Source organism: Zalophus californianus, chromosome X (genome assembly GCF_009762305.2).
Source record: "Zalophus californianus isolate mZalCal1 chromosome X, mZalCal1.pri.v2, whole genome shotgun sequence".
Taxonomy (NCBI): Eukaryota; Metazoa; Chordata; class Mammalia; order Carnivora; family Otariidae; genus Zalophus; species Zalophus californianus.
The window spans coordinates 63,935,021-64,007,109 of record NC_045612.1 but is presented as its reverse complement, the minus strand read 5'-3'; the positions used below and the strand labels follow the sequence as shown (position 1 = coordinate 64,007,109).

Below are 72,089 nucleotides of genomic sequence, written 5' to 3'. Positions count from 1 at the left end.
TTTTGGATCAGCTTCAGTAGAACAGGTATTATTTCTTCTTTAAATGTTTGGAAGAATTCCCCTGGGAAACCCCCTGGCCCTGGACTTATTTTTTGGGAGGTTTATGATTAGTGCTTCAATTTTCTTGCTGGTTACAGGTCTGTTCAGGTTTTCTAGTCCTTCCTGTTTCAGTTTTGGTAGTTTATAAGTTTCCAGGAATGAATCAATTTCTTCCAGATTGCCTAATTGGTTGGCATATAGTTTCTCATAATATGTTCTTAAAATTGTATTTCCTTCTTGTTGGTCGTGTTCTCTCCTCTTTCATTCATGATTTTATTAATTTGGGTCCTTTCCTTTTTTTTATTTGATAAGTCTTCCTAGGGGTTTATCAATCATATTAATTCTTTCTAAGAACCAGCTTCTAGGTTCATTGATCTGTTCTATTGTTCCTTTGGTTTCTATTTCATTGATTTCTGTTCTAATCTTTATAATTTATGTTCTCCTGCTTGGTTTAGGCTTTATTTGCTGTTCTTTCTCCAGTTCCTTTGGGTGTAAGGTTAGCATGTGTATTTGAGACTTTTCTAATTTTTTTTTTAGAAAGGCTTCTATTGCTATGCATTTCCCTCTTAGGACCACATTTGCTGCATCCCAAATGTTCTGAACAGTTGTGTTTTCGTTTTAATTTGTTTCCATGAGTTTTTTTATTTTATTTTTCTTTAATTTCCTGGTTGACCCATTCATTCTTTAGTAGGATGCTGTTTTACCTACAAGTGTTTGAGTTCCTTCCAAATTTCATCTTATGACTGAGTTCAAGTTTTGAAGCATTATAATCTGAAAATATGCAGGGAATAATTTCAATAATTTGGTAATAGTTGAATCTTGATTTGTTACCCATTATGTGATCTATTCTGGAGAATGTTCCATGTCCACTCAAGAAGAATGTGTATTCTCTTGCTTTAGGATGGAATGCTCTGTATATATCTGTTATATCTATCTGGTCCAGTGTGTCATTCCAAGCCCTTGTTTCCTTGTTATCTTCTGCTTAGATGATCTCTCCATTGTTGCAAGTAGGGTGTTGAAGTTCCCTATTATTGTATCATTATCAATGTGTTTATTTATGTTTGTTATTAATTGGTTTATAATTGGCTGCTCCCGTCAGGAGCATAAATATTTATAATTGTTAGATCTTCTTGTTGGATAGACCCTTTAAGTATGATATAGTGTACCTCTTCATCCCTTACAACAGTCTTTTGTTTAAAATCTAATTTGTCTGATATTAGGATTGCTACCCCAGCTTTCTTTTGAGGTCCATTAGCATGATAAGTGGTTCTCCATCCCCTCACTTTCAATCTGGTGTTGCCTTTAGGTCGAAAATGAGTCTCTTATAGACATCATATAGATGGGTCTTGCTTTTTTACCTAATCTGATACCCTGTGTCTTTTGATTGAAGCATTTAGCCTATTTACATTCATTATAACTACTGACAGATATGAATTTAATGCCATTGTATTGCCTGTAAAGTCTCTTTTTCTGTAGATTGTCTCCATTTCTTTCTGGTCTATGTTACTTTTGGTTCTCTCTTTGCTTACAGGATCCCCTTTAATATTTCTTGCAGGGCTGGTTTATTGATCAAAGATTCTTTTAGTTTCCGTTTGTCCTGGAAGCTCTTTATCTCTCCTTCCATTCTGAATGACAGCCTTGCTGAATAAAGTAGTCTTGGCTTCATGTTTTTCTCATTTAGTACCCTGAATATATCATGCCAGCCCAAAGGCCTGCCAGGTCTCGGGGGATAGGTCTGTTTCCAGTGTAATGTTCCTACCCCTGTATGTTAAGGAGTTCATGTCTCAAGCTGCTTCCAAGATTTTCTCTTTATCTCTGAAATTTGGAAGCTTCACTATTATATGTTGGGGTGTTGATCTATTTTTATTGATTTTGAGGGTGGCTCTCTCTACCTCCTGGAATTGAATGCCTGTTCCCTTCCCCAGATTAGGGAAGTTCTCAGCTATGATTTGTTCAAATATACCTTCTGTCCCTCTGTGTCTCTTTCTTCTTTCCCTGGGACCCAATAATTCTAATATTGTTTTGCTTTATGGTATCACTGATTTCTCAAAGCCTCCCCTCATTGTCCATTAGTTGTTTTTCTCTCTTTTCCTCAGATTCCTTCCTTTCCATCATCTTGTCTTATATGTCACTGACTCTTCTCCATCATTTACCCTTGCTGTTAGAGCATCCATTTTAGACTGCATCTCAGTTAAAACACTTTTAATTTTGGTCTGATTAGATTTTATTTCTGCAGTAAGAGATTTTCTAGTGTCTTCTTTGCTTTTTGTAAACCCTGCTAGTAACTTTATAATCATTATCCTGAATTCCAGCTCTGACATTTTATTTATATCCATATTGATTAGATCTGTGGCAGAGAGTATTACCTTCGGTTCTTTCTTTTGTTGTGAATCCCTCCTTCTAGTCATTTTGGCCAGAGAAGAATGGATGAACAAGAGAACAAAATAAAAAGTATCAACCACAACCCAAGCGAAATACACCCTAGACAAATCTGAAGAGGTCAGAAACCAAAACAAAAAGAAAAAGAAAAAGAAAGGGAAAAAAGTATATAATATCATATGTGGACAAAACAGGGTGATCTTCATGGCTCTGGGTGTATTTTGGTTTGTTAGAAAACACTGTATCCCAAAATTGTAAAGAAAGCAAAATATATGTGTATATACACAAAAACAAAGTTGAATCCAGTGAAAGGAAGTAAAAAATGAAGAATATGTCTATAAAATGAAGCGGGGGGGAATTTGGAGGGGGATACAAACCATGAGAGACTATGGACTCAGAGAAAAAAACTGAGGCTTTTAGAGGGGAGAGGGTGGGGGGATTGGTTAGCCTGGTGATGGGTATTAAGGAGGGTATGTACTGCATGGAACACTGGGTGTTATACTTAAACAATGAATCGTGGATCACTGCATTGAAAACTGGTGATGTATTGTATAGTGACTAACGCAACATAATAAAATTAAATTTTAAAAAGTAAATGAAAAATTAAAATTAAAAAAAGCCTTAAAAAGAAAGAGTTGATCAAATAAGAAACTAGTTCAAAAGGGGAAAAAAGAAAAAGAAAATTTAGAAACTGAAAGACTAAAGACTCATGTGAAAAAAACCTCTAATTCTATATACTATCTTTCCCTAGTGTAGGAGTTTTTCAGTTCTGAGTAATCTATAACATTGTGTTCATCTGAAGATCCTGCTGGTTTTCCGGGGCGGGGCCTATTGCACTGAGTCTTAGGTGTCTTTCCCTGGTCAGAGTTGTACCACTCTCTGCCATGGGGCTGGTCTCAGTGTAAACTGCTTCTGGTTGATGTGGCTTTTGTTCCCTGAAGGCTTTTCCCGTCACTTTAGTGGATCAAAAAATAAATAAATAAATAAATAAAAATGGCAGCGCCCTGATCTCCAGCCCCCAAGTTGAACAATGACCATTCCAACTCTTCAGTGCACCCTCAGGGAAAGGCAGTCAGTCCCTTTGATGTGCATAAAACTCCCAGACTCCTGCAGTGCACACCCACACCAATCTTCCCAGGTGGGGGAGGAGTGTCTCACCATGGCCCCAGCACTCGCTCGGTCCCTGCTTGGGGAGCATTTGCATAGTCACACATGCATCCGCACCACACCTTCCAGGAGAAGGAGCCAGATTTTGTAGAGGTTGTTGCTTTCTTGGCCTCTGCTTGGAGAGCAGTCAACTGATGGTACCACAGTTAGCTGTTTATGGCAACATCTAGCTGAGAGGCCACTCTGGGGCTTGCTAATTGTAGCTGACTTCCCTGCACCAATGCTTTGAAACTCTGCCACACTCAGGCACTGTTCTTTCTGTGACCCTGGGGATTCTGAAACCCCACTGCCCCTCCTCGCCCCCCCCCCCAGGATTCTGCCCTGCTTTGCCACCTGAGCACATTTCAGGCAGGAATGTCCCTCATTAGGAGCAGACTTCTAAAAGTTCAGATTTTGTGCTTTGCTGCTGTATCAATTTCCGTTAGCCAGCGTATAGAGGCCCCCTCTCCCCATGCTTTATCTTCCAATATATCCCTTCAGTTTCACATCTCCACACTTCCTACCTTGCAAAAAAAAAGTGGTCACTTTTCTATTTGTAGAATTACAGCTTTTCTTAGATCTCAGGTTGAATTCACAGGTGTTCAGAATGATTTGATAGATCTTTAGCTGAATTCAAGGGGCCAGATGAAACATGGGTCCCCTGCTCTTCCACCATCTTCCCTCCCTCTCCCTCTACAATTAACTACAGAAAGTCTGTTCTGCCAGTCTTCAGGTCATTTTGAGTTGGTTGCAGGGATGTGGTTATCATCTAGGTGTGTCTGTGGGACAAGAAGATCTTAGGATCCTCCTACTTTGACCTCTTTCCCTAAAATCCTGTTTGTGTTACTTTCCAATTATTGAATCACTTATCAAATTAAAAATAATTTATATTAACAAGGTAAGAGTTCACAGGTTGTGGAGCTATAGGTCTAAGAATAAATTATAAGAATGAATTTTTTATTATAATAGATAAATCCAAAAGTGAAATTTGGTGTCATGAGAGAGCAATTATTTTTAAAAGACATATCTGTTATGGCTGTTAAATAAAAGTATGAACAGTCATATTTAGATCAGAATTGCTTTCATTTCTGGATTTAAGTAAGCTATATTCACAATTAACAACTTTTATTCAAGTCAATAAAACAAAATCTACAATTCCCACCAATGAAAAATAAGAAAACTCTATTTCATAGATACTTTAGTTTGTAATAATCTCTTCTATGGCTTCCCAGGATGTATCTTATCCTTTAAGTGGAAAGAACAAAACATCAATTATAACCAAAATGGAACATTACCACACTGAGGTCACACCATACAGTCAAGTATCAAAAAAGTTAAATAAGTTTAACCCAATGTAGGAGTGCTGACAATATTGACTCCATCTTTGGCCCTCCATCTTGTTCATATTCCTGCAATGACCTCCCTTGGGGCTGTGTTCTAGGCTCCTTGGAGGTTAATGTATGCCCTGACCGGAATGCAGGAAGGTTTGTACTGATGTTCCCTAAAGTTGTTTAGATAACTATTAGAGATAACATAGTTTCTTCTTCTCCCTCAACTCTGGGGCACAGATGGCACTGGGACATCTGTTAAATGTTAAACCCTTTGACCTCACCACAATGCCCTCTGCACATCCCTTCATTCTATAAAATCTGTGGATTAAGGTCTAAACTTTGTGGAGAATAGTTCTGCAGTGCCTGGATCATCATTCACCCAATCCCCTGTCAGTAAGTTACCCTGAATAAAACTCTGTGTAAGTGGTATGGAATGGCATGCCTCATTTTTTTTAGTTTCAAAATGTCTTCTCAGTTTGGAGGATACTTTACTATACCTCCTTCACCTTCAAACACTCAAACTTAGCCAAAGGTTAATTTCTCATTTCATTAACCAATGAAAATAATCTTCATTTATACCCATTCTCATTTATGATAGGATACATCACATATGAATGGTGAATACTCAGCAAAAAAAAAAACCCTCCATAATTGTACTCTGAATATTTTCATGACTTACAATGGGAATATCTTCTGATTATATCTGCTCTTCAATAGAACTTCATAAAATACTGGAATTCTTTCAAAGATAAATCATGCAGTAAGAAAGAATACCTTATTTACTTAGCCTAGATTACTTGTTAAAATATAACTTAGTTACTTCTCCAAATTGGAGAATATTATATCAGAAAATTGCAGGCACATGTTAATTTATTTTAGTTGGGTAAAATACAGACATTCCTGAGGAGATGGCTAGTAGTATATCTGGTCATTAAATGCTTCTCCCCAAGGACCCAAGGATTCCTGCCTTCCGCAGGCTAGTCTTTACAATTTTATGACTTTTCTGTCCCCTCAACCTCCTACATTGTACTCCCAACTTCCATTGGGCTAGAAGTTATTTTCAGGGCTGGGCAAAACATTTTAATCTAACTTATTTATTCCTACTTCATTTCTTCCAGTTATTGAAGAGCTGTTTAGATAAAAGATGAATACGTTTAACCAGGACTTATAGTAGTTGTAATTTGAGTTGGCTCAATATTGTTTTCTTTGTTGTTATTTTTTGTTGGTTGGTATACAATTTTTTTTTTTTTAGAATCCTGACCTATCAGCAGTACTATGGAAAATGTAAACAATATTAAGGCCATGCAAATTAATCTCTTTTTAAAATATAGACTAACAAGGGCTGAGTAGAAATAAGAATCATTAAATATGTGTTTCAATCTCACTTGGAAGTATGAAAGGTTAAATTTCTCTGAAACTCTTAACAGTGATATTTAGGCAAAAAGAAAATTTTAAAAATGAGCACACCTTAATTTCTTTGATTTAATGTTAGAGACATTTTTCTAGTTATAAAGGAAAATTGTCAATGGTTTTTTTTATTTTAAAATTTTCAAAAATAGTCATTAGATTACTGGGCAAAAATTCCAATAATACTCTAAATTTAAAAGCCAGTATACAGATTCAAGCCAGCTACATTTCTGCTTGAATAAGCAAAGACAAACACAAATATAAAACACAAAAAATAGCACTGTTCATTGTAGGACACAAAATAAGGTGTTTTTGGTTATGTATATACTAAGTATATATGTTTTCCCTGCTTTTATTTGTATGCATCACATGTGAGTGCCGACTGAATTTTCAAATTACTTTGAATTAAAAAGAAATGAAAACCTTTATTCTATACTTTATTCTGTACAAAGTACTTTATTCTGGAGTACTTTGGTGTCAGATTTTTGATGTAGTTTTTAAAGAAGGTGTTTCATATACAACAAGCTAATGCTAGCTTTGTCAAAGACATCTACAAAAAATATGTCCCCTACACTTTTCTTTTTTCTTTAAAGATTTTATTTATTTATTTGAGAGAGAGAGAATGAGAAATAGAGAGCACGAGAGGAAAGAGGGTCAGAGGGAGAAGCAGACTCCCTGCTGAGCAGGGAGCCCGATGTGGGACTCGATCCCGGGACTCCAGGATCATGACCTGAGCCGAAGGCAGTCGCTTAACCAACTGAGCCACCCAGGCGCCCTCCCCTACACTTTTCAACACAATAAACAAAACTATAAAATCTGTCAAGGTGGAAACTTTCTGGAACTTCTTAAAGTATTTGAAAGTACAGCAAGGCAAAAGAAAGCATTATGTACAAATAGTGTTTAAGCATTCTGGAATATATATGTGTTCTTAGTGTAATTAGAGTGAAACTTATCTATATATATACACACAAAATATTTTAGAAGCAACCACAGTTCTCTAAATTACACTGGATCACATAGACAAACAAGTCTCTGTGATAGTTTATCCTGGAGAAAACAAGTTTTATTTTTTTTAATTTTTTAAAGATTTTATTTATTTATTTGAGAGAGAGAGAGCAAGAGAGAATACAAGCAGGGTGAGGGGAAGAGGGAAAAAGACTCCCCACTGAGCAGGGAGCCTAATGCTGGGCTCTATCCCAGGACTCCAGGATCATGACCTGAACCGAAGGCAGATGTTTAACCAACTGAGCCACCCAGGTGACCAAGAAAACAACTTTTAAAAGTCACAAGATTGGAACAAATATAAATCACTAATATTTTAAATAGCTCACATTTCAAATATGATTTAAATATTGTTTCAAAAATTCACACAAAACCCAACATTAAGACTTTACTTTTTTAAACATTCTGGAACAAATGGAGAACTTAATAGAGCAGAAGCTACAAAGGGAAGCAAATTCTTTTCTTTTTTCTTTCTTTCAAGATTTTATTTAAATTCTAGTTAGTTAACATATAGTGTAGTATTAGTTTCAGTGGTAGAATTTAGTGATTCATCACTTGCATACAACACTCAGTGCCCATTACAAGAAGTGCCCTCCTTAATGCCCATCACCCATTTATCCCATCCCCCTTCTAGCAACCCTCAGTTTGTTCCCTATTGTTAAGAGTTTCTTATGGTTCAAAGGAGAGCAAATTCAATCTCTAAATGAAATATGCATGAAAGTAGAAAATGTCCATCATAAAGGAGTTAAAATTAACCACATTTTGCTAATTTATGATATATCACAATCATACCAATCATGATAAAATTCAACTTCTCTACCTGTTCCATGGAAGCAACACTTGTACCAACAGAACGTGTCTGACACTGTAGTGGCTCAATACTGAGATCAAGGCTACAATTTAAAATAATTAGCATAAATGAATATTAATATAGGCATTTTCCTCTTAATCTAATTATGATAAGCAATAAAATAGGCTTATCGCAAATTTGAATATTCCACCTAGCATTTTACCTTAATTTAAATAACAAAACAAATTCAATTTTACATGTAATAGAACTCAAACATTTTCTGAATGTCCACTTTAGGATAAAAGAATTTACAAATTATAAAGTGTTTTTGTTAAGCCCTAATGGTATCTCATCTGGATGATAATCTTATGATAAAAAAGCTTATAAAAGGACAATGATCCGGTCATCTGAATAAAAGACCAAAACAATGGTTATCCAATATATTCAAGTTACTGGAGATTACTATGTCTTCTACTGTAAAGGAAAATTAGTATACCTAAAAAAGAAAAAACAGGCTACACAAATATAGCTTCAGGATCCATACTTAATATCTGAGCTAACTTCAAGTTCAGTGTCTAGCTCTAGAGATAATCATAATAGGAATCATTACTTCCATCCATCTATAAAAATGACATTTAGAAAAGTTAGGTACACTTGTCCAAGATCACCCTAATGATAGGATCTGGACCAAGGTTTGTCTGCCTCCAAGGCCCATGATTTTAATCTCCATTATAACTACACTTCTAGGATATAAACTAGCCTTTCCCCTCTGTCTCTAGACCAGTGTATGCAAACCAGTTTGAAAACAACACTGGGAATAAATCAATTTTAACAGTCATTAGGAGATTCTATAGACAGATTATTTATTTTTTTAATTTATTAAGTGGTTTACAGCCTTTTCATTTTTTTATTGTGTTCAGTTAGCCAACATATAGTACATCATTAGTTTTTGATGTAGTGTTCAATGATTCATTAGTTGTGTATAATACCCAGTGTTCATGACATCATGTGCCCTCCTTAATACCCACCACCCGGCTGCACCACCGCCCACCCCCCTCCCTTCTGTAACCCTCAGTTTGTTTCCCAGAGTGCAGAGTCTCTCATGCTTTGTCTCCTTCACTGATTTCTTCCCCTTCAGTTAACCCTCTCCTCCCCTATGGTCCTCTGTGCTATTCCTTATATTCCACAAATGAGTGAAACCATATGATAATTGTCTTCCTCTGTTTGATTTATTTCACTTAGCATAATCCCCTCCAGTTCTATCCATGTAGATGCAAATGGTGGGTATTCAACTTTTCTGATGACTGAGTAATATTCTATTGTATATTAACCACATCTTCTTTACCCATTCATATGTTGAAGGATATCTTGGCTTCTTCCACAGTTTGGCTATTATGGACATTGCTGCTATGAACTTTGGGGTGCATGTCCCCCTTCTTTTCACTATATCAGTATCTTTGAGGTAAATACCCAGTAATGCAATTGCTTGGTTGTAGGGTAGCTCTATTTTAAGGTCTTGAAGAACCTCCATAGTGTTTTCCAGAGTGGCTGTACCAGCTTGCATTCCCAACAACAGTGTTAAGAGGGTTCCCCTTTCTCCACATCCTTGCCAACATTTGTTGTTTCCTTCTTTCATAATTTTATCCATTCTAACTGGTGTAATGTGGTATATCATTGTGGTTTGGGTTTGTATTTCCCTGATGACTAGTGATGTTGAACATGTTTTCATGTGTCTATTATTCATTTGTAGGTCTTCTTTGGAGAAGTGTCTGTTCATGTCTTCTGCCCATTTCTTGACTGGATTATTTCTTTTTTGGGTGTAGAGTTTGAGAAGTTCTTTATAGATCTTGGATACCAGCCCTTTGTCTGTAATATCACTTGCAAATATCTTCTCCCATTCTGTGGGTTGCCTCTTTGTTTTGTTGACTGTTTGCTGTGCAGCAGCTTTTTATCTTGATGAAGTCCCAAAAGTTCATTTTTGCTTTTGTTTCCCTTGCCTTTGGAGACGTGTCTTGAAAGAAGTTGCTGGGGTTGATGTCTAAGAGTTTACTGCCTATGTTCTCCTCTAGGATTTTGATGGACTCCTGTCTCACACTGAGGTCTTTCATCCATTTTGAGTTTATCTTTGTGTATGGTATAAGAGAACAGTCGAGTTTCATATTCTGCATGTGGCTGTCCAATTTTTCCAGCATCATTTACTAAAGAGACTGTCTTTTATCCATTGGATATTTTTTCCTGATTTGTCGAAGATTAGTTGACCATAGAGTTGAAGGTCCATTTCTGGGCTCTCTATTCTGTTCCATTGATCTATATGTCTGTTTTTCCGCCAATACCATGCTGTCCTGATGATCACAGATTTGTAATATAGCTTGAAGTCAGACAGTGTGATGCCCCCAGCTCTGATTTTCTTTTTCAACATTCCCCTGGCGATTTGGGGTCTTTTCTTGTTCCATACAAATTTTAGGGTTGTTTATTCCGGCTCTGTGAAAAATGTTAATGGTATTTTGATAGGGATTGCATTGAATGTATTGACTGCTCTGGGCAGCATAGACTTTTCCACAATGTTTATTCTTTCAACTCATGAGCATAGAATGCATTTCCGTTTCTTTGTTTCTTCCTCAATTTTTTTCATAACTGTTCTGTAGTTTCTAGAGTATAGATACTTTACTTCTTTGGTTAGGTTTATCCCTAGGTATCTTATGGCTTTTGGTGCTATTGTAAATGTAATCGATTCTTTAATTTTATTTCTTCAGTTATGCTGTTAGTGTATAGAAATGCAACCGACTTCTGTGCATTGATTTTGCCCTGCCACATTGCTGAATTGCTGTATGAGTTCTAGAAATTTGCGAGTGGAGTTTTTGGGTTTTCCATATAAAGTATTATGTCATCTGTGAAGAGAGAGTTTAACTTATTCTTTGCCAATTTGAATGGCTTGTCTTTTTGTTGTCTGATTGTTGAGGATAGGAATTCTAGCAATATGTTGAACAATAATGGTGAAAGTGGGCATCCCTGTCGTGTTCCTGACCTTAAGGGAAAAGCTCTCAGTTTTTCCCCATTTAGAATGATATTTGCTCTGGGCTTTTCATAGATGGCTTTTATGATACTGAGGTATATTCCCTCTATCCTTAAACTTTGAAGAGTTTTAATCAGAAAAGGATGCTGTATTTTGTCAAATGCCTTTTCTACATCAATTGAGAGGATCATATGGTTCTTGTCTTTTCTTTTATTAATGTCCTCTATCACGTTGATTGATTTTTGAATGTTGAACCACACTTGCATCCCAGGAATAAATCTCACCTGGTCTTGATGGATAATCCTTTTAACATACTGTTGGATCCTTTTGCCTAGGATCTTGTTGAGTATTTTGGCATCCATGTTCATCAGGGATATTGGTTTGTAATTCTCCTTTATGATGGGGTCTTTGCCTGGTGTTGCAATAGGGGTAATGCTGGCCTCATAGAACAAGTTTGGAAGTTTTCCTTCCATTTCTATTTTTTGAAACAGCTTCAGTAGAATTAGGTATTTCTTCTTTAAATGTTTGGTAGAATTCCCCTAGGAATCCATCAGGCCCTGGACTCTTGTTTTTTGGAGGCTTTTTTTTACTGCTTCAATTTCATTACTGGTTATTATTCTATTCAGATTGTCTCTTCCTGTTTTAGTCTTGGTAGTTTATAATTTTGTGGAAGGCATTCATTTCTTCCAGATTGCTTAATTTGTTGGCATATAGTTGCTGGTAATATTTTCTAATAATTGTTTCTATTTTCTTGGTGTTCGTTGTGATCTCGTCCCTTTCATTCATGATTTTATTGATTTGGGTCATTTCCCTTTTCTTTTGGATAAGTCTAGCCAGGGGTTTATTGATCTTATTAATTCTTTCAAAGTGCCAGCTTCTAATTTCATTTATTTGTTCTACTGTTTTTCTGGTTTCTATTTCATTGATTTCTGCTCTAATCTTTATTATTCCTCTTCTCCTGCTTTGTTTAGACTTTATTTGCTGTTCTTTCTCCAGCTCCTTTAGGTGTAAGGTTAGCTTGCACATTTGAGATTTTTCTAATATTTTGAGAGAGGCTTGGATGGCTATGTATTTCTCCCTTAGGACTGACTTTGCAGTATCCCATAGGTTTTGGACCAAAGTGTTTTCATTCACATTAATTTGCATGAATTGTTTAAGTTTTTCTTTAGTTTCCTGGTTGATGCATTCATTCTTTATCATGATGCTCTTTAACTTCCAAGTGTTTGAATTCCTTCCAAATGTTTTCTTGTGATTGAGTTCCAGTTTCAAAGTACTGTGGTCTGAAAATATTCAGGGAATAATCTCAATGTTTAGGTATCAGTTGAGATCTGATTTGTGACCCAGTATGTGGTCAATTCTGGAGAGAGTTCTGTGTGCACTTGAGAAGAATGAGTATTCTATTGTTTTAGGATGGAATGTTTTGTACATTATGTATGAAGTCCATCTGGCCCGTTGTGTCCTTCAAAGCCCTTGTTTCTTTGTTGATCTTTTGCTCGGATGATCTGTCCATTACTGTGAGTAGAGTGTTGAGGTCTCCAACTATTAATGTATTATTATCAATATGTTTCTTTATTTTGGTTATTAATTGGTTTATATAATTAGCTGTTCCCATGTTGGGGGCTTAGATATATTCAATTGTTAGATCTTTTTGTTGGATAGACCCTTTAAGTATAATATACTGTCCCTCTACATTTCTTATTATGGTTTTTGGATTAAAATCTAATTTGTCTGGTATGAGGATTGCTACCCCAGATTTCTTTTGAGGTCCATTAGCATGTTAAATTGTTCCCCATCCCTTCACTTTCAATCTGGATGTGACTTTAGGTTCAGAATGTGTCTCTTGTGGACAGTATATGGATGGGTCCTGCTTTTTTATCCAATCTGCAGCCCTGTTTCTTTTGATGGGAGCATTCAGCCCATTTGCATTTAGATAACTGTTGAAAGATATGAATTTAGTGCCATTTTATTATTTGTAAAGTCCCTGTTTTTCTAGATTTTCTGTTTCTTTCTCATCTATGTGACTTTTGGGGTCTCTCTTCATTTACAGATTTTCCCCTTAATATTTCTTGCATGGCTGGCTTGGTGGTCACATATTCTTTTAGTTTCTGCTGTCCTGAATGCTCTTTATCTCTCTATCCATTCTGAATGACAGCCTTGCTGGACAAAGTATTCTTGGCTGCATGTTCTTTTCATTTAGTACCCTGAATATGTCTTGCCAACCCTTTCTTGCTTGCCAGGTTTCTGTGGACAGGTCTGATGTTATTCTATGTTCCTCTCTCCATATTTAAAGAAACTCCTTTCCCTGGCTATTCTCGGTATTGCTTCCTTGGCTGTAAAATTTGCAAGTCACTATTATATGTCGGGATGTTGATTTGTTTTTATTGATTTTGGCAGGGGTTCTCTCTGCCTCTTGGACTCAAATGCTTGTTTCCTTCCCCAGATTAGGCAAGTTCTCAGCTATGATTTGCTCAAATATACCTTCTAGCTCTCTCTCTCTCTCTTCACCCTTTTGGGGATTCAAATAATTCTGACATTGGAATGTTTTATGGCATCATTAATCTCTGTGATCCTTTTCTCATGTGCTACTCGCAGCCTATCTCTGTTTTCCTCTACTTCCTTCTTTTCCAACAGCTTATCTTCTAGATCACTGATTAGTTATTCTGCTTCATTTACCCTGGTTGCTAGAGTATCCAGTTTAGACTGCCTCTCATTCAAAGCATTTTTTAGCTTGGCTTGATTGATCTCATTTCTGCTCTTAGAGATTGTATATTGTCACTAATGCTCTTTTCAAGCCTGGCTATTGACTACATGATTGCTATCCTGAATTCTATCTGTGACATTTTGCTTATATCTATATCTGTTAGTTCTGTGGCAGAAGACATTGTCTCTGGTTCTTTTCATTGTTGAGAGTTCCTCCTACTCCTTCTGTCGAGGGATGTTTGAGTGAGTGAGCAGAGTCCAAAATATCAACCACAACCCAAGCCAAGATGCACCGTAGCAAAATCCAGAGTCGACAGAAGCCACCACTGAGAAAACAAAGCCAAAATGAAACAGAAGACTAAAATTTATGAAATTAAATAATAAATAAAGGAGGGGTGAGGGGAAGGGGTCTATAATCTCTCAGTGTGGACAAAGCAGGGTATTTCTATTGTTCCTGGGTGTATTTTGGTCTGTGTGTTAGAGGACATACTTCCCAAAATTACAAGGAAAGTAAAACTTGTATATATATAAAGGATTACAATAAAGCATATATCTATAAAAATATAGGTGTGGAAAAAATACAAGTTAAAAAGCTACTATGAAATATATGTTGATATAATACACATTTAGTTAAAATGAGAAAAATGTAAAAAGAAAAACAGAATAAAAGCATAAGAAAAAGAAAAAAAGAACTTTATCTGAAAAATAAACCATGAGGCAATGCCTGGAGCTCAATATACTATTTTCCCCTGCCATTGGGATTTTACAGTCTTATGGGATCCATAAGGTTGTTGTCCTCTTGTTCTTCCAGGCTGTCTTCTGGGAGAGGTGTCTGCCATGCTGTTTTTCAGGTAACCCTGCTTGGGCGGAGTTTCCCTACCCCCTTTCAAGAGGATGGACTCAGTGGAAATTGGTCTTCTGTGCTTTTTTTCCCTGGAGGCTTTCCGTGTCTCTTCTGAGGGTCAGAGCAAAAATTATTTCACTCAAACCTCTGGCCCAGAGCAGAGAAATCACAGTCTGCTCGCTTCACTAAACCCTCCAGGACAGTCTCCATTTCTCTATATGGCACTGAAAATCAACCTTTCATGGTGAGCACCCACAGTGACTCTCTCAGAGGTCATCTCAAGGGCCCAGGAATGTCCCTGCCCTTTATGCTTCTAAAACCATGAGTGGCCGTGGGCTTGCTTGCACACCTGCAGCTCCTGGATCCTATCTGGGCGCTGCTCTAAAACCCTTTCCCAGCTGCTACCACTCTGCGAGTTTTTGCCAGTCATGGTCCCATGCTCCTGATTTTTTCAGCCTGCTCATGAGAAGAGTGATTCTCAAATGGCCCAGCTTGCAGTTTATGGTGATCCAAGCTGAGAGACCCTTCCTGGGCTCACTGACCATAACCTGCTCCCTAACTCCACTGCCTGGGTACTTTGCTGGTCCAGGAAGCCCCTTTGGTTCTAAGGCTTCTCCTATCCCATGACCACAATGCTCTACCTAGAATTCTGCCTTTTCATTTCCAGAGCCCCTTTCAGAGAGGAATGTCGCTCCCTAGAGCAGATTTCTAAGGGTTCTGATTTTGGGCTCTGATGTTCTATCACATTCCAGGAGCCAGCTTATGAAGGCTCCCTCCCCATTCTCTTTATCTTCCAATATCTCCCCGCAGATTCATGATTCCACACTTCCTACCTTGCAGAAAGCAGTGTTTTTCTGCTTGTAGAGATCCAGATATATATTCTTACATCTCAGGCTGATTTCATGGGTGTTCAGAATGGTTTGGTAGATATTCGGCTAAATTCAGGGGACCATTTGAAATAGGGCCCCCTACTCCTCCACCATGCTGCCTCCAGAATCAACAGATTGTTATTTAAAAGTTAATGATATGCTATATTCAAATTTGTTGAGGGAATCACAAACTCAAGCAGAATGTGAATACTTAAACATCTTTAAGGATGGGTAGTTAGTATTTTGACATCAGTGGAATCACTGCTCCAATCACCACCCATTATTGATATAACACATCTCTCTCAATTTTGACCCACTCATCCAAGGAATATTTGCTCTAAATCTTATCATGAAGTTGTCTACAGAACTTGGTTTTCTGCTTAAAGTCAGCAAGGCTGTAATGTGGCAATGCCCCTTTTACAAGACCTCTCTTGCTGTATTTTCAAGCCCAACCTTCTTACTTAGTCTTTGGTAGGAACAGAAACAAGTCCTTAGCCGCATATTCTTAAGATGGAATATTCTGACACACAATGCCTTAGTATCCTATATAATACTTAACAAAAGTCATCTTTCTTGCTACCTACCTGTTTCTATGTAGGCTATATCAGGATACTAACAAAGCAAACCACTGTACAACCTAACCTCCAGCCCTGTTCTCAAATAACGCAATCCTGACTTATTAAACTGGGTTTTAATTTACTAAAGATACATTAGTGATAATAAAGTGCTGATAAAGTTAATTGTTCATATTAATCAGAAATTAGCTTAGGCACCAGAATAATATCCAACAACTCTAGTTTCCAGGTGTCTACAAATCTTCTCTTCCCGGGAGAAACAGAGTACATAAAACATTTCAATCTATCACTCTACATTTGATGATAAAGTATAAAACTTCAGTATCACCCAGTTTTACTTTTTATCTTTGAAAAAAACATTTTTTATTCTTTATTACAATGTTCTCTTGAGCTAAATAACATACTAGAAAATGCTGATATAACATGACAGATATTATCATGGCCAAGTCATTCCCCTGAAACATGAAGGGCCTGAAATAAACAGCCCATTAACAGATACCCTATTTCTAATAACAGTACCACAAACAGTGTCAATTATTTACCTTTTTAAAAAATGAGTGACCTTCTGCAATGAAGCAATGTTGCCATGTTTTGAACCCTTTGAATATTCTGCACATATTTCTCAGATTGCAGAACTCAAACTAGGCTAAAAACATATTGGCTTGATCACAGAAGAATTCTTTTGGAAGATTGATTATTTATTTATTATTTATTTATTTATAAATATTTCATTTATTTGAGAGTGAAAGCATTTATTTATTTATTTATTTATTTTATAAGATTTTATTTATTTATTTGAGAGAAAGTGAAAGCAAGGGAGATCACAGAGGGAGAGGCAGAAGCAGACTCCCCTCTGAGTGGAGAGCCCGATGAAGGACTTGATCCCAGGACCCTGGGATCATGACATGAGCGAAAGGCAGTCACTTAACTGACTGAGCCACCCAGGCGCCCCTTGGAAGATCTTTTAAAATAAATCCAAACATTTTATGTATGTTGAATAGAGAAGGTATTGAGGAAATGTTTCAAAATTCCTGCCTCCCTGAGTCACCTTCCTCCATTTCTTATCACACACAAAATGAATTCATCTCCAGAGATTTTTAGGAAAACACTAGGATGATCTAAACAGAGTGACACTTTTAGGAGCATGGCAAAATGAAGGATGACTGCTTCAAAGGCTTACCAACACTAAATCGTAGGGTCAAAAATCTAACTCTGATCATTTGTGGTAAAGACAAATTTATTTATCCACATTACATAATTTTAGGACCTCTAGATATTAAATCAAGATTATCTAAAAGCACTCAGTTAAATTCTTACCCAGCATCATCTACCATTTCTTTTTTTTTAAAGATTTTATTTATTTATTTGAGAGAGAGAGAATGAGAGATAGAGAGCACGAGAGGGAAGAGGGTCAGAGGGGATAAGCAGACTCCCCGCTGAGCAGGGAGCCCGATGTGGGACTTGATCCTGGGACTCCAGGGTCATGACCTGAGCCGAAGGCAGTCACTTAACCAACTGAGCCACCCAGGCGCCCTCATCTACCATTTCTTGAAGGAGCATAACTACTTGGTTCTAGAATAAAAAAAAATAATTTGTATTTTAATGGCATTTACTGTTTTGGGCAGTTTTTCTTTCGGATTTTGTTTTTAAAAGGGGAAACTGGTCTACAATTCTTAAAAGAAACCTTTAAAAAATAATTTTTACCAGCAGAGGGAGCTAAATTTCAGAAAATAATTATTTCTCAATAATGTTAAAATTATAAAGCGTTCAATTCCGAGGTTATATGAAAAATATTAGCAGTGATAGTCACATATAATTTTGATCTGAGTAATGCAGCTGTCTTTAATGCAGTGAACCAAGTCTTAAGCTCTATTTTAGCCCACTTTATTTTTTTTCCTTTTTTCAAATTTGTAATTGAATGTCAGTTAAATTACAGTGTAATATTAACTTCAGGTGTAGAATTTAGCTATTCACCACTTACATACAATTCCCAGTGCACATCACAGCAACTGCCATCCTCCTTAATACCCACCACCCATTTAACCCATTCCACTACCCACCTCCCCTCCAATAACCCTCAGTTTGTTCTCTATAGTTGAGAGTCGACTTTCTGGTTTGCCACTCTTAATTTTTTGACCTCTATATTCATCTGTTTTGTTTATTAAATTGCACATATGAGTCAAATCATATGGTATTTGTCTTTCTCTGATTTATTTCACTTAGCGTGATACTCTCTAGCTCCATTCTCGTCATTGCAAATAGTAAGATTTAATTCTTTCTTATGGCTATATTCCATTGTGTGTGTGGGGGGGTTATCTATATATAGATAGATAAACACATATACATCTATCTATCTATCATCTATCATCTATCATCATCTATCTATCTATCGAGAGACAACCACATACACACATACAACTTTATTTATTTGAGAGGAAGAGAGCGTGCAAACATGCCAGTGGGGGAATGGGCAAAGGGAGAGGGAGAGAATCTCAAGCAGACTCCTTGCTGAGCATGGAGTCTGACAAGGAGCTTGATCTCACAACGCGGAGATCATAACTTGATCCAAAATCAAGAGTTGGATGCCTAACCAACTGAGCCACCCAGGTGACACCATATACTATATCTTCTTTACCCTTTCATCAGTAGATTGATATTTGGGCTCTCTCCATAATTTGGCTATTGTTGATAATGCTGCTATAAATACAGGTGTGCATGGATCCCTTTGAATCAGTATTTTTGTATCCTTTGTGTAAATACCTAGTAGTACAACTGCTGGGTTGTAAGGTAATTCTATTTTTAACTTCTTGAGGAAACTCCGTACTATTTTCCAAAGTGGCTACACCAGTTTGCATTCCCAACTACAGTGTAAAAGGGTTCCCCTTTCTCTGCATCCTTGTCAACACCTGTTGTTACCTATGTTCTTAATTTTAGCCATTCTGACTGGTGTGAGGTGATATTTCATTGTAGTTTTAATTCGTATTTCCCTGATGATGAGGAATATTGAGCAACTTTTCATGTGTCTGTTAGTCTTCTTTGGAAAAACATCTCTTCATGTCTTCTCCCCATTTTTAAACTAGATTATTTGATTTTTTTTGGTGTTGAGTTTTATAAGTTCTTTATATTTTTTGGATACCCCGACCCTTTATCAGATATGTCATTTGCAAATATATTCTCCCATTCCAAAGGTTGCCTTTTAGTTTTCTTAATTGTTTCCTTTGCTGTGCAGAAGCTTTTTATCTTAATGATGTCCCAACAGTTTATTATTATTGTTTCCTTTGTCTCGGGATACATAGCCAGAAAGAAGTTGCTACAGCCAATGTCAAAACAGTTACTGCCTGTGTTCTCCTCTAGGATTTTGGTGGATTCCTGTCTCACATTTAGGTCTTTCATCCATTTTGATGTGTGTGTGTGTGTGTGTGTGTGTGTGTGTGTGTGTGTGTGTGTGTGTGTGTGTGTGTGCATGATGTAAGAAAGTGGTCCAGTTTCATTCTTTCGTATGTTGATGTCCAGTTTCCCCAACATTGTTTGTTGAAGAGACTTTTTCCCATTGGATATTCCTTCCTGCTTTGTCAAATATTAGTTGACCATATAGTTGTAGGTCCATTTCTGGGTTTCCTATTCAGTTCCATTAATCTATGTCTCTGTTTTTATTACAGTACTATATTGTTTGATCACTACAGCTTTGTAATATAACATGATGTCTGGAATTGTGATGCCTCTAGCATTGCTTTTTATTATTTTTTTTAAGATTGCTTTGGCTATTTGGGGTCTTTTGTGGTACCATACAAATTTTAGGATTGTGTGTTCTAGCTCTGTGAAAAATACTGGTGGTATTTTGATAGGGGTTGTATTTCATGTGTAGATTGCTTTAGGTAGTATAGACATTTTAAAAATATTTGTTCTTCTAATCCAAAAGCATGGAATATTTTTCCATTTCTTTGTGTCATGTTCAATTTATTTCATAAGCGTTTTATAGATTTTGGAGTACAGTTCTTTTACCTCTTTGGTTAGGTTTATTCCTTGGTATCTTTGGCTTTTAGTGCAATTGTAAATGGGATGGATTCCTTGATTTCTCTTTCTGCTGCTTCATTATTGGTGTATAGAAATTCAACACATTCCTGTATGTTGATTTTGTATCCTGAGACATTACTTTATTCATGTATCAGTTCTAGCAATTCTTTGATGGTGACTTTTGGGTTTTCTATATAGAGTATCATGTTATCTGCAAATAATGAACGTTTGACTTCTTACTTGCTGATCTGGATGCATTTTACTTCTTTTTCTTGTCTGTTTGCTGTGACTAGGACTTCCAGTAGAATGTTGAATAGAAGTGGCAAGAGTGGACATCCATGTCTTATTCCTGACCATAGAGGAAAAGCTCTTAGCTTTTCCCTATTGAGGATAATATTAACTGTGAGTTTTTCATATATGGCCACTATGATGTTGAGGTATGTTCCCTCTATCCCCACTTTTATGAGGGTTATCTTGAATGAATTCTGTACTTTGTCAAATGTTTTTTGTGCATGTATTAAGAGGATCATATGGTTCTTATCCTTACTTTTATTAATGTAGTGTACCACATTGATTTATCTATGAATATTGAATCTCTTGCAGCTGAGAAACAAGCCCCACTTAATCACGGTGAATGATTCTTTTAACGTACTGTTTGATTCTGTTTCCAAATATTTTCTTGAGAATTTTTGCATCCATGATCATCAGTGATATTGGCCTGTAAGTCTCATTTTTGTCTGGTTTTGGAATCAGGGTAATGCTGGCCTCATAGAAGGAGTTTGGAAGGTTTCCTTCCATACCATATTTTTTTGGAATACTTTGAAAATAATAGGTATTAACTCTTTTATAAATGTTGGGTAGAATTCACCTGTGAAGCCATCTGGCCCTGGCCTCTTGTTTGTTGGGAGATTTTTGATTATTAATTCAATTTCTTTGGTGGTTATTGGTCTGTTCAACTTTTCTATTTACTCTTAAGTTTTGGTAGTTTATACATTCCTAGGAATGTATCCATTTCTTTCAGATTGTCTTAATTTATGGCACATTTTTTTATTTAATTTTATTATGTTATGTTAATCACCATACATCATTACTTTTTGAGGTAGTGTTAAGTTTTTCATAATATTCTCTTATAATTATTTTTATTTCTGTGGTGGTGGTTGTTATTTCTCCTCTCTCATTTGTGATTTTATTTATTTGGGTCATTTCTCTTTTCTTTTGATAAGTCTGGCTAACGGTTTATCAATTAATTTTTTCAATGAACCAGCTACTGGTTTCATTGATCTCTTGTGCTGTTTTTTTTTTTTTTTTTTTTTAGTTACTATTTCATTTAATTTTGCTCTAATCTTTACTATTTCCCTTCTTATGATGGTTTTAGACTTCATTTGTTTTTTCTTCTCTAGCTCCTTCAGGTGTAAGGTTAAGTTGTTCATTTGAGATTTTTCTTGCTTCCTGTGAAAGCTATTGTATTGATATTTACTTCCCTTTTATGACTGCTTTTGCTGCATCTCAAAGATTTTGGACCATCATGTTTTCATTTTCATTTGTTTCCATGTATATTTTTAAAGTTCTTCTTTAATTTCCTGGTTGACCCATTCATTCCTTAGTACCATGTTGATTAACCTCCATGTATTTGTGGTCTTTCCAAATTGTTTCCTGTGGTTGACTTCAAGTTTCATAGTGTTGTGGTTAGAAAATATTCATGGTACAATCTCAGTCTTTTTTGTACTTATGGAGGCCTGATTTGTGGCCCAGAATGTGATCTATTCTAGAGAATGTCGCATGTGCACTTGAAAAGAATATGTATTCTGCTGCTTTAGGATGAATATTCTGAATATATGTTAAGTCCATCTGGTCCAGTGTGTCATTCAAAGCTATTGTTTCCTTGTGGATTTTCTATTTAGATGATCTGTCCATTGATACAAGTGGGGTGTTAAAGTCCCCTACTGTTACTATATTATTATCAATGAGTTCCTTTATGTTCGATATTAACTGTTATATATATTTGGGTGCTCCCAAGTTGGGGACCTATTTACAATTGTTAGATCTTCTTGTTGGATAGTTCCCTTTATTATGATATAGTACCCTTCTTCAAATCTTGTTACAGTCTTTAGTTAAAATCTAGTTTGTCTGATATAAGTATTACTACTCTGGCATTGTTTTAACATCCAACTGCATGACAGATGGTTCTTCATCCCCTCACTTTCAATCTGCAGTTGTTTTTAGGTCTAAAATGAGTCTCCTGTAGGCAGCATATAGATGGGTCTTGTTCTTTTATCCATGCTGACACTCTATATCTTTTGACTGGAGCATTTAGTCCATTTACATTCAGAGTAAGTATTGATAGTTATATATTTAGTGCCATTTTATTACTTGTTTTGTCATTGTTTTCAGAGATTCCCTCTGTTCCTTTCTAGTCTTTGTCACTTTTGGTCTTTCTTTCCCAGAGTCCTCATAATATTTCTTGTAAGGATGGTTTAGTGACCATGAACTCCTTTAGCTTGTTTTCTGGGAAACTCTTTATCTCTCCTATTCTGAATTATTTGCCTTCCTGGATAGAGTATTCTTGGCTGCAGAATTTACCCATTAAGCACATTTGATATATCATGGCAGTCTGGCTTGCTAAATTTCTGTAGAGATCTGCTGCTAACCTGATGTGTCTTCCCTTGTATGTTAGGGACTTCCTTTGTCTTGCTGCTTTTAGGATTTTCCCTTTATCAATACATTTTGCAAATTTAATTACAATATGTCTTGGTGTTGCCCTGCTTTTGTTGATTTTGATGGGACTTTTCTGTGCCTCTGGGACTTGGATGTTTGTTTCCTTTCCCAGATTAAGAAAGTTTTCAGCTATAATAATTTCCTCAAATACACCTTCTGCCCTCTTTTCTCTCTCTTCTTCTGGGACTCTTATGATATGAATGTTACTTTGTTTGATGGAGTCACTGAGTTCCCTAAGTCTCCTCCTGTGATCCATTATTCTCTCTTTTGTTCAGCTTCATTGTTTTCCTTAATTCTATCTTCTATATAACTTATCCATTCCTCTGCTTCTTCCATCCTTGTGGTTATTACATCAAATTGGTTTCTTTTTTTTAAGATTTTATTTATTTATTTGAGAGAAAATGAGAGAGAGGGAGAGCACGAGAGGGGGGTGCTGGGCTCCCTGCCCAGCAGGGAGCCTGATGTGTGACTCGATCCCGGGACTCCAGGATCATGACCTGAGCCAAAGGCAGTCACTTTACCAACTGAGCCACCCAGGCGCCCCTATCTAATTGGTTTCTAATATCAGATATTGCATTTTTCACTTTTGCCAGATAGTTTTTTTAACTCTTGTAACTCTACAATATGGGTCTCACTCATGCCTTCCACGCTTTTCTCAAGCCCAGTGAGTATCGTTCTGGATGTTGCTTCAAATTCTGTATCAGGCTTATTACTTATATCTGTTTAGATTAGATCTCTGGCTGTGACCTTTGTGTGTTCTTGGGGGTGGTGGTGAATTCCTCCATCTTGACGTTTTGTCTAGGTCTCTTTCTTCTGTATATTAGAAAACCCTGTTATGTTTCCTGCTCTTGTGAGTAGTGGCTATAGAAAAATAGGTCATATAATGCCCAGGGCCTGGAATTTCAGAAAGCGTCTCTGGTATGTGTCACATGTACTCTGCTGTTGTGTTTTGGCTACTCTATCCTTCAGGTTAGTCATCTGTAGAGACTTTCCTTGTCTGCAGTGGACAGTCTTTGGACCTTGGCCAGAGTGTGATGAGTTTTAACTAGGTTTGTTCTAGTCTGCTTCTTAAATGAGACCTGATGCTATTTCCACTAGAACTGAAGCTCTGCAGAACTGTACAGTCAGTAGACATGGTAAAGGGCGGAGGGGTTTGTGCTGGTCTTCTGGAAAGGGGCCCATGGTGCTGGTCCTTAGGCATACCTGTCCAAGACATACAGTACCAGCAGAACCCAGGAGGGTGGGACCTGCTGTAAGTAGGTTAGGCAGCCAGTGTTGGTGTTGTACTCTTTACTGGAGTTGGTTTATCTTGAGGGGTGTGGGAGGGAAATGGTGTCAGCCCACTCCTTTGTCCCCAGAGAGTGGCTTCCATACTTGCAGGTCTCAGGGAAAGGCTCCCAGAAGAGCGAATAATTTCCCCTCACGTGTCTTATGTGTTTCTCAATCACTGTTTTCACACTCTCTGTCTCTGGGTTGCTTGTTTACCTGGAGCAGCACTTTGCACTGTGGACTCTATCATAGCCAAGCCTACTGATTTTCAAAACTCCAAACTTTAGGGACTTGGTGTGGCGAGGACCTGAGCTGGTATTCTTGTGGAGTGTCTTGGTTCACTGGGACTGATGCAGGTTTGATCCAGAATGGCAGATCCACTAGAGCACAGGGGTGTGGGATTTGGAACAAAGCAGGCTAAATAGCCAGTGTCAGGTTAGCCACTCTCAGCTGGTGTCTCTGTGCCTATGCTGAGGGATAGGGAAGTGAAATGGCACCTGCTGGCTCCTTTGTCTCCAGGAGCAATGCCACCTCTCACAGATACACTCCAAGGAGAGGAACAGCCCCCCCATTGTGCCTCAGGTGATCCTCAGATCACACCGTGTGCACTGTTTGCCTGTGTCTCACCAGGAGTGGGACTGCACCCTCACAACTCTATCCCAGAGAAGTCTACAGACCTCCAAAACTCCAGGCTTGGATCCCTGCTGGTTGTAAAAACTTAAAAAAATCAGCCCCTCTCATTTTTCCAGCCAATGACTTTAGGGAACTGTTCTCCTTGTGTGCATCCCTGTGCATTCCACTCTCTCTCACCTCTCTCCATAACCAGGGTTCCCTCCCCTGCACTGCACCCACAATCTGTTTCTCCCCCAAACCTTGATTCTGCACTTCCTACCTTCCTCAACGTGACCTTTTCTCTCCCTCTAGTTGTGCAATTTGTTCTATCAGTCCTCAGGTTGATTTTTTGGGTATTCAGAATGATTTGATAGTTATCCAGCTGTGTTCAAGGGACCAGTTACGCCTAGAGTCCTCCTACTATGTCGCCATCTTAGCTCTCCTTACTACCCCCTTTGGCTGTATTTAAAGTGTAATAGATTTAAGTTTTAGATTAGTCATAACTTTTATTTCTGGTAGTTAATACTAATTTGATATTAAGAATTATTCTTTAAAAATATCTAGAATAGGGGCGCCTGGGTGGCTCAGTCATTGAGCGTCTGCCTTCGGCTCAGGTCATGATCCGGGGTCCTGGGATCAAGCCCCGCGTCGGGCTCCCTGTTCTGCGGGAAGCCTGCTTCTCCCTCTCCCATTCCCCCTGCATGTGTTCCCTCTCTCGCTGTGTATCTCTGTCAAATAAATAAAATCTTTAAAAAAATATCTAGAATAACACTGTGTTCCAACTATACTTCAATAAAAATAATTTGAAAACATCTAGAGATGAATAAATAATAGAATATAAGGATTGAGATATTTATTACAGCACAGGAGTTCTCAGGTAATAGAATCTGATTAATAAAAAAATCTGTTTTTTTTATTTAGTTGTTAAAAGTATTTTGGATACATAGGTGGAAATTTTGTAAGATGTAGTCCCAGCTCTACTGTTAATGGGGTGTATGATTTTAAGCAGGTCACTAACTTTGCTGTTTTGCTTTAGTTTTTCTTGTTCTCTCTTTTATTCACTTGAAAAACATTTCCAAATACAGAAAAAGTTCAGAAAATAGTACATCAAATACTTACCTGCACTTACATTTTGTTGTCTTCATATCTAAAATAACATTATTTTTTAAAAATTTACTTAAATGGTATACTATGCATACTATTTTACAACTTGCTTTTCCCATTCAACTTTGTAAGATTTAATTTTATTGAGGTCTAGAGATCTTGTTCATTCATTTTACCTCCTGTATAATACTGCAGTATATAAATACAATTGTATTTATCCATTTTATTTATGGATATTGACTTTTTTCCCTAATTATAGACAATGGTGCAAGAACATTCTCATGCACAGGTACCTTTGTATACATATGTAGGGGTTTCTGCAAATATAAATTTGGAAGTAGAAGCACTAGGTTATTGGTCACATGCGTTTTTCATATACTCTGAGTTATTCAAGAAATATTAATTAAGCACCTATACTTTATTCCAGATACTGTTTTTTAATGCATCAGTATCATATTAGAAGGTGATATGTACTATGAAGAAAAATAAAGCAGGAATGGCAGATAGGGAATATATAGCATGGTGGGTATGCTGTTGATGCACTTTTAAGTAGGATGATCAGGGAAGACCTCACTCAGAAAATTACATTTGAATAAGGAACTGAAAGCAGAATGGGAAATGAGGATGTCTGCAAGATGGAGGAAAAGCATTCAGGCAGAGGGAACTGCAAGTGGAATGGTTTTTAGACAGAAATGTACTTGGTGTGTTTGGGAAATAACAAAGAGGCCAAGTACCTGAGTAAAGTAATGAGCAGTAATAGGAGATAAGGTCAGAAAAGTGGGGTGAGGCAGATCCCATAGAGTATTATAGGCCATTGCAAAGAATTTGGCTTTTGAGGCAGATGTGGAGCCACTAGAGGGTTTTGAGCAGAAGGATGATATGATAGGAGTTGTTTTAATAGGATCACTCTGGCTGCTAGCTTAAGAGCAGACTGTAGACATTACTAAATTGCTTTCCAAAGTGCCAATTTAAATTCTAATTATTCATTAGCAGGGTATGAGTACTTGGGCAACTAAATGTGTTCAACCATATCTCTATTTCTTTTGTACATTTTGGTTTTTATGAATAATGTTTTGTATATATTTGTCCCTAATACTAGCACAATACCTAAAACAGAAGAAGGTGCTCAGCAAATGTTGGGTGAATGAATCTCAGGATTTTTCAGAGCTAAAAGTCATTTTTATATCATCATATCCAACCCCTACATTTTACAGCTAAGGTAGTAAAGCCCAAGGTAGTGAATATCTTAAGGTCCCAAAGTTAATTAGTGGTAGAATAGGGATCAGAAATGTAAGTGTCCTGACTTCCAAGTCATTTTCCAATTCACCTGTTTCCTAAACTTGACTGATCATAAAATCACCTGCAGATCAACCTAAGGAACTTGAATAAGAATCAGAAACTCTAGGACAGTCTTCTCAAACTCAGTGCATAGAGAATCTTGTTAAAATAATTCTGATTCAATGTCTGTGGATGGGGTCTGAATTTCTACATTCCTAAAGAGCTCCAAGATTATACAGATGTTCCCAATTCTTGCACCACACTTGGGGGGAGCAAGGCTTTAGAGAAGATATAAAAGTAATGTCTAAATATATGCTCCCTATAACACATGCACATGATTTTTTTTCTTTTTCTTAACTCTCAAACCTAAATATAAGCATGTTCTCTTTTTATTTACCTAGTAAAACCAGTTATCTGAAGTATCATTTTGGTGGATGGTTGTTGATTTCTTCCTAATCTATTTTGTAAATTATAATTTTTTCCATATTAGCAACTGAAGCAGTGGTAACAAGTTCTTTGTTCATTTGATTAACCATGTGATAGGTGCTGGGATCAAAAAGAAGAGTGATAATGAAAGAAATTTTCTGTCTGAATTTCACAAAACTTTGTTACTTGCTCATGTCACATGCAAACTAGTTTCAAATGTTCTTTGTAGCACATCTCTGTCTAAGCTGTAGGTTTTAAAAACATCCTCATTTTATGAAAATAATCGATCTTGCAATTAATTATTAATTATGCACCTGTGACTTGTGCATAAATAACATTCCTAAAGAGTAGATAAGGAAGCAGAAGAATATTTGCAATGAGATGAATTAGCTGAGGATTAGGATAATACCTAATACCCACTAGCACAGTAAGCCTCTAATGCAATGCCTTCATCATCAATAAATACCACTGGCAGCAAGGTAGAAACAAGTTCCAGACTTTCTAGACATGTGACCTAGTATACTTCTTAGAATTTTAAAACAAGATAAGGAGATGTCATCTTCCAACATGTCCTCAGGAATCCAGAGCAGAGCATAACTTACTTCCTTACTTGCATTTTGGGGATACACCATGTTTACTTCACATTCTGGAGATGATTTAGGCTCACAAAGCCTTTATATCTTACAGTTGCATAATTTTAAAAAGTTATCCTAAGTAGAAACACTATTCTTACTTGGGGCATTGTTAGTGTTGTAGTGCTACTCATTGTGTCTTCCATTTGTTGTGTTTGAACATCAAGTGTTTCAAATTGGTGTTCAAATTTGTCCATCAGGGCAGAAATCTATAAACAGAAATATAGATGTAAGAAAAACTTACACTGAAAAGATGCTATCAGAACATCAAATAATTCCTTTTTTTTTTTTTTTAACTTTTCAAGGTTCATACTCCTCATTGTAGCACCTACAGACTTAACTATACCTGCCATGGAACTGATTACCTACTGGGAGTATTAAAAAAAGATTGAGCATCCTATAAGTAGTCTCAAAATGTATGGAGTCTTTTAAATGTATAACTTACAGATCAACTTATGAAGTTTGTCTGCTCTTTCCATAACAGTAAAAATACAATATGTATTTCTGCTCTAGGCATTGACTATCATTTACTGATTCTCCATTGGAAGACAATTAATTAGACCTTAGTTTAAAAGCCACTACCAAAATCATTTCCCTAAGAACTTTGACTATGTCTCTCCTTCCCATGAAGGCCTTTATCAGCACCCTGTAGCAACTTGCAATAGATTTAGATTTCTGACAGCTCAATATGCTCACTAAACTTAAATCAATAGTTCCTACCTTTTACAAGTGTTAAGACTTAAATTGCCCATTGTTACTGCAGTTTGAACTCTGGCTGCCACAGCATCAAACCTAGCACTCATTGTCAAAAAAATAATTGCTTAGCTCTTCTGGTGGATTGCATTTTCTGGTGGTTCTTCTGTATTGCCTTTCTTAATGGCCAGTTTTAAACAGAAAAAAAAAGTAAACAGTGGTGAAGACAAAGAACAAAGGTAAATATTGGCAAAGAAAGGAAGCAAAAGTATAGCCATTTTAAAAAGCTTCCCTAAGTAGCCCATTTTTAATAATATTTAAGAGCTTTTAAAATTAGTTTTTTAGGAAATAAGAGAATTTATACTTCTTCATTTTTTTAAAATTCAATTTTATTTTATTATGTTATGTCACCATACAATACATCATTAGTTTTTGTAGTGTTCCACGATTCATTGTTTTCGTATAACACCCAGTGCTCCATGCAGTACATGCCCTCCTTAATATCCATCACTGGGCTAATCCATTCCCCCACCCACCTCCACTCTAAAACCCTCCATTTGTTTCTCAGTCCATAGTCTCTCATGGTTTGTCTCCCCCTCCGAATCCCCCACCCTTCATTTTTCCATTACTTCTCCTAATGTCCTCCATGTTATTCCTTACGTTCCACAAATAAGTGAAACCATATGATAATTGACTTTCTCCGCTTGACTTATTTCACTTAGCATAATCTCCAGTTCCATCCATATTGATGAAAAAGTTGGGTTTTCATCCTTTCTGATGGCTAATATTCCAATATATATATGGACAACAACTTCTTTATCCATTCATCTGTTGAAGGGCATCTCGGCTCTTTCCACAGTTTGGCTATTGCGGACATTGTTGCTATGAACATTGGGGTGCGTATGGCCCTTCTTTTCACTACATCTGTGTCATTGGGGTAAATACCCAGTAGTGTAAATGCTAGGTCATAGGGTAGTTTTATTTTTAATTTTTTTGAGAAACCTCCATAGCGTTTTCCAAAGTGGCTGTACCAACTTGCATTCCAACCAACAGTGTAAGAGTGTTCCCTTTTCTCCACAACTTCTCCAACATTTCTTGTTTCTTGCCTTGTCAATTTTTGCCATTCTAACTGGTGTAATGTGGTATCTAAATGTGGGGTTTTTTGAATTTCTCTGATGGCTAATGATGATGAACATTTTTTCATGTGTCTGTTAGCCATTTGTATGTCTTCTTCAGAGAAGTGTCTGTTCATGTCTTCTGCCCATTTTTTGAATTGATTGCTTTTTCAGTGTTGAGTTTGAGAAGTTCTTTATAGATCTTGGAAATCAGTACTTTGTCTGTAGTAGCATTTGCAAATAACTTCTCCCATTCTGTGGGTTGCCTCTTTGTTTCCCGACTGTTTCCATTGCTGTGCAGAAGCTTTTTATCTTGATGAAGTCCCAAAAGTTCATTTCTTACTATGTTTCACTAGCCTTTGGAGATGTATCTTGAAAGAAGTTGCTGTGGCCGATATCAAAGAGGTTACTGCCTATGTTCTCTAGGATTTTGAAGGATTCCTGTCTCACATTGAGGTCTTTCATCCATTTTGAGTTTTTCTTTGTGTATGGTGTTAGAGAATGGTTGAGTTTCATTCTTCTGTATATAGCTGTCCAGTTTTTCCACCACGATTTATTGAAGAGACTGTCTTTTTCCCATTGCATATTTTTAGCTGCTTTGTCAAAGATTATTTGACCATAGATTTGAGGGTCCATATCTGGTCTCTCTATTCTGTTCCATTGGTCTATATGTCTGTTTTTGTGCCTGTACCATGCTGTCTTGGTGATCACTGCTCTGTAACGTAGCTTGAAATCAGGCAATGTAATGCCCCCAACTTTGATTTTGTTTTTCAACATTCCCTTGGTGATTTGGGGTCTTTTCTGATTCCATACAAATTTTAGGATTGTTTGTTCCAGCACTTTATAAAATGTCATTGGAATTTTGATCGGGATGGCATTGAAGGTATAGATTGCTCTGGGTAGCACATACATTTTAACAATGTTTATTCTTCCAATCCATGAGCATGGAATATTTTTCCATCTTTTCGTGTCTTCTTCAAATTCTTTCATGAGTGTTCTGTGGTTCCTAGAGTATAGATCCTTTATGTCTTTGGTTAGGTTTATTCTGAGGTATCTTATGGTTTTTGGTGCTATTGTAAATGGAATCATTTCTCTAATTTCTCTTTCTACAGTTGGCATTGTTAGTGAATAAGAAAGCAACTGATTTCTGTGCATTGATTTTATATCCTGCCACATTACTGAATTGTTGATGAGTTCTAGTAATGTGGGGGTGGAGTCTTTTGGGTTTTCCACATAAAGGATCATGTCATCTGCAAAGAGAGAGAGTTTGATTTCGTCTTTGCCAATTTGAATACCTTTTATTTCTTTTTGTTGTCTGATTGCTGTTGCTAGGACTTCTAGTACTATGTTGAACAATAGTGGTGGGAGTGGGCATCCTTGACGTATTCCAGATCTTAAGGGAAAGGCTTTCATCTTTTCCACATTGAGGATGATATTCGTTGTGGGTTTTTCATAGATGGATTTTATGAACTTGAGGAATGTTCCCTCTACCCCTAAACTCTGAAGAGTTTTAATCAGAAAAGGATGCTGTATTTTGTCAAATGCTTTTTCTGCATCAATTGAGAGGACCATGTGGTTTTTCTCTCTCCTATTATTGATATCTTCGATCACATTGATTGATTTGCAAATGCTGAGCCACACTCGACATACGGGGATAAATCCCACTTTGTCGTGGTGGATGATCCTTTTAATGTTCTGTTGGATCCTAGTAGCGAGGATTTTTTGAGAATTTTGAAATCCATATTCATCAGGGATGTCAGTCTGAAATTCTCCTTTTTGATGGGGTCTTTGCCTGGTTTGAGGATTAAGGTAAAGCTGGCCTCATAGAATGAGTCTGGAAGCTGTCCTTCTGTTTCTATTTTTTGAAACAGCTTCAGGAGAATAGGTATTATTCCTTCTTTGAATGTTTGGGAGAATTCCCCCACGGAATCCATCAGGCCCTGGACTCTTGTTTTTTTGGGAGGTTTTTGATCACTGCTTCAATCTCGTTACTGGTTATTGGCCTATGCAGGTTGTCAATTTCTTCCTGTTTCAGTCTTGGCAGCTTATAGGTTTCCCAGAAGGCATCCATTTCTTTCAGGTTGCTTAATTTATTGGCATATAGTTGTTGATAATAATTTCTAATAATTGTTTCTATTTCCTTGGTGTTGTCGTGATCTCTCCCCTTTCACTCATAATTTTATTAATTTGGGTCCTTTCTCTTTTCTTTCGGATAAGTCTGGCCAGTGGTTTATCGATCTTATTAATTTTTTCAGTGAACCAATTTCTAGTTTCGTTGATCTGATCTACTGTGTTTTTGGTTTCTAATTCATTGATCTCTGCTCTAATCTTATTTATCTTCTAATGCATGGCTTAGGCATTCGTTTGTTGCTTTTTCTCTAGTTCTTTAAGATGTAAAGTTAGTTGCTGAATTCGAGATTTTTCTGTTTTTTTTGATTGAGACTTGGATGGCTAGGTATTTCCCCCTTAGGATCACCTTTGCAGTATCCCATAGGTTTTGGACTGATGTGTTTTCATTCGCATTGATTTCCATGAATTCTTTAAGTTCTTTGATTTCCTGGTTGACCCACCATTCTTGAGCAGAGTGGTCTTTAGCTTCCAAGTGTTTGAATTTCTGCCAATTTTTTTCTTGTGATTGAGTTCCAGTTTTAAAGTATTATGATCTGAGAATATGCAGGGGATAATCTTTATCTTTTGGTATTGGTTGAGACCTGATTTGTGACCTAGTATGTGGTCTATTCTGGAGAAAGTTCCGTGTGCCCTCGAGAAGAATGAGTATTCCTTTGTTTTAGGGTGGAATGTTATGTATATACCTGAGATCCATCCAGTCCAGTGTGTCATTCAAAGCTCTTGTTTCTTTGTTGATTTTCTGCTTAGATGATCTGTCCATTGGTGAGAGTGGAGTATTGAGGTCTCCTGCAATTAATGTATTGTTATCAATATGACTCTTTATTTTGCTTAACATTTTGCTCATGTAGATGGTTGCTTCCTTGTGGGAGTCATAGATATTTACAATTGTTAGATCTTCTTGTTGGATAGACCCTTTAAGAATGATATAGTGTCCTTCTGTGTCTCTAACTACAGTCTTTAGTTTAAAATCTAATTTGTCTGATATAAGAACTGCTACCCCAGCTTTCTTTTGAGGTTCGCTGGCATGGAAGATGGATCTCCATCCCTTCACTTTCAGTCTGGATGTATCTTTAGGTTCAAAATGAGTCTCTTGTAGACAGCATATGGATGGGTCCTGTCTTTTTATCCAATCTGCAACCCTGTGCCATTTTATGGGAGCATTTAGGTCGTTCACATTGAGAGTGATTATTGAAAAATATGAACTTATTGTCATCATGTTGCCTGTGAAGTCCTTGTTTTTGTAGATTGTCTCTGTAAATTTCTATTCTATACCATTCTTGGGGTTTTTCTCCTTTTATAGAACCCCCCTTAATATTTCTTGCAAGGCTGTCTTAGTGGTCATATATTCTTTTGGTTTCTGCTGGTCTTGGAAGCTTTGCATCTCTCCATCCATTCTAAATGACAGCCTTGCCAGATAAAGTATTCTTAGCTGCATGTTCTTCTCGTTTAGTACCCTGAATTTGTCTCGCCAGGCCTTTCTGGCTTGCCAGTGTGTGGATAGGTCTGATGTTATTCTGATGTTCATCCCTCTGTACGTAAGGAATCTCTTCCCCCTAAATGCCCTTAAGATGGTTTCCTTGGTTCTAAGATTTGCAAGTTTTACTATTACATGCCAGGGTGTTGACCTGGTTTCCTTGATCTGGGAGGGGTCATTTCTGCCTCTAGAACAAGAATCTTTTGTTTCATTCCCCAGATTAGGGAAATTCTCAGCTATGATTTGCTCAAGTACATCTTCTAGTCCTCTCTCTCTCTCCACCCCTTCAGGGATCCTAATAATTCTGACATTGGAATGTTTCATGGTATCAGTTATTTCTCTGATTCTGTTTTCATGGGTTTTGAGTTGCTTTTCCCTGCCCTCCTTTTTTCCTTCTTGTCTATCAATTGGTCTTCCAGGTCACTAACTCGTTCTTCTGCTTCACTTACCCTTGCTGTTAGATTATCTAGATTAGGTTGGACCTCATTGATAGCATTTTTAAGTTCTGCCAATTCAGCTTTCATTACTGCCCTTAGAGACTCTATGTTGCCATTAATCGATTTCTCCATTCTGGCTATTGTCTTCACAATTGCTACTCTGAATTCCATCTCCGACATCTTGCTTATATCTGTACCATTTGTAAATCTGTGCCATAGGTCATAGCCTCTGAGTCTTTCCTATTTGGGGGGTTCCTCGTCCCTGTCATTCTGTTGAGGGGTGCTTGAGGGAATGTACAGAGTCCAAATTATTGACCACAACCCAAGCAAGATGCACCTGTTTTATAGGGACCTTAGGGTTGCTGGCCTCTTTTTTCCCACCCTGTCTTCTGTGGGAGGGGCCTGCCATGCTGTTACTCAGGCAACCCTGTTTGGGCAGAGTTGCCCTGTCCCTTTTTGGGGGGGCGAATGGGCTTAGTGAAAACTGGTTTTTTGGGGTTTTTGTTCTCTGGTGGCTTTCCCTGGTAGCTTTCCACGTCTCTTCTGAGAGTCAGAGCATAGGAGATCGTTTCCATTCCTCCTCCTCAGAGCAGAGAGATGGCAATCTGTTTTTCAGTGAGTTCTCCAGGCCACACTATCTCTGTTTCTGTCTGTGCTGCTATATACTACAGCATCCTGGGTTGTGTACCCCTCAGCAGGGCTCCCAGTTCTTGCCTCCAGGTCGGGGCACAGGGGCATGTCTCTGCCCTTTGTGCTTCCAAAACTGCCAGCTGCCCCCAGTTTGCACACTTGGCCCCGCCACTCCAGGTTTCAGTCCGGGGAGCTGCCTTAAAGTCCTTTCCCCTGCTGCTACCGGTCTGCGAGTCTGTGCCCTGTCCCCAGTATGGGAGGCTATTCTTCCCCTGCGGTGCAGGATCCCCATGGCTCCCTCCCCCTTCCTTTTATCTTCTGATATTTGCCCGTGAAATCATGGCTCCCTGTTTAATACCTCGAAACCAACTGCCAGCAATACTCTGTAGAGATCCAGATGTATCTTCTTATATCTCCGGCTGATTTCGTGGGTGTTCAGAGTGGACTGGTAGATATCCATCTCAATTCCGGGGACCAGATGGAATAGGGTCCCTTACTCCTCCACCATCTTTTCCTCCCCCACACTTCTTCACTTTTTAAATTATAATTAGAAAATATATGATCATTTATATGGTTATGAAATTAGAATATAGTTTAAAAAACGTCACATAATCCCATCATTGAGCCATTAACACAACATATTTTAGTGTATAGTATTCTGAGTACATAACATATTTATTACAATATAAACTTATCACAAAAGTACATGCATAGAGTATACTGTTTATTTACCCAGGATTTGTTTTAAAAAGCTTAAATTACTAAATATATAACTACATCATCATTTCTAAAAGCTCTGTTGTATAAATGCACCATTAATCAGGGTTTTCCTACACTACTGATAGTACATAAAATGATTTTAGATATTGCACACACATAAGTATCTTCATTTTAATTATGTATTTATTTAAAATGTATGTAACAAGCATAAATCCATGCTTTTCCTGCTATAAATAGTTTTGGCCAGGGCTAAAGTTAAATGTCAACTTAAAGAAAGGGGTGCTTGGGTGGCTCTGTTGGTTAAGCATCTGACTTCAGCTCAGGTCATGTTCTCCGAGTCCTGGGATGAAGCCCGGCATAGGGCTCCATACTCAGCAGGGAGTCTGCTTGTCCCTCTTCCTCTGCCCTTCCCCCGGTCATGTGCTTTCTCTAAGTAAATAAAATCTTTTAAAAAATAAAGAAAAATATTAAATAGGTCACATGATACTCCAATAGAGCAAAAGAGAGACAGTACAGAAGTGACTGAAATTTGAGAACATGGATCAGTTAAGATCCCTGATTGCTGAGTTGTTTCCAATTCTTCAGTAATATAAATGTGATAAACATACTAGTATATGCAACCTCACACACTTTCCAAGTTTCGTTTTTTACAAGTTAGCATCCATAACTATGCATAGTTACACTTTCTCTTTGTTGCAAATCTCTTAGCAAGTTTCAAATATACAATAAAATATCATACTATAGACAACATCGTGTATATTACATCCCCAGGACTTACTTTATAACCAGAATTTTGTACCTTTTCACCTCTTTCCCCATTTTGCCCACCACCTCACATCCCACCACTGGCAACCACCAACCTATTCTCTGTATCTGAGTATTTTTTTTTTTAGATTCCAAATAAACATAAGTGAAATTATATAGTATTTGCTTTTCTCTGACTTATTTCACTTAGCACAATGCCCTCATAGTACATTCATGTTGTTTAAAGATGTAAGGACTTCTTTGTGGCTGAATAATATTCCTTTGTACATATATTCCACATTTTCTTTATCCATTCATCCATCAATGGACATCCATCAAATTGATAGTGTAAATAGTGCTGCAATGAACAATAGGGTAAAGGTATCTTTTTGAGTTAGTGTTTCTGTTTCCTTTGGATAAATACACAGAAGTAGAATTGTTGGGTCATGTGGTAGTTTTTTTTTTAATTTTTTAAGGAAACTCCATTCTGTTTTCCATAATGGCTGCACCACTTTACATTTCCACCAAAAATGCACAAAGTTTTCCTTTTCTCCACTTCCTCTCTTAAACTTGTTTTCTTCTTGTCTTTTTGATAATAGCTATTCTAACAAGTGTGAGTTGATATCTCATTGGTTTTGATTTTTTTATTATGTTAAGTTAGCCACCATACAGTATATCATTAGTTTTTGATTTAGTGTTCAATGATTCATTAGTTGCGTATAACACCCAGTATTTGTTCTTCCAATCTATGAGCATAGAATGTCTTTCCATTTCTTTGTGTCATCTTCAATTTCTTTCATCAGTGTTTTGTAGTTTTCAGAGTATAGGTTTTGTCTGTTTCTGTTTTAACACACCTCATTTAATATATATTACTGACTCAGCATTTAATCCATGGCCAACAGCATTAATTAATACTTGAAAGAAGGTTTTCTAGTATACATGTATTATATATAAGGCACACCACAGCCTTGCACTTAGAAACACTACACAGTACTTCAACAATATACTTGAGGATTAGTGAAATCACGAACTATAAGCACAAAAATGCAAAAAAAAATATGGCACTAGATAGAAAGTAGAAAAGTTATTTGTGTAGGGTATGAGAACTGAAATTACAAGGTAAAACATCAAATTGTTTAACCTAAGGCTGGGGACATGTACCTCTCTGGACACTCAAATTTTTCAGTGCCTGAGCATATGTGTGAATGACCCTGAAAGCCTAGTGTGCAATGATTTTCAGGTTACAAATAGATTTTAGTGAGGTGAATTTGCAACTATAGAAGCTGTGAATGATGACTGATTGTACTTCATAAGGAACAATAATTTGGTCTGATATGATGAAAGGTTTAGAAAGCATAGAGATTGGCAAATGCATGGGTAAATACAAAGATATACTAACAAAATGATTGTAATATCTAATTTTTGAAATAAAAAAAGCAGAACAAATATAACTAGACAATAAAAACATGACAGAGGATGAAGTAACTTAAATAATATTTAAAAATTTTTGCATTATTAAGGAGAAAGAAAGAATATCTGATTATTTAGGCATTAAATTAACTATGCATGTTAAATGTGCTAATGCTAAGAAAATGTTATGTGACTTCCAAAATAGTAAAGGGAAAAAAATAAAGAAAGAGTATATGATTATTTAGGCATTAAATTAACTATGCATGCTAAAATGTAAAGGATACTGCTAACAAAATGGCATACGACTTCCAAAATAGTAAAGGGTAAATGGGGTGAACCACTTAATAAATCAAAAAGTAAGTAGCAAAAGAGAAGTGAACAGTATGAATGAATCAGAAATAAAAAATGCAATAACTTACATTGAAAACAGTCTTGATACAATGAGCAGCAGACTGGAAAAAGCAGACAGAGTAGGAAATCAGTGAGACAGAAGACAAAATATGATAAATAATGAAGCTGAATAAAAAAGAATTATGAAATGAATCACTAAATTCTACCCCTAAAACCAATATTATGCTATATTTTAACTAACTAGAATTTAAATAAAATTTTGAAAGAAAAGATTTTAAAAAAAATCAAGTGACATCAGTATGCTACCTACAGAACACTCATTTTAGACCTAAGATACCTGCAGATTGAAAGTGCGGAGATGAAAAATCATTTATCATGCAAAATGTTGTCAAAAGAAAGCCAGAGTAGCAATACTTATATCGGACAAACTAGGCTTTAAAACAAAGACTGTGACAAGAGACAAAGAAGGGCAATATATCACTCACAGAGGGGACTATCCAACAAGGTCTAACAACTGTAAATATTTATGCATCCAACATGGAGTATCCAAATATATAAAATAATTAACAAACATAAAGAAACTAATTGATAAAAATACAGTAATAGTAGGGGACTTTAACACCCCAATGAAACCAATTGATAGAGAATCTAAACAGAAAATAAATGAGGAAACAATGTTTTGAATGACACACTGGACCAGATGAACTTAACAGCTATATTCAGATCATTACATAATAAAACAGGAGAATACATATTCTTTTCAAGTACACATAGGACATTCTCCAAAATAGATCACATACTAAGTGAAAAATCAGGTCTCAACAAATAGAAAAATACTGAAATTATAACAGGCACCTTTTCTGACTTCAATGCTATGAAACCAGAAGTCACCGAAGACAAAATTTGGAAAGACCAAGAATATGCGAAGGTGAAAAAACATGATACCAAATAATGAATGGGTCAAACAAGAAAACAAAGAAGAAATAAAGAAAATACATGGCAACAAGTGAAAATAAAGGAAAGAAAAAAAACAAACAAACACTAGAACAAAACCTTTGGGATTCAGCAAAAGCAGTCTTATGAGAGTAGTATATAGCAATACAGGCCTACCTCAAGAAGAAAGAAAAATCTCAAATAAACAACATATCCTTACACCTAAAGGTTCTAGATAAAGAACAACAAATGAAGTCTAAAGCCAACAAAAGGAAGGGAATAATAAAGATTAGGCCAGAAATAAATTATATAGAAACTAAAAAGACAATACAGCAGATCAATGAAAGCAGGGGCTGGTTCTCTGAAAAAATTAACAAAATTGATAAATTTCTAGCTAGACTTATCAAATGAAAAGAGAACCAAATAAAATCATAAATGAGAGAGGAGAAATAACAAGCAAAACCACAGAAATACAAACAATTATAAGACAATATTATGAATAATTATATGCTGACAAACTGGATAAACTGTCAGAAATGGATAAATCCCTAGAGACATATAAACTACCAAAACTGAAAAAGGAAGAAATAGAAAACTTGAACAGATCAATAACCAGCAAAGACATTGAATAGTAATCAAAGCACTCCCAAAAAAACAAGAAGTCCAGGACCAGATGGCTTCATAGGCGAATTCTACCAAACATTTAAAGTAGAATTAGTACTATTCTTCTCAAAGTATCAAAAAAAAAACAAAAACAAAAACAGAAAATGAGGGAAAACCTCCAAATTCATTCCAGGACATCAGCATTATCCTGATACGAAAACCAGATCCACTGAAAAAGAGACATAGGCCAATACCCCTGATGAACATGGGTGCAAAAATTCTCAATAAAAATCTACCAAACTGAATCCAACAATACATTAAAAAAATCATCCACCACAATCAAATGGGATTTATTCCTGAGATGCAAGTGTAATTCAATATTTGCAAATCAATCAATGTGGTACACCACATTAATAAAAAAATATATAAGAACCATAATGTGGGGAAAAGAGAACCTTCTTGCACGGGGTGGGAATATAAACTGGTGCAGCCACTCTGGAAAAAAGTATGGAGGTTCTTCAGAAAGTTAAAAATATAACTACCTCACCACCCAGCAATTGCACTACTAGAGAGTTACCCAAAGGATATAAAAATACAGATTCAAAGGGGTACATGCACCCTGATGTTTATAGCAGCATTATCAACAATTGCTAAACTATGGAGAGAGCCCAAATGTCCATCGACTGACAAACGGATAAAGAATATGTAGTATATATACACAATGGATTATTACTCAGCCAACAAAAAGAATGAAATCTTGTCATTTTCAATGATGTAGATGGAGCTACAGTATATTATGCTAAGTGAATTAAGTTAGAGAAAGACACATACCATATGATCTCACTCATCTGTGGAATTTAAGAAAGGAAATGAAAATATAGGAGGGCGGGGGAGAGAGGGAAATAAAACATAAGAGACCTTTAATGATAGAGCACAAACTGAGGGTTGATGGAGGAAGGTGGGGGGGATGGGATAGATGGGTAAAGGGTATTAAAGAGGGCACTTTCTGTGATGAGCACTGGGTGTTGTACATAAATGACGAATCACTGAATTCTACTCCAGAATCCAATACTGCACTGTATGTTAACTAAGTAAAATTTGAATAAGAAAAAAATTGGGAGAGAACCATATGATCTTCTCAATACATGCAGAAAAGCATTTGGCAAACGACATGATACATTCATGATAAAAACCCTCAACCATGTAGGTTTAGAGGGAACATAACTCAAAATAATAAAGTCCATCTATGAAAAACCCACAACTAATATTATCCTCAAAGGGGAAAAACTGAGAGCTTTTCCTCTATGGTGAGGAACAAGACAGGGATGTCCAGTCTTACCATTACTTAAAATAGTACATATTGGAAGTCGAGCCACAGCAAACAGAAACCACAAAGAAGTAAAAGGCATCGAAATCAACAAGAAGGAATAAAACTTTCATTATTTTCAGATCATAGGATAATATATATAGAAGACAGCAAAGATTCCACCAATAAATTGCTAGAACTGATAAACAAATTCAGTAAAGTTGGAGGATACAAAATCAACATATAGAAATCTGTTGCATTTCTATACACCAATAATGAAGCAGGAGAAGGGGAAATTAAGGAATCAATCCCATTTACAAATGCACCTAAGACAATAAAATACTTAGGAATAAACTAAACAGAGAGGTAAAAAACCTGTATTCAGAAAATTATAAGACACTGATGAAAGAAATTAAAGATGACACAAAGAAATGGAAAGACATTCCATGCTCATAGATTGGAAGAACAAATACTATTAAAATGTCTATACTACCCAAAGCAAACTAAACATGTAATGCAATCCTATCAAAATACCACCAGTATTTTTCACAGAGCTGGAACAATCAATCATAAAATGTGTACAGAAGCACAAAAGACCCCGAATAGCCAAGACAACCATGGGGGAAAAAAAAAAGCAAAGCTGAAGGCATCACAATTCCAGACTTCAAGTTATACTACAAAGGTGTAGTGATATAAACAATATGGCAGTGGTATACTGACACACAGATCAAGAGATCAGAACAGAAACCCCAGAAATGAACCCACAACTATATGGTCAATTACTCTTCAACCAAGCAGGAAAGAGTATCCAATGGGAAAAAAACAGTCTCTTTAACAAATGGTGTTAGGAAAACAGGACAGCAACATGCAAAAGAATGAAACTGGACCACTTTCTTACACCATACACAAAAATTAATTCAAAATGTATGAAGGAGCTAAATGTGAGACCTGTAATCGTAAAAATCCTAGAGAAGAACACAGACAGTAACCTCTTTGACCTCGGCTGACCTTCTTTCTGGATGTGTCTCCTGAGGCAAGGGAAACAAAAGCAAAAATAGACTATGGGGACTTTATCAAAATAAAAAGCTTCTGCACAGCGAAAGAAACAATCAACAAAACTAAAAGGGAACCTACGGAAGAGAAGACATTTGCAAATGACACGTCTGATAAAGGTTTAGTATCTAAAACATATAAAGAACTTATAAAACACAACACCCCAAAAATGAATAATCCAATTAGAAAATGGGCAGAAGACATGAATAGACATTTTTCCAAAGAAGGCATACAGATGGGTGATGGGTAATAAGGAGGGCACGTGTTGGGATGAGCACTGGGTGTTATACACAACTAATGAATCATTAAACACTACAACAAAAACTTATGACATACTATATGCTGGCTAACTGAACATAATAATAATAAAAAAGAACACTAAGAAAAAAAAAGAAGACATACAGATGGCCAACAGACACATGAAAAGATGCTCAACATCACTCATCATCAGGGAAATACAAATCAAAACTACAATGAAATATCACTTCACACCTGTCAGAATGTCTAAAGTCAAAAACACAAGAAACCATAGGTGTTGGCAAGGATGTGGAGAAAGGGGAACCCTCTTATACTGTTGGTGGGAATGCAAACTGGTGCAGCCACTGTGGAAAAGTATGGAGATGCATCAAAAAGTTAAAAATAGAACTACCTTTCAGTCCAGCAATTGCACTACTGGGTATTTACCCAAATACAAAAATACTATTTCAAGGGGATACATGCACATGAATGTTTATTGCAGCATTATCTACAGCAGCCAAATTATAGAAACGGCCCAAATGTACATGGATTGATGAAAGGATAAAGAAGATGTGGGGTGTGTGTGTGTGTACAGATATATATACACAATGTGTATATATATATATATATAAATACAATACAAAGTATGTATATATATATAAATATAATACAAAGTACGTGTCTATATACATATATAGGTGTATATGTATATACATACATACACATGTACACACACACACAGTGTAATATTACTCCTCCATAAAAAGGATTACAATCTTGCCATTTGCATTGACATGGATGGAACAATGGATTATTATACTAAGTGAAATAAGTCAGAGAAAGACAAATACCATATGATTTCACTCATATGTGGAAACCTCAGAACCAAAACAAATGAGCAAAAGGGGGAAAAAGAGAGAGGCGAAGAAAAAACAGAGTCTTAACAATATAGAAGAAACTGTTACCAGAGGGGAGATGGGTGGGGGAGGAGGTCAAATAAGTGATGGGGATTAAGGAGTGCTCTTGTTGAGATGAGCACCAGGTATTTTACAGAAGTGTTGAATCACTATTTTATACAACTGAAACTAGTAGCACACTGTATGTTAAGTAACTGAATTTAAATAAAAACTTAAATAAAACAGTATGAAAGGCAGAGTCCCAGTCTGGAACCAAACTAACCACAAACAGGAGGGACACCACAAGCACAGAGAAGGGAAGTAAACAATTCCACACCAGGTACCACAGAGAAGTGGAAACTGTATAGGAATATGAATCCCCATACAATTTGGCTTTGAAAACTAAGGTTTATCTTGTGGAGTTTTTACAATCAGTGTGGCTGAACACTAAGAACTTCGAAAATCAGTAGGCTTAGCTTTGGGACATCCAGAGGACATAAGAAACTGAGTTCCCACCCTTAAAGAGCCAACATAACAACCCCACCCAGATACAGCATAAAAGCAGCAGCTTGAAAAGTGCCTGGGGTATACAGGAAGATTTATTTACTAATCTTAGAAGTGTCCTGGAGGAGGAGGGATCTTTAGGAGACTTCTCCAAGAACAAAAGAGGTGGCAGGAACCATTTCTCACCAACCCCTGCCCCTGCCTAGATACCTTGAAGTGTGGGAACCAGCACTAAAACTCAATATAGCAAGCTAATGTCAAGTACCCTTCCCCCTGCCAATGTTCTCCTGCCTACAGCCTTGTCCAACCCGCACCTCGAGGAAAGAGTTCCTCTGAAGAAACACTTGATGCTTTTCATTGTGCAAGTGGCCCTTGCATTGACCAGCACCACTACAAAATGACTCTTGCCACAGGAAATGGGGAAGATAACCATATACACCACTTCCACTATAGCCCCAGCAGAGGGTTGGTAGCAGATATGTGATCTGACTGCTGGCCCCCCTCCTCTCTCTCTCTCTCTCTCTCTCTCACACACACACACACACACACACACACACACACACACACACACACACACACAATCACAGGGGAGCAACACAAGGAGACAGCCCCATAGTTCAGGTTAAATTCAACCCCAACAAACAGACTAGGTACAGACATCTGGTCTAAATGCAGGTCCTGTCCACCAATGAACGCCTCCCAGGACAACATAGGAAGAGGGCCCAGCAGATTGGTGCAAACCCAATCCCAGAAAAAGAAGGTGAGGGCAGACACCTGGTCTGACCCATCTACAAGCCCATGGAGGCCCCAGACTGGCCCCTTAACAGTACAAGGACTTAACCACAACAGGCAAAGGGGGCCATTGCAGCTGAGTGCACTGAAGGCAAATGTGTCTTAACTCCAACAGTAGGGCACAAGCAATGCACATAGGAGATGCCCTGAAGCACCTGGACCTGGTAAACAGGGTACATTGCACTACAAGGCCATATAAGACCTCTTCTTTATAGGCCACTACTCTGAAGATCAGATGATGTAGCTGATTTCTCTAATACATATAAATAGGTAATTAGACAAAATGAGGAGACACGATGCCTGAAATGAAAGACCAGTACAAAATCACAGCAAAAGAGATAATGAAATGGAGATAGGCCATGTGCTGCATAGAAAATTCAAAATAATAGTTATAAAAATACATACCGGACTTGAGAAAAGACTGGCAGTTCTCAGTGAAACCTTCAACAAAGAGAAAATGTAAAGGAAAAAAAAAACAATCAGAGATGAAAAACTCAATAACTAAACGTAAAAATACACTAGAGGGAAGAAATAATAGAACAGAGGAAGCAAAAGATCAGATATTCCAATAGACTGGGAAGATAATGGAGTAGGAGGACTCTAGGTTCACCTCCTCCCATGGTGATAACTAGATAACAGTCACATCACTGTTAATAATCGAGAAAACAAACCAAATAATGGTAGAACCCTCTCCACAACTAAAGTTAGAAAAGTGGCCACATCTAAGAACATGGGAAGGGCTAAGATGTGGTTTGGGAGCAAAACAAACTTTAGCCGTCTGTGGTCAGGAAGGAGCAGGTGGTTCAGTGAAGAGTGAGAGACAGACTATCACACCAGGGAGTCCCCATGAATATGAATCCCCATAACATTTGGTTTTGAATGTGAGAAGGGCAGAATTTTGTGAATTCTTAAATGAGCAGGAATTAAAGCCTGGAATTTTAAAAATAGTGGGCAAAACTCTGGGAGAACCTGGAGGGTGATATGAAACTGAGTCCCCACCCTTAAAGTGATAGAATGACAAAGAGCAGGTGCAGATAGAACCTAGAAGTAGTAGTTTGCAAAACACCTGGGGCATACAGGAGAAAGAGCTACTTACTCAACTCAAAGGAATTCCAGAGGGGCAGGGACAGCATGAAGACATTTCCAGGAACAAAGGAGCTGGCAGGCTCCACCTGCCTCTCCTGCCCCTCAGCATAAACACAATGCCACCTGTGGAAACCAGCTCCATGCAGACACAAGCCACCTAACTTGCTTACACTAAGGCCCACGCCACCGTGATTCAGAGGATTGGCACTTCCCATTCAGACTCAGGGCTGCAGTTAAAACCCTGAAATACCATATCTCTAATACACATATTATGGGACCTTGGTTCTAGGGGTGGCAGCAATAGGACACATTTCATAAGCAGGCTAGTGTACACCTTGATAAATTGTGCCCCACCATATTTGGGGACCAAACACTGCCCATAAGAAGCAAAGACAGCCTCTGCAGATGACTGGACTGAAGGAAATAGCAGCCAGGACACAATAGCAGGGCATAGGCAACACACATAGACAATACCCCTAAAGCACCCGGTCCTGGGGAACAGGGGACTCTGCACTACATGACAGTACAGGACCTCTTTTTAATAAGGCCATTACCTTCAAGAGGAGGCATAGCTGACTTTCCTAACACAAAGAAAAAGACACAAACAAAAGAAAGAGAGAGGAATAAGTCCCAAATGAAAGAATAGGACAAAACCACAGCAAGAGACCTAGGTGAAAGAGATACAAGCAATAAGCATGAGACATAATTTAAAGTAATGAACATTAAGGGTAATCACTGGCCTTGATAAAATAGGGGAGGATATCAGTGAGACCCTAAACAATGGAATAAAAAAGAACAAGAGATAAATAAAAAAGACAAATGAATTTGAAAATGCACTTGCTGGAATAAACAGCATGCTAGAGGAATCAGAGGAATGAAGTAATGATCTGGAAAACAGTAAGGAAAGCAATCAAGATGAGCAAGTGAAAGAAAAGAATTATACAAAACAAGAATAGACTTAGGAAATGCAGTGAGCCCATCAAGCATAATTACATTTGCATTATAGGGATCACAGAATGAGGAGAGAAAAAAGGACACAACATTTTTTGAAGAAATAATAGCTGAAAACTTTCCTAATCTGGGGAAGGACAAACATATCCAGATCCAGGAGGCACAGAGACCTGCCAACAAAATCAACCCAAGGAGGTCCACATTAAGACATATCATAATTAAAATGGCAAGAAGTAGTGATGAGGAAAAAACTTTAAAAGCAGCAAGAAAAAGAAATAATAAAAGCAGCAAAAGAAGAGAGTTACATACAAGGGAAAATCCCCTAAGACTATCAGATTTTTCAGCAGAAACTTTGCAGGCCAGAAAGGAGTGGCATGATATAGTCAAAGAGCTGAATGGGAAAAATCTGCAGCCAAGAGTATTCTATCTAGCTAGGTTATCATTCAGAACAGGAGAGACAAAGTTTCTTGAACAAGCAAAAACTGAAGGAATTCATGACCACTAAACTAGCCCAATCAGAAATACTAAAGGGAACTCTTGGAATAGGAAGAACATGAGCGAGTGTACAAAAAGTAGGAATCATGAAAGCAGTAAAATATACATATATCTCTAAAAATCAGTCAAGAGATTAACCAAATAAAAGGATGTAAATTATGACACCATACACCTAAAACATAGGGAGGAGAGGAATAAAGAATAGGTTCAAACTTAAATGATAGTCAACTTAATATATACTGCTATATGCAGAAGATGTTATACACAAACCAAATGGTAACCACAAATCAAAAACCAGTAATAGATATGCAAAGATCAAAGGAAAAGAATCTAAGTATATCAACTAAAGAAAGCCAATAAACCATGAAAGAGAGCAAGGGAAGACAGGATCAGAGAAAACTACAAAAACAACCACAAAACAAGATAATGGCAATAAATATATACCTATCAATAATTATTTTTAGTGTAACAGATTAAACACTCCAATCAAAAGACATAGGGTGATAGATTAAAAAAACAAGCTCAATCTATATGCTGCTAGAAGAGACTTATTTCAGACCTAAGACACCTGCAGACTGAAATAAGGACATGGAGAAACATTTGTCATGCAAATGGATGTGAAAAGAAAATTGGGGTAGCAATACTTATTACAGACAAAATAGATTTTACAACAAAGACTGTAACAAGAGACAGGAGGATACTATATAATAAAAAAGAGACATTTCAACCAGAAAATTTAACAATTGTATATTTGTGCAAACAACATGGGAGCAACCAAATACATATAAGCTAAAAACAAACATAAGTAAAATAATCAACAGTAATACAAGAGAAGTAGGGGATTTTAACACACCACTTACATGAACGGACAGATATTTCAAAGAGAAAAATCAACAAGGAAACAGTGGCTTTGAATGACACATTGGAACACATGGATTTAATAGATATATTCATATCATATCATCCTAATCAGCAAAATAAATATTGTTTTCCAGAGCACATGGAACACTTTCCAAAATAGATCACACATTAGGCCACAAAACAAGTCTCAACAAATTCAAAAAGACCAAAGTCGTACTATGCATCTTTTCTAAACACAACACTATGAAAACTAGAAATTAACCACACACACACACACACACACACACACACACACACACAATCTGGAAAGAACACAAATACACGGAGGTTAAATAAAATGATACTAAACAATGAATGGGTCAACCAAGAAATCAAACAAGAAATAAAAAATTACATGGAAATGAATGAAAACAAAATGGTTCAAAATCTTTGGGATGCAGCAAAAGTGGTTCTAAAAGGGAAGATTATAGCAATACAGACCTACCTCAAGAAGCAAGAAAAAGCTCAAATAAACAACCTAACCTTACATCTAAGGGAGTTAGAAAAAGAACAACAATCAAAACCCAAAACCAGCAGAGGGAAGGAAATATTAAAGGTTATAGCAAAAATAAATAATATAGAAACTAAAAAAAAATAGTAAAACATAAATGAAAACAGGAGGTTGTTCTTTGAAAAGATAATTAATAAACCTCTGGCCAGACTTATTAGAAAAAAAAAAGAAAGGACTCAAGTGAGATTACAAATTAAAAAGGAGAAATAACAATAAGCACCACAGAAATACAAACAATTATAAGAAAATATGAAAATCTATATGCCAAAAATTGGACAACCTAGATGAATTGGATAAATTCTTAGAACACATAATTTACCAAAAACTGAAGCAGGAAGAGGTAGAAAATTTGAATAGACCAATCATAAGCAAGGAGATTGAATCAGTAACAAAAAATTCCCAAAGAACAAAAATCCATGATATGAAACTACATGTAGAAACCCCTAAAGACTCCACTAAAAATACTAGAACTGATAAACAAATGCACTGAAAGGTTGCAGGATACAAAATCGATGAAGAGAAATCTGTTGCATTTCTAGACACTAATAATGAAGCAACAGGAACAGAAATTAAAAAAAAAATCTTCTTTAAAATTGCACACAATTAATAAGAAGCCTAGCAAAAAACTTAAAGAGGTGAAGGACCTGCACTCTGAAAACTATAAAACACTGATGAAAGAAATTCAAGAAGACAAAAAGGAATGGAAAGACATTCAATGCTCATGCATTGGGAAAATAAATACTATTAAAATATGTATACTATCGAAAAGCAATCTACAGATTTAATGTAATCCCTACCAAAACACCAACAGCGTTTTTACAGAACTATATGGAACAATCCTAAAATTTGTATGGAAACACACACAAAAAACCCCCAATAGCTAAAGCAATTTTGACAAAGAAAAACAAAACTGGAGGTATCACAATTCTGGACTCCCAAGTTATATTACAAAGATGTAGTGATGAAGAGTATGGTACTGGCACAAAAACAGACACACAGATCAATAGAACAGAATAGAAACCCCAGAAATGGACTCATAAGTATATGGTCAATTAATCTTCACCAAAGCAAGAAAAGAATATCCAATGGGAAAAAGTCTCTTCAACAAATGGTGTTGGGAAAACTGGACAGGTACACACAAAATAAAGTGGACCACTTACTTAAACCATACATAAAAATAAACTTAAAATAGATTACAAACCCAAATTTAAGCCTAGAAACCATAGAAATCATAGAAGAGAGCTCAGGCTGTAATTATTCTGACATCAGCCATAGCAAAATTTTTTCCACATATATCTTCTGAGGCAAGGGAAATAAAAGCAAAATAATCTACTGAGACAACATCTAAATAAAGTTTATGCACAGCAAAGGAAACAATCAGAAAAACTAAAGGGCAACCTACTGAATGGGAGAAAATATTTGCAAACGATATATCCAATACAGGATTAGAATCAAAGAGATATAAATACGTGATACAACACTAAGTCCAAAAGACCAAATGATCTACTTAAAAATGGGCAGAAGACATGAACACACATTTTGCCAAAGAAGATATCTTGATGGCCAACAGACACATGAAAAGATGCTCAACATCACTTACCATTAGGGAAACGCAAATCAAAACTACAGTGAGATATCACCTCACAATCATCAGAACAGCTTAAATAAAAAACACAAGAAACAACAGTGTTGGCAAGGATGTGGGAAAAGGGGAGGCCTCGTGCACTGTTGGTGGGAATGCAGACTGGTGCAGCCACTGTGGAAAACAATATAGAGGTTCTTCAAAAAGTTAAAAATAGAACTACCCTATGATCCAGCAATTGCACTACAGGGTACTTACCCAAAGAATATAAAAACACTAATCCAAAAGGAAATATGAACTTCTAGGTTTATAGCAGGATTATTAACAATAGCCAAATTATGGAATCGACCCAAATATCCATCAATTGATAAATGCAAAAAAAAACATAACTATGTGGATATATATATATATATATATATATATATATATATATATATATACACAATTCAGCCATAAAAAAAGAATGAAATCTTATCATTTTTAAGAACATGGATAGAACTAGAGAGTATAATGCTAAGGGAAATAAGTCAGAGAAAAATAAATACCATATGGTTTCAGTCATATGTGGAGTTTAAAAAACAAAACAAATGAGGAAAGGGAATAAAAAAGGAGAGAGAGAGATAAACCAACACACTCTTAACTACAGGGAACAAAATGATGTTTACCTGAGGAGAGGTGGGAGGGGGGATGGGTAAAATAGGTGAAGGGGATTAAGGAGTACACTTACTTTGATGATCACTGAGAAATATATACAATTGTTGAATCACTAATGAAACTAATATTTTTTACATGAAACTAATTTTACACATGAAACTAATATAATACCATATGCTAATATGAAACTAATTTTACACATGAAACTAATATAATACCATATGCTAATAATACTGGCATTAATATAAAAATTGCAAAGTAAATAAAAAGAAGAAAAAAGAGAACGGGTTTGTGAGCTGGAAAATAGAGTAATACAAAGCAACTAAGCTGAACAGCAAAAAGAAAAAATAAAACAAATGAAAGTAGGTTAAGGAAACTCAGCAACAAAATCAATCATAATAGCATTCACATTATAGGGATCCCAGAAGGAGAAGAGAGAGAAAAGGAGGAAAGAAAATATATTTGAAGAAATAATAGCTGATGACATCTAAATCTGGGGAAGCAAACAGACATTTAGATCCAGGAATCAGAGAATCCCAAAAATCAACACAAGCAGGTCTACACCAAGACACATAATAATTAAAATGGCCAAAAGTAGTGATACAGAATTTAAAGAGAAGCAAAGGAAAAGAAAGAAGTTATATACAAGGGAAACACCATACAACTATCAGCTGATTTATCAGCAGAAACTTTGCAGACCAGAAGAAAGTGGCATGATATAGTGCTAAAAGGAAAACTTGCAACCATGAACACTCTATCCAGCAAGGCTATCACTCAGAATAGAAGGAGAAATAATTTCCCAAGGTTAAATTAGTTCATCCCCATTAAACAAGCATTCTAAGAAATGTAAATGCGAATTTTTGAGTGAAAGAAAAGACAATAATCAGTAGTAAGAAAATTAGGAATAAAAAAATCACAGGTACATGCAAACATAATTAAAGTAATAGATTAATTAATTACAAAACCAGTATGGAGGTTAAAGGAAAAAATCATTAAAATCAATTACATCTACAAAGATCAGTCAAGAGAGTCACAAAATAAAACGTTGTAAAATATGACATCATATACATAAAATGTGGGTGGGGAGAGTAAACATATAGGTCTTCTAGAATGGGTTTAAATCTTAAATTACCATCAGCTTAGTATAGAATGCTATATGCATAGGATGTTATATAGAAACCTAATGATAACCACAAATCAAAAATCTGTAATAGATATGCAAAAAAATAAAATAAAAAGAAAGGATCCAAGTATATCACTAAAAGAAAGCCATAAAAAGACTAGAAAAGAGAGCGAGAGAAGGAACAGTGAACTATAAAATAGCAATAAAACAAGTAACAAAATGTCCTTAAGTACATATCAGTAATTAGTTTCAATTTAAATAGATAAAATGCTCCAACCAAAAGTCACAGAGTAACTGAACAGATAAAAAAGCTAGACATATCTATATGCTACCTACAAGAGATTCATTTGAGAACTAAAATACATGCAGATTGAACATGGAAAGATGGAATAACATTATACAAATGAAATTGAAAAGAAAGCTGGGGTAGCGATACTTATATCAAATAAAATAGACTTTAAAACAAAGCTATCACAAGAGACAAAAAGGACACTACACAATCATAAAGAAAAAATACAAGAAGTGGATATAACAACTATAAATATTTATGTACCCAACATGGAAGCACATAATCCAAAAAGCAAATATTAACAGACATAAAAGAAGAAATCAATAATAATAATAGTAGGGGACTTTAACACTTCACTTACATCAACTGAGAGAGATCATCCAAATAGAGAATCAACAAACAGTGGCTTTGTATGGCACACTGTAACAGATGGATTTAACAAATATATTCAGAACATTCCATCTTAATACAACAGAATACACATTCTTTTCAAGTGCACATGGAATATTCCTGAATAGATCACATATTAGGCCACAAAACAAGTCTCAACAAATTCAAAAAGAATGAAATCTTATGCATCCTTTCTGACCACAATGATATGCAACTAGAAATCAACCAAAAGAAAAAGTCTGGAAAGTAGAAAAATGCAAGGAGCTTAAATAACATGCTATGAAACAATGAATGCATCAACCACAAAGAGGAATTCAAAAAATATATAGGGACAAATAAAAATGAAAGCACAATTTTCCAAAATCTTTTGAGATCCAGCAAAACTTGTTCAAAGAGGGACGATCATAGCAATACAGGCCTATCTCAAGAAACAAACAAAAAACCCAAAATAAACAACCTAACCTTACACATAAAGGAGCAAGAAAAAGCAGACCACACAAAGTCCCAAGCCAGTAGAGGGATAGAAATAAAAATGATTAGAACAGAAATAAATGAAATAAAGAATAAGAAAACAACAGAGCAAATCAATGAAACCAGGAGCTGTTTCTTTGATAAGATCAGCAAAACCGATTAACTTCTAGCCAGACTCATCAAAAAAAGAGAGATGACTCAAAATCAGAAGTGAAAGAGGAGAAAAAACAACCAACACCACAGAAATAAAAAGGATTATCAAGGAATATTATGAGAAATTGTAGGCCAACAAGTTGGACAACCTATATAAAATGCATAAATTCCAAGACACACATAACATTCCACAGCCGAATAAGGAAGAAAGAAAATGTGAACCGACTAATTACTAGCAATGAAACTGAATCAGTAATCAAACAAACTGAGGGTTTTGCAGGGTGGGGTGGGTGGATGGGTTAGCCCAGTGATGGGTATTAAGGAGGGCTCATATTGCATGGAGCACTGGGTGTTATATGAAAACAATGAATCATGGAACACTACATCAAAAACTAATAATGTACTGTATGGTGACTAACATAATAAAATTAAATTAAAAAAAAATTCCAAACATAAGTCCAGGACCAGATGGCTTCACAAGGAATGCTACAAAACATTTAAAGAAGAGTTAATACCTATTATTGTCAAACTATTCCAAAAAATAGAAGTGGAAGGAAAGCTTCCAAATTCATTCTCCAAGGCCAGCATTGCCCTGACACCAAAACCAGATAAAGACACACAAAAAAGAAAGCAACAGAACTATATCTCCAAGGATGCAAAAATCCTTAACAAAATATTAGCAAATTGCATTCAACAATACAAAAAATCACTCACCACAACCAAGCCAAGTGGGATTTATTCCAGGGATGCAAGAGTGGTTCAATATTTACAAATCAATCAATTTAACACATCACATTAACAAGAGAAAGGATACAAAACATGATCATTTCAATAGATGCAGAAGAAAGCATTTCACAAAGTATAATATCCATTCATGATAAAGACTTAAAACAAAGATTTAGAGAGAACATCCCTCAACATAATAAAGGACATACAGGAAAAACCCACATATAATACCATAGTCAATGGTGAAAAACAGAGAGCTTTTTCTATTAGATCAGGAACAAGACAAGGATGTCCACTCTCACGATTTTTATTCAACACATTACTGGAAGTCCTAGCTATAGCAATCAGACAACATCAAAAGACAAGGCATTCAGATTGGTAAGGAAGAAATAAAACTTTCACTATTTTCAGGTGACAAGATTCTATATATAGAAAATCCTTAAGATTCCACCAAAAAACTCTTAGATCTGATAAATGAATTCAGTAAATGCACAGGATACAAAATTAATAATCTGTTGTGTTTCCATACAGTAATGATGTTGCAGAAGGAGAAATTTATTTACATATTTTTTAGCTAGAATTAAGAATTTTCATAGAAAGGGCCTTATAATGTTATGACATGTTCACTGATATTCCTCAATTTCCTCAAATGCCAGCAGAAATAAAACAGCATGAAGAAGGAGAACCAGAACAGCTTGTCCCAGGTCCTCCTCCTGGGACTCCCCCACTGGCCAGAGAAGAAAGGCATGTTCTTTCCTTTGTTCCTGGGCATGTACCTGACCACAGTCCTGGGAAACCTGGTCATCATCCTGCTTATCAGGCTGGACTCTTGCCTCCATATCCCCAGGTACTTCTTTCTCAACAACTTGGCTTTCTATGACATTTCCCTTTCATCTATTACAGTTCCAAAGATGCTCGTGAACATGCAGACTCAGTAACAATCTATGCCCTATGTTGGGTGCATTTCTTAGATGTATTTTTTCATAATTTTTGGTTGTCTTGACAATTTCCTTCTGGCAGTGAAGGCATATGACAGGTACTTGGCCATCTGTCAGCCACTTCAATACACCATTGTCATGAGGCAGGAGCTGTGTATCTCATTAGTACCTGGGTCTTGGTTCTTCTGTTGCACCCATGCCCTGTAGCACACCCTCCTCTTGGTCCAACTGTTCTTCTGTATGATAGTACCATCCCCAACTTCTTCTGTGACCTCACCGCACTCCTGAAGATGGGTTGCTTAGACATCTCCCTTAATGAGCTGATCTTTTTTTAGTTTTTACTTAATTTCTAGTTAGTCAATATACAGTATATCAGTTTCAGGTGCACAAGATACTGATTTTACACTTGCATACAATACCTGGTGCTCATTACAAATGCACTCCTTAATCCCCATCACCTACTGAACCCACCCCCTCTACCCACCTCCCCCCGGTAACCATCAGTTTGTTCTCTATAGTTGAGAGTCTTTCTTGGATTGCATCTCTACTTTTATTCCCATTGCTCATTTGTTTTGTTTCTTAAATTCAACATATGGGTGAAATCATATGGTATTTGTTTTTAACTGACTGACTTATTTCACTTTGCATAAAACTCTCTAGCTCCATCCACATCACTACAGATGGCAAGATTTCATTTGTTCTTATGGCTGAGTAATACTCCACTGTATGTATGCATAGATATAGATATAGATATAGATATGTATCACATCTTCTTTACCCACTCATCAGTGGATGGACATGGGCTATTTCCATAATTTGGCTATTGTTGATAATGCTGCTATATAAACATCAGGGTGCATGAATCCCTTTTAATTAGTATTTTTGTATTCTTTGGGTAAATACCCAGTAGTGCAATTGCTGCATCAAAAGGCAGTTCTATTTTTAACTTTTTCAGAAACCTCCATACTATTTTCCAGAGCAGCTGCAACAGTTTGCAATTCCACCAACAGTGCGAAAAGGTTCCCCATTCTCCACACCCTTGCCAACTCCTATTGTTTCTTGTATTGTTGATTTTAGCCATTCTGACATGTGTCAGGTGATATCTCATTGTAGTTTTGATTTGTATTTCCCTGACGATCAGTGATGTTGAGCATCTTTTCATATCTGTTGGCCATCTGTATGTCTTCTCTGGAGAAATGTCTATTCATGTCCTCTGCCCATTTTTTAATTGGATTATTCATTTCTGGAGGGCTGAGTTTTATTAAGTCCTTATATATTTTGGATACCAGCCCTTTATCAGATAAGGCATTTGCAAATATCTTCTCCCATTCTGTACGTTGCCTTTTACTTTTGATGACCATTTCCTTAACTGTGCAGAAGCTTTTTATTTTGATAAAGTCCCAATAATCTATTTTTCCTTTTGTTTCCCTTGCCTCAGGAGACATATCCAGAAAGAAGTTGCTGAGGTTGAGGTCAAAGAGGTTACTGTCTGTGTCCTTCTCTAGGATTTTTATGGTTTCAGGTCCCACATTTAGGTCTTTAATAGGTTTTCAATTTATTTTTATATACAGCATAAGAAAGTGGTCCAGTTTCATTCTTTTGCACATTGCTGTCCTGTTTTCCCAACACAATTTGTTGAAAAGACTGTCTTTTTTTGATTGGATATTCTTCCTACTTTGTTGAAGATTAATTGACCATATTGTTGTGGGTTCATTTCTTGGTTTCTATTCTGTTCCATTGATCTATGTTTTGATTTTTGTGCCAGTACCATACTGTTTTCAACACTACAGCTTAATATAGTTGAAGTCTAAAACTATGATGCCTCCAGTTTTGCTTTTCTTTTTCAAGACTGCTTTGGCTATTTGGGGTCTTTTCTGGTTTCATTCAAATTTTAGGATTGTTTGTTCCAGCTCTGTGAAAAATGCTAGTGGCATTTTGATAGAGATTGCATTACATGTGTAGATTGTTTTTGGTAGTAGAGATATTTTAACAATATCTGTTCTTCCAATCCATGAGCATGAAATGCCTTTACATTTCTTTGTTTCATCTTCAATTGCGTTCATCAGTGCTACATAGTTTTCAGAGTCTTTCACCTCTTTGGTTAGGTTTATTCCTAGGTATCTTATAGTTTTGGTGAAATTGTAAATAGGATTGATTCCTTGATTTCTTTTTTTGCCGTTTCATTATTGGTGTATAGAATTGCAAGATTTCTGTACATTGATTTTGTACCCTGAGAATTCACTGAATTTGTTTATCAGTTTGAGTTTTTTTGATGGAGTCTTTAGGGTTTTCTATATAATCATATAATCTCCAAATAGTGAAATTTTCACTTCTTCCTTATTTATATGCCTTTTATTTTCTTTTGTTGTTGTTGTCTGATTGCTGTGGATAGCACTTCCAGTATTATGTTGAATAAAGTGGTGAGAAGGGAAATCCTTGTCTTCTTCCTGACGTTGGAGGAAAAACTCTCAGTTTCTCCATATTTAGAATATTAGCTGTAGGTGTTCCATAGATGGTCTTTATTATATTGAACTATGTTCCCTCTAAACCTACTTTGTTGAGGCCTTTTACCATGAATGGAATGTTAAACTTTGTCAAATGCTTTTTTTCCCCACCTATTAAAATGATCATATGGTTCTATCCTTTATTTAATGCGGTCTATCACATTGATTTGCAAATATTGAACCACCCTTGTAACACAGGAGTAAATCCCACTTCATTGTGGTGAATGATTTCTCTAATGTATTGTTGGATTACATTTGTTAATATTTTATTAGAATAGGTATTAACTCTTCTTTAAATGTTTGGTAGAATTTCCCTGTGAAGCCATTTTGCCCTGGACTTTTGTTTGTTGGGAGTGTTTTGATTACTTACTCATAATTTATTTGGTGGTTATTGATCTGTTCAAGTTTTCTGTTTCTTCCTGTTTCTGTTTTGGTAGTTTATACATTTCTAGGAATGTATCCATTTCTTCAATGCGGTCCAATTTGTTGGCATATTTTTTTTCATAGTATTCTCGTATAATTGCTTGTATTTCTGTGGTGTTAGTTGTTATTTCTCCCCTCTCATTTGTAATTTTATTTATTTCGGGCCTTTTTATCTTCTTTTTGATAATCATGGCTAAAGTTTTATCAATTTTGTTAATTTTTTCAAAGAACCAGCTCCTGGTTTCATTGATCTGTTTTTTTTTTTTTTTTTTTTAGGTTCTGTATCATTTAGTCATTTATTTCCACTCTATTCCTTATTATTTCTTTCCTTTTGCTGGCTTTGTGCTTCGTTTGTTGTTCTTTTTCTACCTCTTTAGGTATAAGGATAGGTTGTTTATTTGAGAATTTTTTTTTTTTGCTTCTTAAGGTAGGCCTGCATTGCTATATACTTCCCTCTTAGGGCCACTTTTGCTGTATCCCAAAGATTTTGCAATGTTGTTTTCTTTTTCATTTGTTTCCATGTGTATTTTATTTCTTTGATTTTCTGGTTGAGCCACTCATTGTTTAGGAACCTGTTGTTTAACCTCCATGTATTTGTAGTCTTTCCAAATATTTTCTTGTGGTTGAATTCTAATTTTGTAGCATTGTGGTCAGAAAAGTTGCATGGTATGATTTTCTTTCTGTATTTGTTTAGGTGTGCTTTATGAGCTAATATGTGATCTATTCTGGAGAATGCCCCTGTGCACCTGAAAAGAACATGTAGTCTGCTGCATTAGGATGGAATGTTCTGAATAGAGCTGTTAAGTCTATCTGTTCCAGTGTGTCATTCAAAGCCACTGTTTCCTTGTTCATTTTCTGTTTAGATGATACATCCATTGGTATAAGTGGGGTGTTACAATACTCTACTATTATTGTACTATTGCCAATTAGTTTATGTATGTTATTATTTCATACATTTGGGTGCTGCTGTGTTGGGTGTGTAAATACTTAACATTGTTAGACATTCTTTTTTGGTTTGTCACCTTTATTATGGTATAATGCTCTTGTTGCATTCTTTGTTTTAAAGTCTACTTTGATATAAGTATTGGTACTCTGGCTTTCTTTTGACATCCATTTGCATGATAAATGTCTCCCCCTCCCCTTACTTTCAATCTGCAGGTGTCTGTAGGTCCAAAATGAGTTTCTTGTAGGAAGTATACAGATTGGTCTTGTTTTTTTATCCATTCTGAAACCCTATGCCTTTTCATAGGACCATTTAGTCCATTTACATTCAGAGTAGTTATTGATAGATGTGTATTTAGTGCCATTTTATTACTTGTTTTATTGTTCTATTTGGAGATTTTCTGTTCCTTTTTTGTCTTTGACACTTTTGGTCTTTCCCTTCCATTCAAAGAGTTCCCTTTATATTTCTTGCAGGGCTGGCTTAGTGGTCATGAACTCCTTTAGTTTTTCTGGGAAACTTTATATCTCCTTCTATTCTGAATGATAACCTTGCTGGATAGAGGATTCTTGGCTGCAGATTCTTCCCATTCAGCATGTTGAATGTATCATGCCCCTTTCTTTTGGCTTGACAAGTTTATGTTGAGAAAGATCTAGCTAGACTTGTAAGTTAAGGACTGCTTTTGTCTTGCTGCTGTTAAGATTTTTTTTTATCATTGTATTTTGTAATTTTATTTACAGTATGTCTTGGTGTTGGCCTGTTTTTTTTATTTTGATGGAAGTTCTCTGTGCCTCCTGACAGAATGTCTCTTTCCTTCCCCAGATCAGGGAAGGTTTCAGTCCTTATTTCTTCAAATAAATTTTTTTTTGCCCCATTTTCTCTCTTCATCTTCTGGGACGCCTATAAGAAGAATGTTATTACATTTAATGAAGTCACTGAGTTCCTGAAATCTATCTCATAATTCTTTTTTTCAGCTTCATTATTTTCTTTTATCTTGTATGTCAATAATTCCTTCCTTGCTTATTCCAGCCTGCTCATTATATCAAGCCTGTTTCCAATCTCATTTATTTCATTCTTTATCTCTGATTCTTTTTTAACTCTTTTATCTCTGTGGTATGCAACTCACTCATGTCTTCTATACTTTTCTCAAGCCCAGTTAGTACTGTGATTGTTGCTTGAAATTCTCCATCAGGCATGTTACTTGTATCTGTTTTGCTTAGATCTTGGCCCTGGACTTATCTTGTTCTTTTATTTGGGATGAATTCCTCTGCCATCTTCTGTGTTAGAAAAGCCTGTTATGTCTCCTGATCCTGAAAGTAATGGCTTTATGTAAAAGAGGTCATGCAGTGTCCAGGGCCTGGCACTTCAGGAAGTGTCTCTGGTGTGTGCTTCGTGTGCTATGCTGTTGTATTTGGGCTGTTCTTTTTTTTTTTTTTAAAGATTTTATTTATTTATTTCAGAGAGAGAGAGAATGAGAGATAGAAAGCACAAGAGGGAAGAGGGTCAGAGGGAGAAGCAGACTCCCCGCCGAGCAGGGAGCCCGATGTGGGACTCGATCCCGGGACTCCAGGACCATGACCTGAGCCGAAGGCAGTCGCTTAACCAACTAAGCCACCCAGGCGCCCCTGTATTTGGGCTGTTCTATCCTTCAGACAAGTCATCGGCAGAGGCTCTGCTTGTTTTCTCTGGGCAGCATTTGGTATTGTCCTGAATGTGGCGAGTTTTAAGTAGGTGTGCTCTGGTCTGCTTATAAAATGAGACCTGATACTACTTCCACAAGAACTGAGGCCCTGCAGAACTCTCTGGTTAGGAGACATGGTGTGGGCAGGGGTTTGTGCTGATCTTCTGGGGAAGAGGCTGGGCACTCTGGGACTGAGGTAAGCTTGAAAAGGGGGTTCGTAACAACAAAGCACACAGGGGTGGGGCTTGGTATAAACAACATAAGCATGCAGTGTTTGTGCTGTGCTATTTCCCACAGGTGGCTCTGTGTTTATGCTAAGGGGTAAGAGAAGGAAATGGGGTCAACCAGTTCCTTTGTTCCTAGAGAGGCATTTCTGCAATGTTGTCTCTCAGGGGAAGCACTACAAGAAGAGCAAATAATCTCCCCACTCTGTGCCCCACATGTTCTGAGATCCTGTTTCCATGCTGTCTGCCTCAGGATTTTTTTGCCTGCCTTCTCAGGTACAGCACAGTGCTCACCAAGTTCTATCTCAGCCAAACCTGCTGACCTTTAAAACTCCAGGCTTTAGAGACATAGTATGAGCAGGAGCTTGTCCCGGTCTGGGGGTGGGGCCCACAGCATTGGGATTGAGGCAAGCTTGACTTAGCAAGGCCGTCCTGGCAGAGTGCTGGGGTGTGGGGTTTGGTGTCGGCAAGTTAAGGATCCAGTGTTGGCAGTGTGCTGTTTCCCAAAGATGGCTTTGTGTTTATGGTGAGGGGCGGGGTAGGGAAGTGGTGCCAGCCAGCTCCTATGTTCATGGAATAGCATCTCAGTGAATGCTAGCTCTCATGGAAGCACTCCATGCATTCTTTAAATCACTGCAGAAAATGAAATTTCAAAAAAAAAATCCCATTTGCTATTGCAACAGAAATAAGAAAAATACATAGGAATAAATTTAACCTAGGAGGTAACAGACTTATACTCTGAAAACTATAAAACACTGATGAAACAAATTGAAGATGACACAGATGAAAGAAATTGAAGAAAGATATCCCATGCCCATGGATTAGGAGACCAAATATTGTTAAAATGTCCATATTATCTAATACAATCTACATGTGTAATGCAATCCCTATCAAAATACCAAGAGCATTTTTAACAGAACTAGAAGAAATAATCCTAAAATTCGTATGGAACCCCCCCAAAAAATACAAATAGACAAAGCAATCTTGAGAAAGAAAAAAGTTGAAGGTATCCCAATCCCAGATTTCAAAACATATGACAAAGTTATGGTAGTCAAAACAGTATGGTACTGGCACAAAAATAGATATATAGATCAATACAACAGGACAGAGAGCCCAGAAATAAATTCACGATCATATGGTTAACCTGTGATGTAGAAGGCAAGAATATACAATGGAAAAAAAGAGTCTCTTCAACAAATGGTGCTGGAAAACTGGACAGCTACATGCAAAAGAATGAAACTGGACCACTTTCTTATACCATATACAGAAATAAACTCAAAATGAATTAAGGATCCAAATGTGAGGCCTGAAACTATAAAATTCCTAGACGAAAAAATAGGCAGTAATTTGACTCAGTTGTAGACATTTTTCTAGGTATGTCTCCTAAGGCAAGAAAAATGAAAGGAAAATTAAACTATTGTAACTATCCCTAAACAAAAGCTTTTGCATGGCAAATAAAACCATAAACAAAACAAAAATACAACTTAATGACTGGAAGAGATATTTGCAAATGATATATCTGATAAAGGGTTAGTATACAGAATATACAAGGAACTTATACAACTCAATACCAACATACTCTTCAATACAGAATACAAACTGGTGTTTACCAGAGGGGAGGTGGATGGGAGGATGGGTGATATAGGTGAAGGGGATTAAGTGTTTACATATTGTGATGAGCACTGAGCAATGTATAAAATTGTTGAATCATTACATTGTAACCTGAAACTAATATAACACTGTATGGTAATTATACTTGTATTTTAAAAAGTGTACATATGGAGAGAGGGGCAGGGTGGTGGCAGAATAGGGGACCTCATTTCATCTGGTCCCTCAAATTTAGTTGGATATCTATGAAATATTCTAAACATACATGAATTCAACCTGATATATAAGAAGATTTATCTGGATCTCCACAAGCAGAAAAATGACTATTTTTTGCAAGGTAGGAGGTGTGGAACATGGGATCTTCAAGGGAAATATTGGAAGATAAATGGAGGGGGGAGGGAACCTCCATAAGCTGGCCACCAGAAAGTGATATAACACCAGAGCAAAAAATCAGGACCCTTGGAAATCTGCTCTAGTGAGAGGCACCCCCTTCTGAAAAGGGCACAGGGGATGAATAGGGCAGAATTCTAGGTGGATCACTGTGGTCTCAGGATTCCAGGAGACTCAGAAAGAATGTGGGAGCCTGCACCAAGAGTGCCCAAGCACTGGAGTGGGAAGACTATTTATGGTCAGCAAGCCTAGAAGGGACTCTCAGCTTCAGTCACAATAAACTGTGAGCCAAGCAGGTAGGGAGACTGCCCTCTGCCTGACCACCCTGAAAAAGACTAGAAGGTGTGGGCTGCTTAACATCCTATGGGAGATAGAAAATGGCTTGCGCTCATGGCAGGGCAACAGCTCTCAGGGCGGTGTGGCCCATGAAAGGACAATAGGACAGCACCCAGCATGACCAGGGAGCTGTGGAAAAGGGTGCACACGAGAGCCCATGGCCACTAGCAGTTGAAGAGTCATAAAGCACAGAGATGTTCAAGGGTCCCTGTAACTCGCCCAGGAGGGTGCAGCTGGCAGGAGCCACGGGATTCAGCAGTTGGGCACACAAGGAGCCCACAACTGGGCAATAGCTCTCAGGATGGTGTGAACCCTGAAGGGACACTGGGGCAGCACCCAGAATGACCTGGAAGCTGCAGAAGAGGGTGCACATGCGAGCTCATACTGGACTGCTGCTGACAATTGCAAAGTCACAAAGCACAGAGATGCTCACTGGTCCCCGTGACCCCCTGGGGAGAGGTGCGGTGGGCACAATTTGAGCAAGTCTGTGCAGAGTTTGATACGTGCAGAGGTGGAGAGGGTTTGACCTGGAGGATTTGTTGAGGTGGGGGGAGATACTGCAAACCAGAGAATCCCGCTTAGTCATATTTGCTCTGACCCTCTAAAGAGAAGCAGAAAGACTCCAGGGAACAAAAGCCAAAAATCCAACCAGCTCACATTAAGCCCAGCCCCCTGACAATGGGTGGGGCAACTCCACCCAGGCAAAGACACCTGAGAGGCTGAGTAGCAGGCCCCTCCCCCAGAAGACAGACAGGAAGAACAAGTGAATGATAAGGTTATTTCCCACAGGACTGTAAAACTCCAGTGCCAGGGGAAAATAATATACGGAGCTCCAGGTGTTCCCTCATGACTCATTTATATTTCAGGCTAAAATCTTACATTTCTTTTTTAGTTTCTTTTCTTATTCTTTCTTTTTTTCTTTTTTCTACTTTTTACCCTGTTTCTGTATCAAATAGATTCTTATTTTCCAACCGATGTTTTTAAGTCAATGAACTTATTTTTTTCACATCTATGTTTTATAGGTTTATGTCCCATACTAGCCCATTTTTCACAGTATTCAATTTTATCTTGATATATATATATATATATATATATGTATATATATATTCGTTCTGAATTTTTTGCAATTCTGGGATATAGTGTTGTCTAACACAGAGACCAAAAATCAATCAGGAACAGGCAGATCACCATGCTTTGTTCACCCTGAGAGATTATAATCTCTCTCCTTGCACCCCCTTTCTTTTTCTTTTCTTAATTTTTTTCTTTTTTATTGTTTTGGATCATCTTGGCTTTGGATGCGTATCTGTGGTCACTTTCAACCACTTTGGATTTTTTATAAGGTGCATTTTTTTTTGAATCGTGGTTGATATTTTAAACTATGTTCATTCGTTCAACCATCTCTCGACAGAATGACTAGGAGGAGGAACTCCCAACGAAGATGACAACAAGAGACAATGTCCTCTGCCACAGAATTAATGGATACGGATATAAGCAAGATGTCAGAGATACTCTGCAGGATAGCAAACACAAAGTCAATAGCCAGCCTTGACAAAAAAATCAGTGGCAGAAATGAGATCTAATCAGGCCAAACTTAAAAATGCTATGAATGAGATGCAGTCTAAACTGGATACTTCAGCAGCCAGGGTAAATGAGGCAGAATAACTAATCAGTGATCTAGAAGATAGGCTAGAAAGGAAGGAAGCTGAGTAAGATAGGGATAGGCAGCTAGTAGTCCATGAAAACAGACTTCGAGAGAGCAATGATGCCATGAAACATTCCAATGTCAGAATTATTGGGATCCCCAAGTGGGTGGAGAGAGAGAAAGAGGACTAGAAGGTATATTTGAGCAAATCACAGCTGAGACCTTCCCTAATCGAGGGAAGGAAATAAGCATTTGTGTCCAAGAGGCAGAGAGGAACCCTCCAAAAATAGATACAGATCAACACATTGACATATAAGAGTGAGGCTTGCAAATCTTAGAGCCAAGGAAGCTATCCTGAAAGCAGCTAGGGAGAGGAGATTCTTTATGTACAAAGTAGGAACATCAGATTAACATCAGACCTATCCACTGAGACCTGGCAAGCTAGAAAGGGCTGGCAAGATATATTCAGGGTACTAAATGACAAGAATAGGCAGCCAAGAATATTTTATCCAGCAAGGCTGTCAATCAGAATGGAGAGAGAGAGAGATAAAGAGCTTCCAGGACTAGCAGAAACTGAAAGAATATGTGACCACATTCTGGGTCACAAATCAGGTCTCAATGGATACCAAAAGAATGAGACTATTCCATTCATATTTTCAGGACAAAATGCTTTGAAAGTGGAACACAACCACAAGAAAAAATTTGGAAGGAATGCACACACTTGGAGGTTAAAAAGCATCCTGCTAAAGAATGGATGGTTCAATCTGGAAATTAAAGAGGAACTTAAACAGTTCATCCAATACCAATGAAAATGAAAACACATCAATTCACTACCTACTGGATACTTCAAAAGTGGTCCTTAGAGGGAAGCACATAGCCATCCAGGCCTCTCTCAAAAAAAGTAGAAAAATCCCAAATGCACAAGCTAACCTTACACCTACAGGACCTGGAGAAAGAAGAGCAAATAAAACCTAAACCAAGCAGGAAAAGAGAAATAATAAAGATTAGAGCAGAGATCAATGAAATAGAAAGCAAAAAAAAAAAAAAAAAAAAAAAAAAAAAAAACAGTAGAGCAGATCAACAAAACTAGAAGCTGGTTCATTGAAAGAATAAGATCGATAAACCTCTAGCCAGACTTATCCAAAAGAAAAGAGAAAGGATCCAAATTAAAATCATGAATAAAAGGGGAGAAATCAAGACCAATACCAAGGAAATAGAGACAATTATTAGAAATTATTACCAGCAGCTATATGCCAACAAACTAGGCAATCTGGAAGAAATGGATGCATTCCTGGAAACTTATAAACTACCAAGACTGAAAAGGAAGAAACAGACAATCTGAACAGACCAATAACCAGCAAAGAAATTGAAACAGTAATCAAAAACCTCCCAAAAAACAGAGTCCAGGGCCAGATGGCTACCCAGGGGAATTCTACCAAAATTTAAAGAAGAAATCATATCTTTTCTACTGAAGCTATTTCTAAAAAATCAAAATGGAAGGTAAACTTCCAAACTCGTTCTATGAAGCCAGCATTATCCTGATTCCCAAACCAAAGACCCCATCTAAAAGGAGAATTAAAGACCAATATCCCTGACAAACATGGAAGTCAAAATACTCAACAAGATACTAGCCAATAAGATCCAACAGTGCATTAAGAGCATTATTCACCATGATTAGGTGGGATTTATTCCTGGGATACAAGGGTGGTTCAACATTCACAAATCAATCAACGTGATAGATCACATTAACAAAATCAGAGACAACAATTGTATGATCTTCTCAATTGGTGCAGAAAAAGCATTTGACAGAATACAGCATATTTTCCTGATTAAAATGCTTCAAAATATAGAGATAGAGGGAACATACCTCAATATCATAAAGCCATTTATGAAAAGCCCACAGCAAATATATTTCTCAATGGGGAAAAGACTGAGAGCTTTTCCCGTAAGGTCAGAAACACAACAAGGATGCCCACCCTCAACATTTTTGTTCACCATAGTACTAGACATCCTAGCTTCAGAAATTAGACAACAAAAAGATATAAAAGGCATTCAAATTGGCAAAGAAGAAGTCAAACTCTCTCTCTTCACAGATGACATGATACTTTATGTGGAAAACCCAAATGACTCCACCCGCAAATTTCTAGAACTCATAGAGAAATTCAGCAACGTGGCAGTATACAAAATCTATGCACAGAAATCAATTGCTTTCCTATATAGTAACAATGTAACTACAGAAAGAGAAATTAAGAAATCATTCCCATTTACAATTGCACAAAAAATAAGATACCTAGGAATAAACCTAACCAAAGTGGTAAAGGATCTGTACTCTATAAACTACAGAACACTGATGAAAGTAATTGAGGAAGACACAAAGAGATGGAAAAGCATTCCATGCTCATGGATTGGAAGAATAAACATTATTAAAATGTCTATGCTTCCCAGAGCAATCTACACATTCAATGCAATCCTTATCAAATACCATCAACATTTTTCACAGAGCTGGAACAAACAACACTAAAATTTATATGGAACCAGAAAATACCCTGAATTGCCAAGGAAATGTTGAAAAAGAAAAACAAAGCTGGGGGCATCATACTGCCTGACTTCAAGCTATATTACAAAGCTGTGATCATCAAGACAGCATGGTTTTAGCAAAAAACAGACACACAGATCAGTGGAACAGAATAGAGAACCTAGATATGTACCCTCAACTCTATGGTCAATGAACCTTTGACAAAGCATGAAAAAAATATGCCATGGAATAAAGACAGTCTCTTCAATAAATGGTGCTGGGAAAATTGGAGCCATGTGCAGAATATGAAACTCGACCATCCTCTTACACCATACACAAAGATAAAGTCTAAATGGATGAAAGACCTAAATTTGAGACAGGAATCTATCAAGATCCTAGAGGAGAACATAGGCAGTAACCTCTTCGACATCAGCCCCAGCGACTTCTTTCAAGACACATCTCCAAAGGCAAGGGAAACAAAAGCGAAAATGAACTTTGGGACTTCATCAAGATAAAAAGGTTCTGCACAGCAAAGGAAACAGTCAACAAAACTGAGAGGCATCCCACAGAATGGGAGACGATATTTGCAAATGACAATACAGATATATGTCTGGTATCCAAGATCTATAAAGAACTTCTCAAACTCAACACCTAAAAGACAAATAATCCAGTCAAGAAATTGTCAGAAGACATGAACAGACACTTCTCCAAAGAAGACATACAAATGGCTAACAGACACATGAAAAAAATGTTCATCATCATTAGCCATTAGGGAAATTCAAATCAAAACCACAATTAGACACTTCCTTACACGTTACAATGGTCAAAATTAACAAGACAGGAAACAACAAATGTTGGAGAGGATGTGGCGAAAGGGAACCCTCTTACAGTGTTGGTGGGAATGCAAGCTGGTACAGCCACTTTGGAAAACAGCATGGAGGTTCCTCAAAAAGTTAAAAACAGAGCTACCCTTTGACCCGGCAATTGCCCTACTAGGTATTTACCCCAAAGATACAGATGTAGTGAAAAGGAGCACATGCACCCCAATGTTCATAGCAGAAATGTCCACAATAGCTAAACTGTGGAAGGAGTTGAGATGTCCTTCAACAGATGAAAAGATAAAGGAGATGTGGTTCATATATACAACAGAATATTACTCAGCCATTGGAACAGTTGAACACCCACAATTTGCATTGACATGGATGGAAGTGGAGGGTATTATGCTAAGTGAAATAAATCAAGCAGAGAAAGATAATTATCATATGGTTTCATTCATATGTGGAACATAAGAAATAGTGCAGAGGACCAAAGGGAAAAGGAGGGAAAACTGCATGGGAAGAAATCAGAGAGGGAGACAAAGCATGAGAGACTCTGGACTCCAGGAAACAAACGTAGGATTACAGGAATGAGGGGGGTGGGGAGATGGTGTAACCGGGTAATAGGTATTAAAGAGGGCACATATATGCAACTAATGAATCATTGAATACTACATCAAAAACTAATGATGTCTTATATGTTGGGTAACTGAACATAATAAAAAAAAATAAAATAAAATATAAATAAAAGTGTATATATATTATCCAAAAAATTCACAATGGAAAAGGCAAGCTGAAAATTAACATGATAAGCATTTATCTCACAAGTCAAGAAAAATATGGAATATACTCAAAAAAGCATAAGGAAAAAAACTCAGGAAAAAATAGAAATGAAGATATAATAGAAAGGATCAAAAAGTCCAAGGTTAAGTTCTATGTAAAGCCTGATAATACTCACATTTCTCTGTAGAACCTGATCAAAGAAAAAAGAGAAGGCATAAAGAAACTTCATAGGAGGGGCGCCTGGGTGGCTCAGTTGTTAAGTGTCTGCCTTCAGCTCAGGTCATGATCCCAGAGTCCTGGGATCGAGCCCCACATTGGGCTCCTTGCTTGGTGGGAGGCCTGCTTCTTTCTTCCACCCCATCTGCTTGTGTTCCCTCTCTCACTGTGTCTCTCTCTGTCAAATAAATAAATAAATAAATCTTAAAAAAAAAAAACTTCGTAGGAATGAAAAAGGAGAAATAACTGCAGATATACTAGAATTATTTTAAAATATTATGAACATCATGCTAATAAATTGGAAGTCTTAAACAAAATGGACAATTCTAGAAACACAATGAACTAAAAAAATAAAAGAAATGAATAATTCTAAAGTCTCGATTCATTATGTTAAAACATCATATCATTTTTACATATTAATTAATTAACAACAGATACAGGCTCTGATGTTTTTTTATTAATTTTTTTATTGTTATGTTAATCACCATATATTACATCATTAGCTTTTGGTGCAGTGTTCCATGATTCATTGTTTGTTCATAACACCCAGTGTTCCATGCAGAACGTGCCCTCCTCAATACCCATCACCAGGCTAACCCATCCCCCTACCCCCTCCCCTCTAGAACCCTCAGTTTGTTTTTCAGAGTCCATCATCTCTCATGGTTCATCTCCCCCTCTGACATACTCCCCTTTTCTTCCTCTCCTGTTATCTTCTTTTCTTTTTTCTTAAAATATGTTGCGTTATTTGTTTCAGAAGTACAGATCTGTGATTCAACAGTCTTGCACAATTCACAGTGCTCACCGTAGCACATACCCTCCCCAATGTCTATCACCCAGGCACCCCATCCCTCCCACCCCCAACCACTCCGGTAACACTCAGTTTGATTCCTGAGATTAAGAATTCCTCATATCAGTGAGGTCATGTGATACATGTCTTTCTCTGATTGACTTATTTCACTCAGCATAACACCCTCCAGTTCCATCCACGTCGTTGCAAATGGCAAGATCTCATTCCTTTTGATGGCTGCATAATATTCCATTGTGTATATATACCACTTCTTCTTTATCCATTCATCTGTCGATGGGAATCTTGGCTCTTTCCACACTTTGGCTATTGTGGACATTGCTGCTATAAACATTGGGGTACACGTACCCCTTCGGGTCCTTACATTTTTATTTTTGTGGTAAATACCCAGTAGTGCAATTGCTGGATCGAACGGTAGCTCTAATTTCAACTGTTTGAGGAACCTCCATAATGTTTTCCAGAGGGGTTGCACCAGCTTGCATTCCCACCAACAGTGTAGGAGGGTTCCCCTTTCTCCACATCCCCGCCAACATCTGTCGTTCCCTGACTTGTTAATTTTAGCCATTCTGACAGGTGTGAAGTGGTATCTCATTGAGGTTTTGATTTGGATTTCCCTGATGCTGAGTGATGTTGAGCACTTTTTCATGTGCCTGTTGGCCATTTGGATGTCTTCTTTGGAGAAATGTCTGTTCATGTCTTCTGCCCATTTCTTGATTGGATTATTTGTTCTTTGGGTGTTGAGTTTGATAAGTCCTTTATAGATTTTGGATACTAGCCCTTTATCTGATATGTCGTTTGCAAATATTTTCTCCCATTCTGTCGGTTGTCTTTTGGTTTTGTGGACTGTTTCTTTTGCTGTGCAAAAGCTTTTTATCTTGATGAAATCACAATAGTTCATTTTTGCCCTGGCTTCCCGTGCCTTTGGCGATGTTTCTAGGAAGAAGTTGCTGCGGCTAAGGTCGAAAAGGTTGCTACCTGTGTTCTCCTTTAGGATTTGGATGGACTCCTGTCTCACGTTTAGGTCTTTCAACCATTTGGAGTCTATTTTTGTGTGTGCTGTAAGGAAATGGTCCAGTTTCATTCTTCTGCATGTGGCTGTCCAATTTTCCCAACACCATTTGTTGAAGAGACTGTCTTTTTGCCGTTGGACATTCTTTCCTGCTTTGTCAAAAATAACTTGACCATAGAGTTGAGGGTCCATTTCTGGGCTCTCGATTCTGTTCCATTGATCTATGTGTCTGTTCTTGTGCCAGTACCATACTGTCTTGATGATGACAGCTTTGTAATAGAGCTGGAAGTCCGGAATTGTGATGCCGCCAGCTTTGCTTTTCTTTTTCAGTATTCCTCTGGCTATTCTGGGTCTCTTCTGGTTCCATACAAATTTTAGGATTATTTGTTCCATTTCTTTGAAAAAAGTGGATGGTATTTTGATGGGGATTGCATTGAATGTGTAGATTGCTCTAGGTAGCATTGACATCTTCACAATGTTTATTCTCCCAATCCATGAGCATGGAACGTTTTTCCATTTCTTTGTGTCTCCTTCAATTTCTTTCATGAGTATTTTATAGTTTTCTGAGTACAGATCCTTTGCCTCTTTGGTTAGATTTATTCCTAGGTATCTAATGGTTTTGGGTGCAATTGTAAATGGGATAGATTCCTTGATTTGTCTCTCCTCTGTCTTGTTCTTGGTGTATAGGAATGCCACTGATTTCTGTGCATTGATTTTATATCCTGCTACTTTACTGAATTCCTGTATGAGTTCTAGCAGTTTTGGGGTGGAGTCTTTTGGGTTTTCCACATACAGTATCATATCATCTGCAAAGAGTGAGAGTTTGACTTCCTCTTTGCCGATTTGGATGCCTTTGATTTCTTTTTGTTGTCTGATTGCTGTGGCTAGGACTTCTAATACTATGTTGAATAGCAGTGGTGAGAGTGGACATCCCTGCCGCGTTCCTGACCTTAGGGGAAAAGCTCTCAGCCTTTCCCCATTGAGAATGATATTCGCTGTAGGTTTTTCATAGATGGCTTTTATGATATTGAGGTATGTACCCTCTATCCCTATACTCTGAAGAGTTTTGATCAAGAAAGGATGTTGTACTTTGTCAAATGCTTTTTCTGCATCTATTGAGAGGATCATATGATTCTTGCTCTTTCCTTTGTTAATGTATTGTATCACGTTGATTGATTTGCGGATGTTGAACCAACCTTGTAGCCCAGGAATAAATCCCACTTGGTCCTGGTGAATAATCCTTTTAATGTACTGTTGGATCCTATTGGCTAGTATTTTGGTGAGAATTTTTGCATCCATGTTCATCAAGGATATTGGTCTGTAATTCTCTGTTTTGATGGGGTCTTTGTCTGGATTTGGGATCAAGGTAATGCTGGCCTCATAAAATGAGTTTGGAAGTTTCCCTTCCATTTCTATTTTTTGGAAGTTTCAGGAGAATAGGTATTAATTCTTCTTTAAATGTCTGATAGAATTCCCCTGGGAAGCCATCTGGCCCTGGGCTTTTGTTTCTTCGGAGATTTTTGATGACTGTTTCAATTTCCTTAGTGGTTATAGGTCTGTTCAGGTTTTCTATTTCTTCCTGGTTCAATTTTGGTAGTTGATACATCTCTAGGAATGCACCCATTTCTTCCAGGTTATCTAATTTGCTGGCATAGAGTTGCTCATAATATGTTCTTATAATTGTTTGTATTTCTTTGGTGTTGGTTGTGATCTCTCCTCTTTCATTCATGATTTTGTTGATTTGGGTCACTTCTCT

At 37.0% G+C, this 72,089-nt stretch overlaps 1 long non-coding RNA gene across 1 annotated transcript; it reads right to left on the bottom strand.

The window, feature by feature from the left end:
• Window positions 1–35,737: 35,737 nt before the first annotated feature.
• Window positions 35,738–68,609, bottom strand: LOC118356483. Its single transcript, XR_004819792.1, has 3 exons — window positions 68,479–68,609; window positions 37,918–37,950; window positions 35,738–35,788 (listed from the first exon to the last, which is right to left on the bottom strand). It is a non-coding gene; the product is annotated as an uncharacterized LOC118356483 (long non-coding RNA).
• Between the last annotated feature and the right edge of the window lie 3,480 nt (window positions 68,610–72,089).